Below are 72,089 nucleotides of genomic sequence, written 5' to 3' on the forward strand. Positions count from 1 at the left end.
AGTACATGATACTAAGATAACGATGTAATCAATAAGAGAGCAGAGGAACACGTTGATATAATCACCTCGATTATAGTAATGCATGTGAACTCTGATTATCTCTATATTATATAAAGACTACTTTTACATAAAAAGTTCCCAAAGAAAGAAATAAGAGAAATTTTCAAATCTCATAATTTGTAATATGCTCTAAGGTATCTGCAATACCCCAAATTTTTAACTCGTATCTCGAAGAAATCAAATGGTGATATTTTGAGAAAAATTCTGAAATAGGATCTTAAAGTAAAATACTTGGATATTGCTTTGTTCCTCTTCAAATAAAATCAACTTCGCCATCATATTCAAAAAGGTCGAAATATACATTTTTACCTGTAAGCAAGTTGATGAAAAAGTTATAAAATCCTTGAATTTCACGTTAAGTAGGGCCCAAAATAGTGAAATTTTGTTATAGTGAGAATCAAGAAAATTCGACGCCACCATTAGGTCCGCAACAAAAAATATTCAAAATGGAATACTCATTCGTCATTTTTCGAGTCTGAAGAGTCAAGTTACCGCCAAAACTAGAAACAATGGAAAGAAAATTACAAACACACCCTCAACCCTTCTATTTAAAAGAAAGTTGGTTTCTTTTATTTATTCCTCTTCTTCTTCAAAGAACCAAACGACATCCAACTTCCAACTTAAGGGTTTCGGCTCATTTCCTTCAAGATCCATTGAGAGCAAGTCCGAGTTGATTATCGGCAAAGAAGGTAAAATTGTCGGCTACGACAAGATCTACGTTCTCACCCTATTCAACATTCATTTTCTTTTCTTTCTCTTGGTCCCTCATCAAAAACAGTGAGTGAGTTCAATTCTATTCACTTGGAATCTTATCCAACTAGGGGAAAAGTCGTTCCTCGTCGTGAAAAGACAAATGACACCTCCATCGGGGATTTCGTAACCACCCCGATCGTTTGGCACCCAAGTTCAACTAATTTCAAAGCTTCGGACTGTCGATCCTTGATTTTCAAGCTAGATCATCATGTCCAACAACCACAATAGTAAGGGACTCTCAATTCTTATTAGTAGCCTTAGATTGCGAAAATGTGCATTTAGATTTTTAAACAAAACTTATTGTTTATTTTTAAATCGTAGAAGTTTTATGTTTGATTTTAAATTCATGTTAGAATTAAAGATTTGACGTGTTTTTATCAAGTTTTAACAATAAATATGTGGGTGGGTTGAAGGGTTTGAAGAACGAAAGAGAAACCTGAAAAATGGATCAAAAAATCGAAAGTTCGTGAAAGGGTTCAATGCTGTCAGCAGGAGCCGTCGGTTCTACCGACACTTGTCACAGGCCATTCTGTCGGTTCCACTTACAAAATCAGGTTTTTTCCACCGACATAAAGTTTTGAGCAAAATTGCTTCTGGCTTCTGGCTTTTGGGTTGTCCTCCTCAGGACTTGTAAATGTTAACTGACAGAATCAGGCTTCTACCACCAATAGAGAGTTTTGAGGAAAACTGCTTCTAACTTTTGAGTTGTCCTCCTCAAGACATTTAAGTAAATATCCTATTTAATTTACTTTCCATTTATTTTAAGTTCTTTAATGAAATTATGATTTTATCCCCCATTTCGGAACAATGAGAATGGTTTCAAGATCCAAATCTCAAAGGATCAAATTTTGATTTTTTGTTTCAAGAACAAAACGTAAATTTTGATGTCTTCGACAAATTTTCAAAAGTTAATATCTTTGGCGGGCGCGACGTCAGCAAGTGAGGAATACCTGGTCAATCAGATCGTCGACCAGAGTTTGTTGCATGGTGAACACTAGGACTGCACCCTTTAATGTCGTTAGTTTCGTCTAGGATGTATATAGATTTTGGGGTCAAGTATTAAATTCATGTTAGAGTGAGTATTTTTGTAATCCTGTAAATTGTTAAACTTCTGCACTCTGATCTACCTACGTGTTAGATATATTTAGTCTTCCGCTGTTATCTAGTATTTGCATTTTCTTATGTACATGATTTGTTGTATAATAGATTATTAGGTTTTCGAGTTCCGTGGAATACTAACATAAACAGAGGGGGCCATGTCCAAATTTTGATGTGTGACCTAGTACTTTGAGATTTGGCATTGGAATTTGTGTTGGCATTTGGCGGGGCACCATAGTATCTCATACTACCGAAGAGCATATGACATTTAGTGCTATCCTAGATTGACCCGCCGCTTCCGGATATATAACAACATGCTACTCTTTGTAGGTTTTCTACAATCATTTTATGGTAAACAAAAATAGTTTTATTTTGTATATAATATATCATTCTTTTTATCGAAATACAAAGAAGGTTGGGTAGTATTTTCTAGTAACATCTATCTATCACTTTATCCATCCATCTATCGTATCTTACGTGATCGTGAGAACGTGAAACATACATTCATCTATCAATCTATTGTGTCTTACGTGGCATGGCCACTGCATAAGACTGGAGGCACTGTCCCATCAATCAATCGAGAATATACGTTATCTCTATCAATCCATCAATCATTGATCAATCTCTATCGTCTTAAATATCTATCAAAGTACTTTTGCTTTCAAATTCATTCGAAATTTATAGAGCATCAACTAATTTCATTCGATGATTTTGATTGAGTAGAAAGACTTGGAAAAACACGATAAAATCATAAGACGTAAAAGCTGTGAAAATTTAACTAAGTGTTGAAAAAAGTAATTTTTTTAAGCTGTTTAAATTGAAGACGATTTTTTATAAATGGAAGCCCTCAATAAAATGGAAAATGCCACGTAATTTTTATAACTTCATTCAAAAGAACGACAAAGATATCGAATTTTGAAAATCGAGCAAAAACGTCATAATTTACGTTTTATTCTTAAAACCAAAAATTAAATTTTGATACAATGATATTTGGATTTTAAAATCATTCCCAAAGTTTCCAAATGTAGGGTAAAACCTTACTTTCCAAATTAAAGAATATATTTACTTAAATGTTTTTAATGAAAATAAGGCTGGAACAACAGTTGGAAAATCAGTTGTTCAAATAGTGTTGGCGGTGGCAAAAGGCTATTTTTGATGGTGCAACTGACAGAATGATTGTCGGCAAGAGTTAATGCCACCGTCAAATATGAACAAAAAATCGATTTTCTTCAAAATACATCCGATTTAAACTCCAATTTGATATCAATTTGAACAATATACAATCTAGACTATAGATTTATAAGATATCCTAATAAATTGATATGCTCAAATCATGAATTTGAAAAATACATCATATGAAACAAATAACAATTATGATTCGATTCTTTATAAATGCAAAAAATTAATGAAATAATCAATAATTGAAAACAACAATAATGTCAAAGATCAAATGAATTTTCTATGAAAATTTTATATAACTAAAGAGTATAAGGGAAGGCATCCTATTTCAGATTATTTTCTACGGTTGATCGGAGTTGATAATCGCCTTCGATTGATCACAAATTTTTTTTCCCGATAAAATACGAAATTCCTTACGTCCATAGATAGCCCTCGACGAGATGAATGTCTTTTCTTATTGCGACAAAACTCGGATCAGCCTAAATCGTTCTAGATCTAAGTTGTAAGATTAAGGAAATGGGGGTTGAGTTTTATTTGGAGAAGAAGAAGAAGAAAAATTAGATTTTTCTCTAGGGAATATTTATACTTAAGTGGGGACGTAAGTGTCATTTCAGGAATTATTTTTTTCGAATGCCAATTTGAACATTCTTATACTCTATTTTGGGTGATTTTTCGATATGAAACTAACGGTGTGATCGAATTTCTCAAATTATGTCTCTAAGTTAACTTTTTACCTATTGGGTAAAAGTTAACATGAAACTCGAGGATTCGACAACTTTTTCATTTGACTCCTGATTAAAACGTGTTTATAGGCTAAAGTTTGTTTTTCAATCATTTTGAATCTATTGGTGAAGTTAGTTTACCTCAAATGTTTGAAATTAAGAATCTATACTTTTAAAATCAACGTCAAAAACTATAAATCTTTTCTCGAGATACGTATTAAAAATTTCAGGTCATTACACAGCATCTAGTCTTCTAATACCTTTCCGCAACATCGAGTCTTTGTTACAAGCCAGGAGCCAACTTGGGATGTTTTTACCTCTGGAGTTCTTTCTAAATCTTTGGACAATAAGTCTAAAAAAGCCCTTCACCAATTTCAAGTCCAACACCAATCATGTCTACGTAGCCAATACATCTGCTACACTTGTCTAATCTGCTACCCAACCTACTAACTAAGCTAGTCCCAGTTGGCCTCGACCACGTCGACAATTTACCAATCTTGGGATGCCCTTGAGCATCGTTTTTTAGAAATTATTAAAGAAATGACTCATTACACCCATCCGACCTCAACTTTTACCAAACCCGTTCTTCGTTTCTCACAATCCCAATTTATTTTGTGAGTTTCACCAAAATCATGGTCACCTTACTGATCATTGCGTCACTCTTTATAATATCATTTAAGACCTCATTGATACCAAAAAAGTTACCATCTCTACCCCTGTGCGGCCAAATGTTACCACTGACCCTCTACCTACTTACCAACCTCCTCCGACCTTGACTATGGTATCCAACACCTAGCTCTCATTCAACCCAGTCTTCCTCATCCGCCCAATCAATCCTCAATTACTTGACCCCCTTCTTATTAGAATCATAATCCCCAATGAAACTGTCACCACCAACTGTGAACCATTCAATTTAACTTCAGATGAAATTTACTATTTATCCCCACCTTGTAATGATAGACCTGGTTTCATTATTTACCTTTTAGCTCAAATGAACCTGGATGAATCCTTCTTCTCATAAGATGAAAATCCTTATTTATTGGTCAACGAACATGAACCTTTCTCCCTCTCTTGCAATAAATTCGAATATGTGACTTGGGAAGAAAGAACCTTTAAAATGCTTGAATTTGATATTAATAATTACATGGCTTTGGCTAAAGAAGGAGAACAATCAGGACTGATCAGGAAAATCCTGAAAGAAGGCAAATAATTTGAAGAAGAAGTTCAAGACTAGCTAGCCACCATAGAATCTCTCAACATTGCCCAGATGTTCCTTGAAGATCACAATGCCTTAGTCTACCGGTTGGAAACAATGTCCCGAGTTCTTAATATTTAATCAAGCCTATTATGGGGACTTGTCTTTAGTTTTTCACGAGTCTTTTGAGTTAGTTCTAGTCTAGTTTTTTATTATTATCGAATTTGCAATGTCATGTTTTCTTTAGATCGAGTCTAGTCTTTTTGTTTTTGTTGAGTTAAGTCAATTTGTCTAGTCGGCAATGGCATCTGTCGCCCAATCTTAATTTAATTGAATAAAAGAAAATTTTGAATTCCCCAAGCGCAGTAATGAATTAACTAATAATCTAGCTTCAAGAAGAGAATCTTCAAACATGGAACTCCCTCCCGAATTAATTAAATTACTTGTACAAAAAGATAAATGTTGGGCTCAACCTCTAATAAAGGAAATATTAGTCGTTGACCTCAGAATGAAGGATAATCCCCAAGAAATTTAGATTGGGATCGGCCTATCCCCAGAGGAACACGAAGAGATTATGAATTTACTCAGAAATTTCAAAAGATTTGTTTGCATGGTCCTATGAGGATATGTTAGGTGTAAGCTTAGGTGTTGTTTGACATTGAATAGATGTTCAACTAATGAAATGAAAACATCGATGTATGAGGTCAGAATTTGCAAGACTGAAGAAGATGTTATAAAATGTATTAATGCTGGACTTCTCAAAATGGTAGAGCACCCAGAGTAGATTATTATTCTCAGACCAATTAAGCATTTGAGGTTGTTAACGAGAATCTATAAACCATCATACACCCCATCTCCTTCATTGTGGTCATCCCAACAACATAATCTTTGCCTTGAACTAATCGAACTGTTCAATCTTTACCACCTATCAAATATTTAGAGACTGAGCTTTGAATGGCTCTACTTTCTTCTCGAACCAATCTTAAAATCTAAATATCACAAAAAAAATGCATTCACCACATGGGGGCGACAAAAAGCTTGCACATATTAGTGTTCTACGTTATCCAATCCTATCATTTATCCTAAACCATTCAATTCAAATTACCTTGCATGACATGCTTAGTTTTTTTTTTTTTTCTAATCAAGTTGGTCCTCAGATATCCAATAAGTGGCTTTCACAATAGGTTGTGAGTTCGATACCCAATATGAGCAGTATTTCCTCGGGGTCACCTATGAGGGCACACCTTTACTTACCTAGTGCGTGTGATGTGAGGGCATTGCACGTTCCCGAGCTCTTCCGATCCCCCTACTCGAACGTAAGTTCACCCCTCCCCCCATAAAAAAAAAAGTTGGTCCTCAAACTATCTAGGGTAAGGGCATGAGTGCCTTGAGCATCCATTGCCCATATCACACACCACATTTGATAATCATTCAAAATTTGGGATAATGAATATAGGTGAGTTAGCATACATATTCAAGATAAATAATGCCATCTATTGAGCTACATTACATCTTTGACTAGTATATAGTAGATTCACCTTACTATTATGCTTAGAAACAAAAAAAAAAAGATTTACCTTATTATATTGTCACTTATTTAGATTGAATTATGTGTGATCACATTGTTTGAAAATTGGGTTCCCCCACTTCAACCAAATTGGCTTACTCTAGTCATCTCGTCTCGAATGAGATAACTTGTGTAATTCAGTTAAAATTTTAATATAGATAAAAAAATATTTAAATCTATTTTTATATTTTTAAAAAAACATAAAACTAGTTGACTAAGATGACTTTTATTAACTTGGACAAGATTTTCAAAATATTGGAAAGTCAAGGACTATTCCCATTGAAAACCTCGCTCGTCTACTTATGATACCATGACGACTTGGGCAAGTTCTCTTGGTCTTGGATGATTTTTAAAACCATATGTCATGAGACTTGTTAATTCTTATTTTTTTTTATAAGCAGAGCAATTATATTAAAATAAATTGACCGGTTGAGATTACCAGCCACAATACAAGAGATAAATATAAAGTAATAAAAACAACTACAATTCTTGTTCATGGATAAAGATTTCCATCTAAACACAAAATCTTCAAAACCACCCCTTTGAAGTTGGATCCCAATTGCTACAAAAACAGAACATGAAGCTTTACAGTTCCAAAATTGCATCTTAAAATTTCAAAGCAATCTCATTGAATACTCTTCGACTTTTTTCTCACCATATTACCCAGCATACAGCAAAAGGGGTACTGAATTAAAGGTACCTTTTCTTAGCCGAGAAGACATTATGGTTCCACTCTTGGAAAAGTGACAAGGCCGAAAATGGAAAGACTCAAGAGCAATTAAAGAGACCCAAGAAATAAACCCAGAGTTTACAAATAAATGGGCAGTGAATCAAAATGTGAGACACTAATTCCCCACCCCTTTTACACTAGAAATAAAGTTTGGACCAACAAAACCAGAGGCACACAACCAAATAGAGAAAAACACCTTTGAGGGAACTCTGTAACCCCAAATTGAACCCATTGAAAAAGAAGGCGCAATTGATTGTAACTTTTCTTGAAAAGATTGTAACTTTCCTTTCTAAAGTGAGTTCAAGAGAGATGAAGTTGCGTGCAATTGATTGGAATTTAAGAATATATATATAATATATATATATATATATATATATATATAGGTTAAGATCGGTAGCCAACACAGAGCTAACAATTTGTCCTATATGGTTTAAAAGTTTTGGATTGAGCTGATTTTTTGTGAGCATGATATCTATAATGAGGAGATCATCCTCACCAAAATCAGCGCAATCTGGACCTTCTAACCCCATCAAAAGTGATTAGAAGTGTGGACCATCGATTTTTAATCGATAATTTGTAAATCACTTTTGATCAATTTAGAAGTTTCAGATTGGGCTGATTTTTTTTTTTTGTGAGGATGATCTCCTCACCCTCACAAAAAATCATCTCAATCCAAAAATTTTAAACCATATAGGACAAAATTGACTCTACAAGTAGTCGATAACAAAATAAAATAGAAATGCATGCATTCAGGAAAATGTGGTTGTAATTCCACTAGACGATAACCTATTGTTAAGTGAGTAAATATTATTTGGGCATCTTCGACAAAGGCTGGTTACAACCACAGAAGCATTATTCAAAGTGAAGGTCTTATAAGTGAGAAAAGAACGTTGATGGAGACAATGAAAGTCGACATGAACTCACTCTTTTAAGTTTCAATAACAGTAACTCGGCTTTATCCAAATCTGTGGGACAAGGTTTTATGTTGTCGAAAAATAAAAATTGTCTTAAACCAACATTTATCGTCAAAACAGCCATGATTTTATTAAAATAGCTGCATTGCTAAATTTAAAATAATCAGATTATCATTAAATTTAAATTCAAGTTAGATTTTAAAACACATTTTTTTACAGGACACCTAATATCTCTGTGTTTCTTTCACAAAACAATAGCATTATTTAAAACCTTTGGTTAGATATGCTCTTGGAAAAAGCGGGACCAATACCACTCTAGATGTAATGAGAAGTAAGGGTCCCTTTCAGCAACAAACATTTTGGCAAAACATTTTGGCAAAACATTTTTCAAAACATAGGTTAGAGGTTTTGGAATGGGCTGATTTTTGGTGAGGATGATCTCTATGGTGAGGAGATCATCCTCATCAAAAATCAGCCCATTCCAAAACTTCTAGCCCCATGTTTACAAGTTGGGAAATCGTGGACCATCCATTTTTTGTAAGCCATTTTTGATGGGTAAGAGGTTTTGGAATGGGCTGATTTTTGGTGATGATGATCTCCTCACCGTAGAGATCATCCTCACCAAAAATCAGCCCATTCCAAAACCTCTAACCCATATTTTGAAAAATGTTTTGCCAAAATGTTTGTCAAAATGTTTGTTGCTGAACATTTCCCGAGAAGTAAAGCACATGAAATTAACTAACGTTGGTTGTAAAATGAGGAAGAGAGGTGATAACATGCGAGTACCATCACTTTTTGGAGCTCAATTGGCTATGTTCTGGTTTTGAGAAAAACTGAAATGGTCCGAATCGAAATATTTCAGGACATTTAGGCCATGCTTCGTATTGTGCAAAACATTTGCAAATAAAAAAAATCTGAAATCAATTTATGGATGGTTGGTTACACAATACAAATGATTTGCATTGATTTTTTCTTTTCTAAAGTCTGAAGCTATTTCAGTAAATATTTTGCGGCACAAAAAATAAAGTAAGTCATCTGCAAAATTATACGACTATCAGATAACCAGCCCTTGTTTCCGAATCACAATACTTATCTGAAAGCAAGAGAGGACAGAAAATGTGAGCTATCCAGCCAAAACATAACAAGATTCCTAACAAAGTCTCATCTTTAACGAAACTACACTGTAAATAAGGGGGCCGGCAGCCGATTCAAGCCATAGTGCACTAGTAGCAAACGTGAGCACCCCAGATCAAGATACACAAGCAACAAAAGCCTCCAGTGATGGATGATTAAGACCATGACATACAAGAAAGAGCACCAGACCAAAATGACTCTTAACAAACACACTAATACACCCAAAAAAAAAAAATATCTCAGCAATCAATGAATACATGTTTCCTTCACTTCAAGCCCATTCAGCCTCCACAAGCAGATATATATATTATAAGTATAAGCTCAACTACTATACAAGATATCCGAGATAAATATACCTACTGGGAATCCTAATATATTGATCATAGATAACCATGTATCTTTCAATCGACAGTGTCAGTATCTATAAAAGGGTTTGGGAATTCCTAAACCAGTAGAGTTCAAAGCAAACCAGCGATTTTCAGAGCCGCTTCGAAATCCTCTTCGCTCTGCCAATTGGGCACCTGCATGACATTTATTACAAGAATAAAGTATTTAGATCGCATTATGATGAAGTGTGTAAATAAATGGATCAACTCTCTCCAAATGCCAACATTTAAGGTAAAGTAAAATCTCATATATTACCTCGGCTACTTCATTCCCGAAATGCTTCTGGATTTTTGCCATCAACATTTGGTCCTTACTTGAGCATAGCAAATTAAACACAGCTCCTGCAAAACCAAATTCAACCATTTGTTGTTAGCTTTTATAACAGAATTAATAGGTGAATTAAGACCATGGTTTAAAATATCCTTTTGAGAAAAACAGGGCATAAAATGGGACGGGCTTCACCAGAAATCTTAGTAATACAAAAACCGAAATTAGTGAGTTTGGATCCTTGGAGTACATCCGAATAAAAAAACTATGGTTTAATGTCCCTTGACCCATCTTGGATCCGGTCAGATAAAAATCCATCCCTAAAACTACCTGGAGGAAGAAACAGAAATAGCCAGCCTAAAGAACACTGATAGTAAAACTTACCCTTGCGACCAAAACGTCCTGCTCTACCACACCTATGCAAGTACACCTCATAATCGGGCTCTGATGGAGAATTGTGCTTGAAAGGAAGATCGTAATTGACAACCAAATTAACCTTTATTTAAAAAATAAAAAAGTGTTAGATCTGATACTAAACACGTGCAAGACAACTCATATCTAAATAGTAGCAAGTGATAAGTACCTGTGACTGATCAAAACCTCGAGCGAGGAGATCAGTTGATATGAGGACTTTAGTTAATCCATCTTTAAATTCTTTGACTATCTTGTCCCTAACATCTTTCTCAATAGCACCATGAATGGTAGTACATCCGTAACCATCGCTTGTTAGTGTTGTATGCAGATCATTAGCACTATTCCTTGAGTGTACAAATATGATCGTCTGCCCCAACTTTTCTCCTAATAAAAAAATCTTGTCCTTGATGACATGTATCTTGGAAACTTCATTTGGACAGTTCACCTTATACTGCTTGACAACATCCAGCGATAGTTCTTCTTTCTTCACGAACATTTGATTTCCATCTTTAACAACCCTCGATACAAAATCCTTGACTGTATCATTAAAAGTAGCAGAAAAGAGAAGCACCTGACCCAAGGAAAAAAACAAGAAGAAAGGGAAACGAATTCAAACCTTGCTTTAGAAAAACAATAGTTTTATCTTACAAAGAAACAAAAAAGAAGTTATTCCCAAATCAATTATAGAATATTGAGATCAAAACATACAATGATACAAAGTAATTACAAACCACACAGCATACAAATCTGCAACACTGCCAAACAGATTTTCAATTACCAAAACAGAAGATTGTTGTTTCAATGTATAATTTGGAACTATTTCAAGTTTTATGGATGTCATTTGTGTAGATCATTCGATCATATATTGTGCTGTTGTAGGAAAAAAGCTGAATCCGCACCAAATGGAGAGTGCAATGGTTCAAAATGGGACAATGATTTCTTGGTTAAATTGTTGGAAGTCACCAAATATTACACCCAAACCTTTAAAGTTACCCATTAGGAGTTCTATATCAGCTATAAAAAAACTTAGTAACTTTCATTCTCAAGGATTTCTGATTTTGTTTGAAATATATTTTAGCAAGAATGTTCCTTGATCAGGTCCTCAAAGCCATAGCTGGGTTTTACTTGAACAAGGCTTGTCTAGTTGAAGGGCTGGCTATTTTCATTAAATATCGTACAAAAAGTTGAAAGAAACAACCAAGCACTTCGATTGCAGCACTGAAATGGAATCTGGTTCAAATCATAAAGAGTTCATTGAAAATCTAAGTGGAATTTGAATTGCGGATTGCTTCTTTTATCCTACCTTAATAGTCGAAGAAATCAATTCTCGATAAAAATTAGCAAAACTATAAAAGATTTGGGCCTTTTATCTATCATCTTCTACAAGCCCTCAACAGATGAAGGTAAGGTCTCAGATGTTGGAAAAGGGTGAGGTTGGAACTCAGAACGGTCCAATCTATAGGCAAGGAAGGGGTTCATAAAATGGCTTTAAGCACAGAGGTTTGGGCGAAAGGGTTCCATCGTCCTCCAGTTCCCCTTTCCCTGGTAAGAGTGGCTCATGGGGGGATCTTCAAGGGCAAGAAACAAGCCATTTGTTAGTTTTGAAAGCACATGCACCGGTTGAAGGGACCTTATCCTGAGGGAGGGAGGGGACTTGTCCAGAGTGGTTCAAGAGAGAAGCACTGGTTGATGACCCAAATGACAAATATTATGACAACAATGGGTATAATATCATGAGGTAGTCAGATCACCAACTCTCCTCCTTAAGGTGACGATAGGGGGTAGTAAGGAGTTAAGTTTTCTGATAAAGTTGGAAGAGTTACTTGGTCAAAATTTGCAACATTTGTGGGGTTCTCCAATTAGGAGTGAGGAGGGGTTCAGAACTTGCAGGGGAAAACAACTTGTGTTGTCCCAAAAGTAAAGAGAAGAGCTATGCTGGCAAAGGAAGCAGAGAGTCTAGAGAGGAAATTAGTGAGTCCTCACCAAGGGTGGAGGGCTCTAGGAGGAAGAATCCGGGAAAAATTTATGTACTCAATGATCAAAATTCTGACATTGAAAATGTTAGGGGGGTGGAAGAGGGTGTAGATCAAGGAGGTGATCAGGACAAACAACATGCACATTGTGGCAATGCAAGAGTCTAAGCTGAACGAGTGCAATGAATCATTGGTCAGGGAGTTATCGGGGTGAAAACACAGGTTGGAGTTGGTTACCAGCCATTGGGGCGTCTGAAGGCATTATTGTGACGTGGAATAAGGACAAGATACAAGTGGAGGACTCCTGTTAGGAGATTTCTTAGTATCTATTTTGTGCAAAAGTTTGGAGAGCGATTTTGAATGGGTGTTCTCAGGGATATATGGACCAAACAAAGCGGGGGAGAGAATAATTCCAGGAAGAGCTAAGTGATGTGGCAGGATATTGGGGCAAACCGTGTCTTGGGGGAGATTTTAATGTGGTAAGGTTCCCAAGTGAGAAGATAGGAAACTCTCACATTACCAAGAGCATGAGAGATTTCGGGCTTTTTATAAATCACTCACAATGTTCTTTTCTCTCTTTTCCCTACTTTTTTTTAGCACTTGAAAGTAGAAAGAGACCCAGGACCAAGTCCTTAAGGGAGGTTTCCTCGCATCATTGATTCTGCCAGAAAGCAGTCCCGATTGCTTTCTCCCACCTCAAAATGAAGCCATTTGATAAAAGCTGGATACAGATCTTGGGCCACTTACATCATCAAGTAGATTGTTCTAACAGTAATAGTTCAACTTCAAATAACCAATCAAATAAATGAGCAGTAATCTACATATCTTTCTTCTTGATAGACATAAATTTTTAACTAATAGACAAAAGAAGGTGGCCACCCAACAACAGAAGGAGATACAAGAAAAGAAAGCTAAAAACAAGAACTAAAACACTACCAAAATCCACAATTTCACATTAGTAGTGACAAACCTGGCAATGAGCACTGCTTCTTTCAATGTCCTTCATGATCCTCAACGAATCATCTTTAAAGCCATCCTACAAATGGTAGAATTCTAAATTAGCAACCAAGGAATGATCATATGTTGATGTACAAGAACAAACAGTTATCTACTCAAAACCCCAAAAATAAATTCCAAATAACAACGTATGCAATGCAATATTGATAATTTTATGGCAGCCTGTGGTTTCCAATATTTTAAAAGTTGAAATCAAGCATGATAATAAATCAAAATTTAGTTTGTAAATAACAAGAAAACAACTCTATTTGTCTCCCCAAAAACTTATTGAGAATTCATTCTTCATCTGTTACGATATAACCTGCAAAAACCACCTGCTTAATCGCCATTCAAGGATTTTTTTTTTTTTTTTCATTACGTTTAAATTACCAAAATTAGTAACTCAATAACTATTCAAGCAACTCTTATACTGTGATATCTAGCATCCGTCAGGATAGCATCAATTACATTTTCTCTTCATTTTTTTCCTTGTTTTATTATTTTTATATCAATCACCTCCCACTACCAGCTAAGACCGCTGAAGCAGTGCAGAATGCTTCAATAATATAAAAACACTGAGTTTCCTTCTTGTAGTGAGGGCTAACTCACCCCCTATCTCTTTCATTATCAATATATTCTTATACTTATTCAAAAATTAAATAAGTAAAAAAAAAACTGAGTTTTACATACAAGCCAAAGATTCCCTGGTACTTCCTCGATAAGAATGATTGTATTGGTCTAACAAAATATCACTAACCCATGGAAAGGTGATTGAGGGCTCATCAATGATGGAAGTCACTGGGAAAAAAATTAAGGGACTGGATGATGATCGCCACAAAGCATGGAACGTTTTTATGGAAAATTAAAATCAACACGCATCCATCCAACACTTAACGAGGAACTTCCCATTGAAGCAACGAACCAAGGAGGCTAAGTTCTTCCAAAGAACTTAACAGTAAAGATGATGTTATCCTCACATTTTCAGCCCAGCTATACGCCACAATGCGGTAATCCAAGCCTTTGGAATAACAATCCTTATCAAGAAAGCAGTAGAAATCCGTCCTCTAGATGTAAGAGACCCCCAATGGTTATTAGACGGTTTCAGAAGGCTTATTTTTCATATCACTTCAGCCTTTCCCTCTTTCCAGAGACTACTGTGTAGTGTGTTGAATCATCCACATTTATAGATAATGCCAACTTACAAACTTTAAAATTACAAGATACTGCCTACAAGTTCACCAAACTTTGGCATTACAAATCACATAGATTCTGTCTAGCCACAACAAAATTCGTTTTATATGACATGGATTGCTTTTTTCCATTTTTCCTTCACCCAATGATAGTAAACCATGAACCACTTTACCATTTTTGTTGTGAGAGTTTACTCAGTGTATTGTTTGTCTTAGATTGTATCATGTCATGGGGTTGATCACAATTGAAAATACTGCCATCTTTATGATGCTGGACATCTATAGATCTAGTTAGAATCTTAAGTAGTTTCCTAATTCTTGTAGGATTTGTTTCTATTTTCTAGTTTTGATAGAATTTATATTTCTAGTTCTAGTAGGATTATATTTCATAGTTATGTTAGGAGTTATATTTCTAGTTCTAATTTGTATTAAAATTCGTCTTTTATTATTTAGACTGTAATTAGAAGTGCCTAGAAGTATCCAAATTGAATTACAATAGGATTAGAAAGTTGTTATTATGTAGTTAATTGGAAATATGATTAATTGGAAAGTTATTAGACTAAAATGCATGTAAATTGAAATCCTTTGCTCAAAATTGCAGTCCTCTTCTACATGCTTTTGGGCTCTAGGTCCAGGATTAGCTACACGAGGATGATCGATTATTTCTATGTATAATGTTCCATGGGTTTTCTTATACTCTAAATCCAATTTTTGTTCCCCTCATGTAAGGATTACACCCCATATTCCGTGGAGCCATGAGTTTCGTCAACCAAGTGTTTCATCGGATTTCCAATCCAGGTCTGTTTTGTAGGAATAGCATGATATTTGGTCATGCAAAATCATCTGGTGTAGATCGTTCGTTTGCTATGTTCAATCGGATGCCTGAAAGAGACACCATTTTGTGGAACACATGATTGCGCGATCTTGTCATAACATGGATTTGGGGAAGAAACTCTTTCTTTGTTGACCAAGATGTGGAGTCAAGGTTTCATATTGTTTGGATGAATCATAACGATCTGATTAATGCCATCAGTGTATACTACTGATCCCATATTGACTTTGCGACTAACTTTGTGGTAATAGTAATCAATCTGGACCCTTTTTTTTGTGTATACTTCTGAAATCCCCCTTTACCAAAAGCATCGGACACACCCAAGCCAGCAAATTCACCCTTCTCAAGAAGTTCTCGGGCTGTTTCGACTACTGGAGTTTCGGATTATATGGCCCCTGCAATAGCGGCATAGGACATGGGTCTAAGGCGCTTCCTCTTCAGTTTGGGAGCATAAGCCAGCCCTGGTTTCACGAATGGAATGCAGATACCGGCTCTAACTAGTTCTGCTCCACCAAATTAGGATGAGCAGCAACACGACCAGGTATGCCATTATTCCTTTAGAGTTGTGCCAGCATTGCCTGTCCCTTCTGTTCCTAGCAGCAACAATCATGGAAGGATGCAAGTAGTGTTAACGAATCTAACAATGGTGACTCCCATGCTCCATACAAGACCAAAAGATATGTGCATGTTAAAGTTCCTGCTGCACCTGGCACAACGGCAGCTCTAAAGCCTTCTGTAAAATTTGTCGGTTCTCGCAAGACTGTCAAGATAACTCATCTCGAGACTCATGAAGAATTGAGGCTTGATAAAAGGACCGTGTGACTGATCGACATTTAAATGGTTGGGCCATGGGGCTCAAGGTTGCATCATAATGTGACCCCCCACCCCAAATCCCAGCCCATTCCATCTTATACCCCAACTCATCAGATTCCCTATTATTCCCCTACACAAACCGTTGCTACGTTCTTTCAGACTCAAACCATTCATCCTTTGACAAGTACTCAGATGACTATCGGTCCTCAAGTGTCAAGATATAACTATCCGGTTCGTCAGCGTTCACAAGCTGTACCGTTTAATGATTCTTTTGCTCTTTCCAGTTGGTCAGGGTTCATAAGTCTTCAGTGTTTGGTGACAAAGTGGGCTCCTCTTCAGTGACAGTTAGCTCACTGGTTGTTAGCAAGGGAGAATCACCTAAACTATTGAGGCCACCTAAGGAAGCTAGGGCACTTCATCCACAAAAAGGTACTGGGATCGGTCCAGAAATCTCTAGTCAGCATTCAAAATCTATTTCTGAACCATCAGGTTCGATTCCATTGTCTCTCACAACCCAACAATCTGCTATAATGTCTGCCACTATTTCAGGCAGGTATTGTCCCCAATACAACCTCTACTCCTGCCATACCTTCTGAGTAGACTACTTCTGTTGTGACCAACACTGAAGGCTGAAGAAGGGATGTTCCAAGGTTCGACTCTTTTAAGGATCATCATAAGAAACTAAGCAGAAAAGATCTACAACATGCAGTTCAAAGTAATATTCATTGAAGACAACCAGGAATTTTCAGAGGACTTTTTGCAAACTGGGGTCTTTTACTACATATTTTTTATAAGGGGTTCCCGTGGAAGGTTTATCTTCCATAATTACAATGTCTAAACCACCTTAAATGACTTCCCATTATTTAATTGGTCTTCACATTTGTCTTCCCTAATATTTCGACTCATCCATTTTAGCATCCTCATCTATCTTTGCTACGTTCATTCATGAACACAATCTTGATAGTCCAATATTAAGCTCCACGAAGAACAATTGGTCTCCTGGTCATCTTGTAAATTTTCCTTTTAGTTCTTTTCTTGATAAATAAATTTCCTTTCAGTTTGATCATTACACGTAATACTTGAGAAGTGTTCTTCGACTTTATCCATCTAGCACTAAGTTTATGGATTTATGTATGATTGAACCTCAATAATAGAAAAAAATTCTTTGGGGAATTACTTGTTTTTCAATCTTAACTCAATCCCAAAAGAAAATAAGGAAAAATGTAAGCCTAACAACTGTTAGTTGATCTCCAAATAGAAAGGAAATAGTGACTACAACGACCAACATGTATCACTTCATCGAAAACAAGCATCTTCACCTCCTTAAAGGTGCCAACTTAGCTAAGTTGGTAATGCGTGTGGAGTGATCTCAGGAAATGAGTTCAAAACTCATTGATCCCAATCATCACTTATGTTGACACTAACCACTTGCTTGCCTAGCAAAAAAAATAAAGATAACTTCACCTCATACTCAATTTCTTGACCAACATCGATTTCTTCATTGCAATAAAAGTTTTGATCACTATATGATCGTTGGTGGTGCCCATTTCGCAAGTGGAAGATAAACACTCCTATGTCCTATCCATGGGTATAGCGCAAGTGGAACTTATTCTATTGTACCAAATTGTAGATTGCCAATTTTCTAGTAGGGTAAATGCGAAGCATATGGGGGTGCTTTCAAATTTGATTTGATGTGACTAAACATCCCAAGCACAAAACAAGTTATCTTACCAAAACCATTATGAGATTGAGCAATCAAATCCTTATACTGTGGTGATTTAAGGAACATTGACAAGCTCATTGCTTGGATCTTGCTTAACCGAGTAAAATTCAATTCAACATAGATCCCTTTCAACAACTCCTAAGATGGATTCAAGCCCTTTGATTTTGACATAGGTTTACTGGTATTCATTAAAATATTCAAAGTCATACTATGTCAAATGACTTTCCATTATTTTATTTCCCCTTCTAGGGTCAAGACACATCCAACCCCAAGTCAAAATCTTATAAAAAAAATCTCGAGTTCATGAAATGACTCTAAATGGCATCAAAGCCCAGAATCAAAGCAACACATTCGGAATGACCATCTCCAACCACACTCAGAAGCCTCGAGCCGCGACCTTCAAGATCAACAACAACTGACAATGGTGGAAATCGAATTCAAGCACTTAAAAAAATCAACCATCCTAACCGTCAAATAAGACATCATCCAACATATGACAAGACATACTAGGAACTAGACCCCAGCAATGACGTCAACACCACGTGACCAATTAAAAGGAACTATATTCAAGAAACACATGACCCAACAGGCTGACAAAAATCCAACACGTGTCACAACATGCATAAAAGTCATCTAAGACATGACATCACAATCTATGAAAAGCCTCAAAAAGACTACAACTAAGCACACGAACTAACGGAGTTGCCACGCAAGCAAGGCTGAATGCATGAGATTGAAGAGATTTGCCTCCATAACCACCAAGGAAACATAAGCTATACATATCAAGACATGCGAAAGGGCAATCACGAGACATGAAATCATATCATGTGTAGAATCGAAAAACGTGATATGACCATGAAGAACAAGTGATTTAACTAGGGATCTCCAAAATCTATAAATAGAACCTTCATACATGAGATGATATGAAATCTTCGTTCTCTTTAGCCAAAATTCTATCCGATTTGTAATTAACTTGATCGTCAGAGTATTCGTAAGAAGTAGCACACAAAGGATCATCAAGGAGAAATCAAGATTGAATTTGAAGATTCGATTCAACCATAATTTTTATTTTTAGCCGCACGAGCTATTTCTAAATTTCATTGAATATACTTATTTCACTTTCATATTTGTCTTCCCTAGATTAGCCCAAAAAAAATGCCTTTCCAAGTATTTCTACTCATCCATATTAACATCTTTATCTTTGTTACGCATATTCATGTTCTTTCTTGACATCTAAATAGTGATGTATGGTAATATTATATATTTATTTAGATATATAACTTATATTACATTTCATACATACTTTCATCAAATAAATAGGATTGGATTAGGACCAAATCCAAAACTATTGATTTTTTTTTAATCGGATCAGATCAGATCCAAAAGATCCTACCTACAAATTCACTAAACTTAGGCATTACAAATGTTATACCCATAAGTTTCCTAGCCACAACAAAATTAATTTTAATAATGTGGATTGCTTTTTTCCCTTCACCTAATGCCCAATGGTAATAAATCATAAACTTCAGCATTTATGTTGTTTGCTAATATTGGTCCTATCAGGGTTTACTAAGTGTATAGTTTGTCTGAGATTGATCATGCCATAGGATGATGGGGACACAGGCCCATACCCATGGCCCAAAAATATTAAGAATACATATATATTAGGAGTCTAGATTCCTTAGGAGTTTTTAGGGAAAATTTATTAGGAGTCTTAGTATTATTTATTTTTAAATTATTATTAGTAGACCACTATTTTTTATGGGTGTGTGTTAAATTTATTTTTTTATATTTTAAACCTCTTAATTAGATGGTCCACATTTTAAGTAGGTGTGTCTTAATTTAGTTTATTTTCATGTTCACCCTTAGTAGAAAATTCCACATGGATTTCTTTTTGGATTAGTTTCTTTTAGTAACTTAAAATATCTCATTTTCTTATCAAATGTTTATGTTTTGGAAATAAAGAAACCTCTTCTATTTTCAAAGTTATCTACAATATAACTATGTGCATTTACTAAGTATGTATAGATGACTGTTGTGAGGTGTACTCATCACATGGATACCCGGTGATGTAGTTTAGAAGTGATATAGTGGACGATCAATTTTGGATATGGATAATACATTATTTATGGTAATGGATGGGTTATTCAGTGAGTACATCAAGGTGAAACACGACATTGGAATTGACGAGCAATTTCTAAGTATCAATGAAACGAGTTGTAATGTTTTGTTTTTGTGCTTTGGTTTTCTTTTTAACCAACCGAAATTAAAACAATTATTTACCGATGATTTAACATCTCACCGATTTCTTCAAGATTTCTTGCAAATAAAGCACATACTTACATTATTTTAGTACAATTGGTGAGCCGGAAAAGGACCATGAAACTACCTTGCTATAATCCCTTGACTCTTCCAAAAACGAGGAATTACCTAAGATGTCAATGGATTTGACTTGCTCCCTGGTGGTATGGGACGCCTTGGAAACAGTCACTACCAACGAAGTCTAGAAGTACCGATTATATCTTTTTCCAATAAACCTTGATTTTGATTGTAAAGAGGTTGAGGTCAGTAGCTAGAGGGATTTGAGCTTACACGTATGCCTGATAAGCATTAGATGTAAGGTTCACACCTGATTTAGACATGAATCCATCGTAGACTGTAGTCGTCGAATGGTTCACTACCATTAGCTTTAATTGGGTTTTTGACCCTATTGTCAAACGGCAACCTAAGTCAGAAAAGATTGCATATTGCGAACAATCCCACGCTCTCCATGGGAGCCAATGGTTACCACGCTAGACCGGAAAATCAGGACAGGTGAAGACGCCCGGCATGTGTTAAAAGGCCAATGATGTTAAGATCGCTCATCGGTGAATTAATGGGACCTTGGTTCCGTTCTACGCCGGTATAAAGTAAAGAACTCTACACGACTAGCAAGCCGGTTTTGATCGAAAGATCAGTCGCAAGCTTGGACCCACAAGAGATACGCCTCACCTCATGTATTGTAATATGATGTTGTATGCACATTTATTATGTCATTATATAATTATAACAGAACTAAAATTAATTGATTATCATTGTAATGCTTTAGATATGTGACTATCATGAGATTTACTTGCTTTCTTCTATTAGTAGATGACATATAGTAGATGCATTTAAACATGGTTAGATATAATTCTCGATTTATGCATCATGATTTTTATAAATAAAATTAATTTCACACACCGTATTTTAAGGGCACAAAATTTTGAAACTAGATTGTTTTCTCACCCCATTTTTTTCCACCTTTCAAGTTTTTCTATAGAGGACACCTTCTTGGTGGAGGAGTACATTGAGGAGTCATACTAGGAGTTAGAACCACCCTACGAGCCAGACCTTGATTCAGAGGTCGTACCTTGGGGAGCCATCTATTTGCTGCTGCTACGGTCTTTTGTTAGATGTTAGGATTTTTTTGTTTATTAATGTATATTGTCCTTCAGGACTTACTTAGTTTCTTACTTTTGTTATATCCTATGTACTACTCTTTTGTTATCGCTATGATATATTATGTCACTGAACATTTATATATTGATAGTATCACCTATGCTTTAGATAAAATTCTTGTGTTACAAATTATTAGCTTGTAGAATAATTAATTCTTTCTATGGCTACGTAATTTGAAATTTCTTTGGGTAGAAAGGTCCTTGAGTTATCTCAACTCTCAACCCATACCTTGGGAATCACAGGAGTCCCAAGGTGTGGTATTTAGATCAAGTTTTAAGTGTTAACAGATCTCTCCCTCGCATAGTATTGAGGTTTATGCTCAAATTTCGGGTTTGGGGTGGGATCGAGTATCCCCCAGTCATGTTGCCGAGTCGACAATAGTCGGATTTGGGTCATGATATTTCTAATGAATCTGGACTCTTAATAAATCCAAGCCATAAGCATGGGCCTATGTCCCCATCAACTACTCTAGCCTCGTAGTGACTTTGGACTCCAAATAATTTGACCTAAAAATTCCTAATGAATAAGGATTCCTAATAAATATGGGCTCTCAATAAATCTGGAGTTATCAAACCATAATAATACATTTTAATTCCCCTAGATGGTCTGTTATACTTTTGTTTATGTTCTAATAACTTTCACTTTCTAAACATCCATAGCAATGGTTTTAGCTAAGTCATTGCGCTCTTCCATATCCCTGCTAAAAACATGTGTGGATGGCAAGTTTGCATAATAAGGAGAGATACACAACATGCGTCCAACTTTCACATTTCCAATTGGTTAATTCCATATATTCAAAAATTAAGCAATGAATTATCCACATCGTCATCACCATCTACAAATTATCACAATTACTAGGGTCAACCACATGAATCACCTTTTGTGATTTAACCATATCATGATCCACATCTTCAATCAAAGCAATCACTTTCATAGTTTTCTTTTTACCTCCAACATGGCCAATTTCAATTTTCCTTCTTTCGCTTTTAGAATCTTCAATTTGCAAACGTTTGTTCTCATAGCTATTGTTATTGATCTTCATTATTGTGTGCAAAAACACTATGAACCATGTATGAAACTATGAATTCAAGTTCAAACCCAACTTCTTCTTTGATAGCACTCAGTGTGTCCTACAAACACTTCGATGATCAAATCAGTTTCAAGTTAGACAGAGTTTTGACTACAAGAAAAAAAAAAAAAAAAAAAAAGATGTTGGAACTTTTTTGTGTATGGACACCGTATGTATAGAATTTTGGAAGTCCCTGGTTGAATCGCTCATTCTCTTGGTCGTATTGTGCTGCTCGACTGGACATGTGATCTTACGTCACATCTCATAATTATTTTCCGTAAGTTTTGACGTGTCAACTTATGATTGTTTGGCAATTATCAAAATGGATCTCTTTGAGGGCATGTGTGTAATGCTTGCTCAGTAAAAATTATGTTAGCTCGTGTGTTTCGTAGTCGGAGTCGTTTGAAGCATTGTCATAGAGTGTGATGTTATGTCTAGGGATGACATTTATGCATATGAAAACACGTGTTGGATTCATGTTAGTCTATCAGACTATGAGCTTTTTGACCGCAACCATTCTTAGTTGACCACGTGATATGATGTCACTCCTCGGGGATTAACTCCTAACATGTCTTAACACATGTCAAATTTAGTTAGTTTAATAGTTATGGCAATTTGTTTTCCTTAAGGCATGCTTTGGATTTTTTACATTTGTCGCTGTTTTTATCATTGAAATCAAGACATGAAGCCTTTGAATGTGATTGATGAAGATAGTCATTCTAATGTGTCATTCTAATTCGGGTCTGAGTGTTATCCAGAGTCCTTTTCCATAGTCGAACCTCCGACTTGGGTTCAAGGGTGATCTGACCAGTGAAATTTTTTTATCATTCACAATTACAAAACCATCTCAAATGACTTTCCCTCATTTAATTGGTCATCAGATTTATCTTCCTTAATATTTCTACTTATCCATATCAAAAGTTATCTTTATTACATTCACTCATAAACATATTTTTGATAGTCCAATATTCAACTCCACAAAGAAAATTGGCCTAGTCATCTTGTAAAATTTCCTTTTTAGTTTGATTGTTACACATCAACCACATAACACTTAAGAAGTGTTCTTCCACTTTATCCACCTAGCACTAACTTTTATGGGTCATATCCTCGCCAACTTTTCCATTTTCATATGATTTAATCTAGATAACAAAAACAGTTTCTTTGGGAAATTGTTTGTTTGTCAATCTTAGCTAGTGTTTCCTTAATATTTCTACTGCCTACAAGTTCACCAAACTTTGGCATTAGAAATCCCACAGATTCAGCCAAGGGACAACAAAATTCATTTTATATCACAAGGAATGCTTTGTTTTTTTTTTTTTTCCTTCACTCAGTGGTAGTAAACCATGAACCACTTCAGCATTTTTCTTGTCTGCTAACATTGGTACTGTGAGGGTTTACTCAATGTATTGTTTGTCTGAGATTGTATCATGTTACGGGGTTGCTCACAATTGAAAATCGTGCCATCTTTACCTCTCTGCCTTTGAAATAAATTAAATTACAACCTTTAATGCAAAAAAAAAAAAAAAAAAGGATGAACTGACCATAACATATTTTATACATGCTCATCCAATCCAATTGGATTAGGACCAGCCAAAAATATTGAATTTTTCAGATGGGATCCAAAACAACACATACTATATCGGGTCGGGTCTAGGACTAATAAATTAAATTTCTTATCGGACTGGTACCAATTTAGCACCAATCTGATCCAAACCCGATCCATTGACGTACCTAGAAGGAAAAAACCATCTACGTTTAAATAAAAACAATAAACTACCACATGTAAGATTTTCCCACAAAATCATTGCAAGGAGAGAAAACAAAATTGCCGCTTGTTGTAAGTAACAAGAACAATGGACAGATTACTAAAAACTTCAAGAGCTATCAAATCTAAGATCCATTAGAGATAAATCTTTATAATAAAACCTCCAAAAAAAATTATCAGCATTAATAACGCCAGAGCTCAATCCAAAACAGGATAATCAAAAGATCATAAGGCACTCCACCTATATGACTAAGTTTTTGTTGAAAATTCGAAATCACTATTCAAATAGATTGCGAAAATAAAAAGAGGAAACAGCGATTACCTCAGCCAACATGTGATCAGCTTCATCGAAAACAAGTATCCTCACCTCCCTTGTACTCAATTTCTTGAACGACATCCATTTCTTTATCGTTCCAGGAGTTCCAATCACAATTTGATCAGTGATGGGCGCACGCTTCTGAATTGGAATATCAACACTCCTATCCATAGGTATAGCACAAATAGAACTTATTCCAGTAAATTTACCCATCCTCTTCAAAACTTCCAAATTCTGGATCGCCAATTCTCTAGTAGGGCAAATGCAAACCGCTTGCGGCGCTTTCAGATTCGGATCAACACGACTCAACATCCCGAGAACAAAACAAGTGGTTTTTCCAGAACCGTTATGAGCTTGAGCTATCAGATCCTTGTATGGTGGAGTCAGGATCATCGGCAGGCTTATTGATTGGATTTTACTCGGTCGAGTGAAATTCATTTCGACATAGAGCCCTTTCAACAACTCTGGAGACAGATTTAAATCCTCGAATGTTGCTGCGGTTGAATAAAGAGTGTCTCCAGTGGTAACCTAGGGTTACAGAATCGACAAATTAAAAACTTTATCGATCCATGAAGTAAAAGAAAAAACAACAAAAAATAAATAAACAAAGTGAATTAAACTAGAGAAAAACCCTAGAAATAAGAAGAAAGAGAGTGAGAGAGAGATTTACGGCTTTGATGTTTGAATCTTCTGGTTCGTCTAGAAATTTGTTAGTCTTTTTGGTCTCATCGATCGTTAGAGAGTCAATGTTTGGTTCTGAAAGATTGTTGATGGGAGCAGATGAGGTCGCTTCTTCAGGAAACTCATCATCTACTTCATCTCCCCAAGAACGCTTCACTTCTGGAGTTTTTTTAGGTCCAGAGATGGTGACACTATCGTTGTTGGCGGCCATTGATGACGAGCTGCAGAAGAGAGAGAGAGAGAGAGGGTTTTGCTTGAATGGAATGGCTTGCTGGCTTGGGTCTGCCTTACACTTGATCGACTGAGAGAGAGTTGCAGAAGAAGTCTGATTCTTGAACATCAAGAAAGAAAATAAAAATAAAAAGAGAGCTGCTATTAGCACCCTAACGTTTACATTTTACACCCCAAATTTCTTAAATTATTTATCACACCCCAAATTAAAGATTAAAACACGCACTTCAACCGTTACAAAGGCTCGGCTCAAATTATAATCTCAAGTCTCAACCTTACACTATAACCCCCTGTAGTTTGGCATAATTCCATTTTGACCTCCTCATATTTTGATAATTATACTTACCTACTGTACAGTTATCTAAGGGGTTGACTTACCCCTTGCTGTCAAATTGCCGTCAATGTACAGTTATATTTCTTTTATAAAAAATATTTTACCCTTTTAAAATGTTTTTCTTTCCTTATAAACAAAAATATAATTGTGAATAAATGAGTTCAATGGAAGCCTAGAAGAGAGGGAATTTTAATTATTCTTTTGAAATTTGTTTTTTTAATAAAAATTAACATAAAATTAGAGGGTAAAATAATAAAATAACATCTAAATTTTAATACTCGATGTAAGGGATGTAAGGAGAGGTAAGTGCAATTATCTAAATGCTAGGGGTTTAAAATGGAATTATGCCAAATTACAAGGGGCTTGAAGTGTAATTAGGTAAATTATAATCTCAACATCACAAAACCTTATAACATACGTTCAAACATTTTCAATAGTTGTTATAATCATGATTATGCTCGAATAAAATCATAAATCCAAAAAACAAAAATGGATTTTTCCCAAAATGTGCGTAACTTATATCCAAATTTCAATTTTGATAATATTATTCATTTTAATTCTCAATACAGGCATTTCAAGTGAATTCATCACTTTTATAATCAATGAATTTGTTGCCATATATATGAAATCATAGATATTAAAAGTGACAAATTCACAAGTTTGTAGATTATAAAAATGACAAATGCATGTTTTGGGAATAAAAATAAACAGTGTATTGAACTCGAAATTTCATCATATTCAACACACAAAATTGAGATTCACCCAAACATGAATTTAGTCAAAAATAAGAAGAGAGAGAGAGAGAGAGAGAGCGCGCTCATATTGGCACCCCAACTTTTACTTTTTCTCAACCATTCATTTTTTTTAGATATTTCCCAAAACATGCACAACTTTTGTCAAAATTCTGGTTCTAGTATATTTTTCATTTTAATTCCCAAAACATGTGTTTATCAATGAATTCATAACTTTTATAATCAATAAATTCGTTGATAAATTACTTGTAAGATCGCTGATATGGAAAAATCATTGTTCTTTTATCGATGAATTCGTTGATTATAAAAATGACGAAGTCACTAGAAAAACATGTTTTGGGAATTAGAATGAATAGTGTATCAGACTTGGAATTTCATCATATTCAACGCTTGATGGAGATTAACCATTTTTTAAATTTGGTTGTATTAAGTAAAATATGGGGTGCCAATAATAGCTCTAAAAAAATAACAAAGTAGATATTACATATTAGACCCTATGTTAGGGACGACTTTCTAGATGCTCTCTTAGTTTTGTGGTGGTTTTGTAAAATCTTTTGCCCCTCCACACCGATAAAGAGATCCACAATTCAAATCTTTGAGATCAAAACACCATTAAAATCATAGAGATCAAGATCAACAATTTGAGTGGTTGTTCTATATGATTCATGTTCAAATGTGATGTTGTAAATGATTGATTACTACAATTTGAGTCATTGATCTTAATGATTCATGTTAAGTCCAAATGTGGAGGCATTGGTGTCGATAAACACTCTTATTATGATAGTAAGGAAAATCAACAAAATAAATAGATTGACGTACCTAAACTTAGATCATAAAACTCATAAGAGTAATATTAGACTTGCTAAAAAAAGACATTTAAATACACTTAACTCATGTGGAATATGCACAGAACCAATGATTTTTTTCCTTGAGATAATGAGGAAAAATATATGGTTCTGTGCACATTCCACGTCAGTTAAGTGTATTTGAATGTCTTTTTTTGGTCAGTTTAGCATAACTTTGTTTATAATATTTCGATATATGGATATACATACAATAGGAGACCATCATGGAAAGAGTTAATTCATTCCAATATTCTTCTAAAACTAAAGAATATCAAAATTATAAATAAATAAATAAATAATTGACTGAGTAAATTAAAACATTTATTTAGGTCAAACTTAATATTTCAATAAACTAATTTTTGATATAAATGATAATCACCAAAGAGATGATCCTCAAAAAAAAAAAAAAACAAAAACAAAAAAAATCAGCCCATCCAAAACATTTAACCCCATCGAAATTGGATATAAATTAACGGTAAAAAATGACGGTCCACAATTCTTCAACTTATAAATTGGGTCCAAAGTTTCAAAATGGGCTAATTTTTTGTGAGGATGATCTCCTCACCATAGAGACCATCCTCACAAAAAAAATTAGCCCATTACAAATCTTTAGTACATATAGGACAAAAAACTTTGACTACGTTTTTAATTAAAGGTGGATTTGAAGATTGCATAGTAAAAAAAAATGATTCTTTTATAATTTTGAAAATTAATTAATGTGATTTTTAGAACAATCATAAACACTTTTTCTTTTTAATAATATAATTATGGATTCATGTAATCTCAGCATTCAATGTGTATTCCTGAATAATCTAATTTTTCAATTATTCAACCATTACATTTTACCAAGTTACCCAGATTGGTCAACATTTATATGTTTCGTTACAATAACAAGATGTTATTTGTAACAAGTAGTTTTGTTGATTGGTTAATTGGTCAGATTTTTATGTGGGATTGCATTTTTCTTAGTTTTGACTAAAATGTCCCAATTATATTAAGTTAAAATGTTATGGTAGGGGCATTTTTGGAATCCAAATTTTGGTATTGACCACTTCTACTCCACTTTCACTAATTATAATAGTAAAGATATTTGTATACTCTTACAAAAACTTTCAATAATTGTATGACTAATTTGACTTTAGTACCCTTCAGTTGAACGTAGGTCTACAAGGGTAAACAAATAGCAAATGTTACCACACAATACTGAGCATTTTGGTAAAAAATAATTACAAAATCAGGCATATGACCATTTTTGTAAATACTAAAATACATGACTGGTTAAATAGTTTACGTGGTTGTTTTCATTAAATATCCCATTTTGATCTCCTTAGGGTAATTTTATCATTATAGGTCCCTTAAAGGTGTGAAGGTACTTGTCCGGGGTAAAATAAAACCAAGATATGCTAACCCACTACTTGGAAAGAATAGAATTTGATTCTAACTGCATTCAAAAGATGTATTTCTTATAGGGGTGTCAATGGACAGTCAAAAATTCGAATATGATTCGAATTCGAATTCAAAAAATCGGATATTATCCAAAAATTTCGGATATCGGATTCGAATTCCGATAGTTTTATATATTCGAATCCTTATCTGATACAGATTCGGATATTAACATTTCGAATCCGATAATATTCAATTTGAAATAATATATAATATATATTATTTTATTTGATTAATTTATTATATAAATAATATATATATATATATATATATATATATATATATATATATATATATTATTTTATTTACTTATTATATAATAAGTGTTTTTTTTTAAGAAAAATCAATTGGATAAGGAAAAATTATGTTTTTTTTTTTTTGCATATACAAATTATTCGAATTCTAATTGGATATTATCCGATATCCAATAAGATAATCAGATTCGAATTCAAATAGAGTTTTAGAACATCCATCAGATTTGAATTTGAATTTAGATCCAGATATTGTTGTATTTGAACCGATAAGCATCAGTTGACAGGCCTAATTTCTTGTAACTAGAAAGTGCCAAATTTATCGAGCACCCTAAATCTTTGCATCCATACACACTCTTCATCTTGTTATATGTCGATTGTAAGCAAAAGTAGGCTTTGTCTTGCAATTTATACTTCAAATCACACAAATAGAAATGAGAATTAAAGCATGTAGAAACATAAATGTCATTCAATCTGGGGATTTTGAATGCTTGGATAACTTGTATACAAGAATGGATAAATTAGAGTTAACAAACAAGTAAAAAAATAGAAACAAAAATGACAAACTCTGTAAGAAACCAAAATTGGAATTAGAACTTTGATGGATTACTACCCTTTTCTACTTTCTAAAATAAATATCGATAAAATCGAATTATATACAAAGGGGACGTAATTCCTACAATAGAAAATTTAATTTTCGTTCTCTTTCAGTAGCCATAGATACAATGAGGATGTGATTCTTCTCATTGACCACGAAAAAAAATATTGGATTAATGTGATATCCTCTGATGTAAGTGAATCTAATAAATTTGAGTGCTAGTTCTATGAAAAAGGATTGTTTGTGTTGTAAGTAAAAGTTTGTGTGGCAATACAATTTCTCAAAAAAATGGTGGTCAACGGCGAGATGTGCACACCAAATTATACCAATAATTTCCAAAGCAAATCATGAATTGGATGAGGATCCGAGATCTTTTGTTTAGTTTATGGTGCACATGCAATCGGGGCAGGGGTATGTATGTGGAGTCCTTCAGTCTATTGAGTTCAATTTACTTGGCATCACTACGATGATCTTGCATCTTCACCATATGGTCCTTGAAGGTCTTCTACTTAAAAAATAATAATAATGAATAAATCTAGATGAAAGATCAGAAACTAAGTCAATTTATCATAGACAAGTCGCGTTCAGAACAAATAAGTATTTGACCAAATGGTGTAAGACCAACCAACATACTTCTTATCTATAAAATTAGTCTAAAAATGATGGTTTATGGATCCTTATTCTGTCCAAATAAAATTCTGATATGAAAGAGCTTAAACATAAAAGAGAACCAAAATTACTAGATGCACAAATCTCATAAGTGAAGTTGTACGAGTGATACATTACTTAAGATGCCATACAACTTTCTTTTCAACAAGTAAATAAAATTTTATTAAAGAAGAGAAAAAAGGTCGGGACACCAACCAAACAAAATCACAATTAAGCAATACCAATTGTGGACGAATAAAAATTCATTTCCATCTGGATCATTCATTCACACCATCAACACACATCTCGAGGCAAACACGTAGTAAGATTTGAGTAGAATTCTATCAAATTAGGGAAGCAACCCAATTTGAGATGATTCTTCCCATTTAGATAATTATTTTATTTGGATAAGGGTAAAGATGGAAAGACTAATTTAATTAAGATTAGGGTTTCTTTTGAGGGATTAGGGATTTTCTATTTAAGGGGCCAAAGGTCATTGTAAAAAAAGGAGATGAAAGTGTAGACACCTCATTTTTGCATCCGCCTGATTAATCAAGTCGTCAACCCGATCGTAAAAGTTCCCAATGATGGATGTTTATTCCAGTGCTTTATTTTGTCACCAGATGTGTTTCAAAAATCCGAATGAGGTATCTCAAACTGACAAAACCTTAGAAACCACGCTACACTAGGAAAATACGATCCCAGAAACGTAGAATCATCATATTACAGACCAAAAAGAAGCTTCACGATAAAAATCATTAAAAATGACCAAATTACCAAAATACCCCTAACACCAAAATAACCCTAGAACCTATGTTACGCTTAGGAAGATCCATTCAAACACATAAAACAACAAATCAAAATCAAGTAAACCACTTCGCCAATTTTCACAAAATTTGACAAAATTACGAAAATACCCCTCATAAAGTTCACGACCATTTCATATAAAAAACTTCATAAATGACAAAAACCAACATTTCCATTGAATTCCTTACGAAAAACTGATTCCAAAACATCCTGGAACATTGAAAAACAACTTAAAACGTAAAAAATCCTCTCCGAGGGCAAAATGGTAATTTTACAATTTTAATAATTAAATTTTTTGAAATTAATAAATAAATCATTAAATAATGTAAAGTGAAACATTAATAAAATTAATTTTAAAATTTGAACAAAAAAATCGATCAATCAGGCTTTCAGGCAAAATTGTTGATGGTTCGCAAGATATTTCTTTAAGGACCCCTCTATTTGGGGGTCCAAAGAATTAAAGATATAATAGAGGGGGGTTCTCCAAAAATTTAAAGTCAATCAAGCAAGACTAAAGTCAAGATATTAAAGTCAATCAAATAAGACTAAAGTCAATTAAGTAAGACTAAAGTCAAGTATTAAAGTCAATCTCATAAGACTAAAGTCAAAACCCTAAATCAAAACCTTAATCTAAACTAATCAAGTCAATCTCATAAGACTAAAGTCAAAACCCTAAATCAAAATCCTAATCTAAACTAATCGAGTCAATCTCATAAGACTAAAGTAAAACCCTAAGTCAAAACCCTAAAGATTAAGTCCATCTCATGAGACCAAAGTCTAAACCTTAATTGAAACCCTAAAAAGAAACTCTAATCAAACCTTAATTCTCGTAAAAAAAATTTATAAATAGGTTCCTCCACACCCTATTTTCGTATCAAAGAAAAAATCCTAGAAAAAGTAGGTGAAAAAGCCTCTACAACCTCCCCAAAACCCTAATTTTGGAGTCCCAACTCCTTCCCTAACACCCCTACTTCAATTTTAGCCTAAAAAACACCTAGAAACCTTTCAAAAACACTCCAAAAATCCACAACAAATTCAAAGCATCCAGATCCAAGAAGGAGATACCTTGCTTCAGAGATCAGAAATCAGATCCGGAGACAGAACGAAGCAAGGAGTATGGTACAAGGAGCTATTTTCACCTGATTTGAGGGAATAGTACTTTTGCAGATCGAAGGTAAGATTTTTCATTATTTTTTAATCTAGGTTTTGTCATTAGCGATGTAGTTGTATTTGGAATAAGTAGAAACCGGCATTGGCCGGGCGGGGTTGATGCCTAACACCTTCCAACCCCGTAACATGATCCCTGGATTCAGATTTCTATAGTAGATTAGTTTTTTTTATCCATTGTAGGGTCAGTTTGGTTCCTAGACCATAATAACTAGGTGGCGACCCCCAAACCTCAAGGGTCAAAAGCGGATCCGCGCACCACGTGGATCTAGGGCGCTTTCAGTGGCGACTCCACTGGGGACATTGAGGATCAGACTTGAAAAACCCCAAGTATGGGAGCATTGCTAAAGTGATCTAGTTTTTTTTTATTGTTAGTTTATCTGTTTATTTGTTTGTCTACTTGTTTTTAATTTTTTTTATTTCTTCATCCTTTTGTTCAATATTGGATTACGAGTTTAGATCATGAATATTCTGCCCTTACATGCTCGCATTATTTTATTACTTATATTCTGCCCTTACATGTTCGCATTATTTTATTACTTATAGTCCAATCGAGGGTTATTTAGAACGATCTTAAATGATTAAAAAGATCAAGAAATTTAATTGAAGACGGAGAGATGAGTAATGAATCATGTAGATTTTTTATTTTATTTTGATTTTTTTTTATTCTAAGGTTTTATTCTCAAGTAACGTTTTTTTTAAAAAAATGAAGTTTTGGTGGGCGATGTATCCTTCGACAATTTGTTTTATTTGTATTTTATTTTTTAGGTTCCATTAATAATGTTAATGGGCTGGGGAGTTTAAAAAAAAATTTCTTTAAGGTGTTGTCTGCAACAATGTGGGGGGCTAATGTCTAAAAAAAATCGATTTTTTTTAAAAAAAAATTTCGTTTTTGGGTTCTGTTCACAGCAACGACTAAGGGGTGTGTAATAAACAAAATCCCATTTGTCTATTACCACATCATCTTCATAAAAGAACCAAGTGGGTTCATTCTTTCCAACGCAGACTGATCTGAGCTCCAACCGATCGGCTGGAACCTCAGATTGAATTCATTGCTTTAAAGAGTTAGTCACTCTCAAAAATCGATTTGATCTTGGCATTTTAATCTGTCTATTACCACATCGTCCTCTTAAAAGATCCAAGTGGTTTCATCCTTTCCAACAGAGATCGACCTAAGCTCCAATCGATCGGCTGAAGTTTCAGCCCGATCAAAGTTGTCGTTTTCCCTTTGTGAAAATCAAACCTTGAAGATTCAGTCTCTCTCAAGAATCGATGTGATCTTGGACGTTTTAATCAACCTTTTTATTGGCTGTCAAGGAGAGTTTGAAGGTTGCTGGTCATCGTTGATCTCGCCCAAAGAAGCAAAGTTTTGAAAAAAAAAAAGAGAAAGAAACTAAATCGGGGCTGTTTTTTAAAAAAAAAAAAAAAACTGTTCGATCGAAGTTTGTAGTAGATTCATCTATGTACCATCGACACATTGCTTCCGATTTTAGTCGATCTTGTGGGCTGTTTATTTTCTTTAACTCTCATTTATCAGATCGGTATTACGAACGTGAACCCGACTGTAGAAGCATTGATTTTCTGATTTTTTATTATTTCTATTTAGATGCTTTTAAAACAGAGGATCGAAGAGGTGTAGGAAACCTATTGGATTTGAACTTTTGATTTTTTATTGCAGAGAACATCGGTCTATGATTGAGATTGAATGACGATAGTTGTTGTTCCTGAATCAACAACATCAATCCGTTTGGTTTTGGGCATTTTTCAATTTTTTATGTTTATTTCTTAAAATTTTTGGAGGTCAGAACCATTGGATAAAGCGGAAATTGCAACTAAATAAGCACGTGTTTATGAAATAATCGTTTAATTTAACGGATGAAAATCGTGGCTGTTTAGTTCATGTCAACACACGAATATTTACTTGTGACACACCAATCCATATGTGACAATTATTATTTTTTTCTAAAGAATTGGTGGGTTATGAATTAATAATGGGTTGCTAATATATCTCAATGTCGTTCTAATTGTGGGCAACCCCCTTTGTGGCTGAATGATTTGTTTGTTTGACACACCGATTGTTCAAATGTCACCTTAATGATTTACGTTGAAATTGGGGTGACACTAGTAAAAGATGGTTTGTCAACAACGATCCACTTGTTGGCTAACGTTTCATTAGGATTTTGTTTTTGTTGTTTTTTTTTTTTCTAAAGAAAAAAAAAGGGGTATTTGATTTTAAAATCTCCATCCTAACGAATATCCAGTCATCCTCAATTCAATATGATTTGAAATTTTGAATTATTTTGGGCCATCCGAAATAACCTTTGATTGGAATGCATAAGGAAATAATGTTGGATTAAATGCGTGTTTCTAATATCAGTATATGCTCAATGTGCTTATCTTTACTTATGTGATGGGAAGGGTATTGATCTTGATTAAATATTCATATGATTCGAATAATGTGATCTTGATTGAATATTCATATGATTTGAATGGTTTTGGCTAAATTTTCATGTAATCCGATATATGATTGGTTTGATTGGGCCCATAGGCCCATTTGTTTGAAAAAGGCCCCGGGAACACCCCACCCTGTTTTGTACACACCACATGCACGTTTACTGTTTTACTCACTTACACATCCCACTTAGCCAACGTGGCACTAGTGCGTGGCCCGGTCTCTTCGGAGATGCGACGTCATTCATGAAAACCACAACTCCAATCACGTACCTTAGGGTATATCAAACTGGGGCATCAATACCGTCTGATCAGGTGATTATGAGAAGTATATTGATACACCCAGGCTGGAGCGACCTGAGCCTTTGACCTATTGTAAGCCACACAGTCACATGTCCCGATTGCCAACGTAGTACTAGTACGTGGTCGGTCCCCTCGTGGGATGCCAAACCATTTATGAAAGTTACAACTTTTGACTCGTACTCATAGGTATAAAAGATAATCTAAGTATATCAATTGCACTTCTTGGTCAAAATCAGTGCCTAAGCAAGATCTTACCCTGCTGTACCCTACTGTACGAGGGGGATAGACTACGTGTATTCTAGACGAGAGGTATTTAAGTGGGCCCTTGTTCAGTATTGCGCGCCACCTCTCAACTGAAGATCAAACTGGCTGTTTTTGGCTTCAGAGAAGTGAATTGAGGTTTTAGGTTATCACCTATACGGTATATCAAACCAAGTCACCATGTATCGAAAGGTATATAAGTGTGCTTGGGTAAAGGTGGCCAGATAAAAATGCATTGCATGTAATAAGCTTAGAGTCTAGAAACCTTCCTAGTAGGTCATGACTCGAACTTATTGTGGGTGTTCCCGAGTTGTTTATTGAATGGAGCTTGTTGATTGATGAATGTATGTGAGTGATGTGAATGGTGTAGATCAGATTGTATGATTGTCCTCAAGGATCAAATGTTGTTTTTGAAAATTAAAATGGGTGCACCAACCCAATAAAGAATCCATTCTTTTACAATAATGACCCAATCCATCCCGATCCAACAATCATGGTGGGCTGAGCCATTTAAATGGAAATCAAATTTACAAAAGAAGACAAATAGTTTACAGAAAGAATATTTTCTAGAAAAGATTATTTTCCAAAAGAAGTGTTCTCTAGAAGAAAAGTTTTCCAGAAAATATTTTTCATAAGAACAAGATTTTTCAAAAGAAAATAAAAAATTGATCTTTTACATGGACCATTGAAAAAGTACTAAAATGCCCTTTTGTGTCAAACCAGGATGCTAGTCGCAGGCGACAACCCAATCGATCAGTTAGTCAAAACAACCGTCATAGGAATGCACCCTGTAGAGAAGATCAATTTTGGGAGATTCATGTTGAGGAGTGCTCTTTACTTCCATGAGTTTGAGATAGACTGGAACCTCTTACATGTTATGGCTAAGCGATGGAACCCCTATCTTCACATATTCCATATGGGGTATATGCATTTGTGCCCCATTCACGAGGATTATTGCGACATCATGAGGATATCCACTTCAAGACCTCTAGTCAGGCCCTCATTGAAGATCGGATATTCTGGTGAACTCGCCATAGGACTAAACATTTCCAAGGAAGAAGCCAAGGTCTTAGTCCATGACGGGAAATTGAACTTAGTACCTTTATTGGGCCCGTATCGCTCCCGCAGTCACCCTATCAATGTAAAACCCGAAGCCTGGCGAGCTACTAGAGATTATCGATTGTGCCTAGGAATCCTAGCCCAATACATACTGACCTCCAATAGTGATGACCAAACTATCCCTGAGTCCTTCATAGATATAGCCTCTCAACTCTCAAGGAAAGTCAACCCTGTACCTCTCATCCTAGCTGAAACTTTTTCAGGTTTAGATGCCATAAAAAATGGTGAGCGGGAAAGCTTCAAAGGAAGCCCCTACTTACTCTATATGTGGCTTTGTGATCGTCTCAAAATCATAGAGGTTCCATCAAACCTCGAATATGGGCTAGAACACTTTTCCTAGAGAAACCTGTTAGTGCTTCACAACTCAGTCAAAGCTTAGAGCAAATGGCTAGACTCTCGCCTTGCCTATCATATCGATTTTAAGTGCCCTTGGTGGATGATTGATCCCCCTGTTCTAGGAACCAAAGGATCATACTATGTCCGTCTGATTGGTTTAGAAGAAACATCTTTTTACCATCCTAATCTGATCCCAGAACAATATGACGTACCTACAGGGTTATCTTTACCTCAGCACAAAGCCTTCTTTCCCCTCGAGCCTTTGACTGAAAAGTTAGTACACCTCATTGAGAAAGCTTGGAACAAGCGCACCTTAGGGTATCCAGATGGACCAGCAGAATTCAAAGAGGCAGTTGTTAAAGCCAAGAGGGTCAAGCCTAACAGTAATCCTGATGACCATTAAGACAAAGTCAAGCGTCCATGTAAAAATAATTCAAATCAAATTTGTTGAAAGATGTTTTTAATAAGAACATTTATTTGTCAATCATTTTCAATAAAGCTATTTTTCTTTCAAATAAATATTGATTTCTTCTTTGAATGTTCATTATGTGAATGGATTAATTAATGATTGGTGCACAAACCTCAATGAAATGATTCCTTAAAATGTTATCAAGAGGGTAATACTGAAATTGACTAAATTTACCTTTGATGGGGTCATATAGGATTATCATTGCGCCCAAACTCAAGCGTCCACCTCCTAGTTGGAGTCGTACGTCCAGTCGGTTAGAACGAGCTACAGTACCAAGTCAGCAAACAGAGATGGCTTCAGAATCTGAACTTACAGAGATTTGTAAGATCTTGGCAGCCTTTGCCAACGATATCAACAGTATAAAAGGCAAAGTGGAAGTGTTAGAACAGACCTCGGAATCAACGGGCAATCCCCAAAATGATCCAAAAGGAAAGAAGGTAGAAGAGAGACGTCCACGTGAAGTCTTTGAACTCGACGGAGATGAAGAATATGTTGATGAGAACCCAATGTTAGCTAATAGAATGTCTCAGTTAGAATCAACTATGAAGAGTATAAAGGTTATCGATGAAATTGCAGCAGGCATTGAAGCTTTGAACCGCATCCCTAGAATCCATTTGCTAGAGAAGTTTGTAATGCCAGAAATGGATAAGTTTAGTGGTATAGGGTGTGCAAAAAACACATCTTAAGGTGTATGTTACTAACATGTGCACTATGAGACTCAATGACGAACATATGACGTTGTTATTTCAGAGAACTTTATCAGGATCAGCACTATGCTGGCTAATGTCTCAAGATCCAATTACTGTAGGTACATGGGAAAACATGTCAAAGGCTTTTTGGCATCAGTATAAGTACAGTACCGAGATTGAGACCTCAAGAAGGGATTTGGAAGCAACTAAGCAGAGAAATGGGGAGACATTTACTGATTTCATTGGTCGTTAGAGGGCCAAGGCTGCACAAATGTGGGATAGACCTTCGAAAAAGAAACAAGTAACGATCATCTTAAAGAACCTTTCACAAGGATATGCTCAGCACTTAGTGGCCCAATATCTCCTTATTTTCGAGTCTTTGTTACAAGCCGGAAGTCAACTTGAGGACGCTTTTGCCTCTAGGATCCTCTCTAACTCTTCGGATAACAAGCTTAAGAAACCCTATGTTTCTAAACCTAGCACCAACCATGTCTACATAGGCAACACGTCAGCTATCCCAGCTCAACCCCCAGTCCGAACTAATAACCAGGCTCACCCAAGTCAACCTCGAACTCCGCGTCAATTTACAAATCTAGGGATGAGTCTCACTGTAGCTTTTCACAAATTGGTGAAAAAAGGGCTTCTTACCCCTATCCAACCCCGACCTTTACCTAATCCCTTGCCAGCTGGACACAATTTTAACTTGTTCTACGAGTTCCATCAAAACCCTGGCCATCACACGGATCGATGTATTACCTTACGCCATGCCATTCAAAACCTGATCGACAACAAAAAGGTCACAATCCGTAGCCCACCGAATGTCACCACTAATCCACTGCCTACCTATCAACCTCCACCAACTTTGAACATGGTGTCTCATACACCATTACCATTCGACTCTGTCTCTCTTATCCATCCCATCCAAGACAAACCGCCAAGTTACCCCCTTGTCGGGATAGCCTTCACTGATGAGGTTTCCATTACAAATTGTGAACCATTTGATTTAACCTCAGATGATACGTATTATTTATCCCCACCTCGATACAGTAGTATCGTATTCACCAGTTACTTGTTGGTTCAGATGAACTTGAAAAGTTCTTTATCTTTGACAGATGAAGATCCATACTTGCTGACTGAAGAAGATGAGCCATACTCTTTCTCCTGTGATGAAATTAGACATATGACTCGAGGGGGAAGAGTTTTTAAGCCACAAGAACTTTGTGTTGATAATCCGGCAGCCCTGGCAAGAAATGAAAGAGAAGATCTTATCACAGAAAATATTGAAGAAGATAATTTGTGATCAAGCAATTGAAGAAATCAGGAGCCAACATCTCAGTCTGGGGTTTACTTATGGCTTCCACTGCCCATAGAGAGGCTGTTCTCAAAGCATTAAATACAGCCCAAGTCTCCCTTGATACTTCTCCAGATCAGCTGGCCAACATAGTAGGGGCGACCTATGTGGAGAATATCTTATCCTTCTCAGACTCCGATCTCCCAAAGGAAGGAGCAAATCATACTAAGCCATTGCACATCACAGTTGACTGTAACGGGATGAGGGTACCTCTGGTATTGATCGATAATGGGAGTGCATTGAATGTTTGCCCTTTGAAGATCGCCACTTGCCTTGGGTTTAAAACTGAAGATCTCAAGCTCACTAATCAAGGGGTTAGGGCCTATGATAACACTAAAAGGGACGTACTGGGAATTCTGCACCTTCGATTGTCTACAGGCATAGCTGAATTTCCTGTGGATTTCCAGATTATCGATATCCAGTCCTCTTTCAATTTACTGTTAGGGAGGCCATGGTTACACCAGATCAAAGCTATCCCTTCCACGCTACACCAGAAGATCAAGTTTATCAATGATGGACTAGTGATTACTCTTCATGGAGATGTTGAAATTGTAGGGATTATAAACAGTACTGAAGCTAAGGATGAGCCGTTGCTTGAGATTCAGCCAGAACAACAGGAAGTAGAGCTCAATGGGTTCGAGTTTGAGAAAATATGCTCAGTCCAATGGGATCAAGCCATGAAAGAATATTTTCCAATGGAAAATACTTCTAACTGTTACATGGTCAATATATTCAAGAAAATGAGATTTTTCCCTAGTATGGGCTTAGGTTGCAAGCAGCAAGGTATTAAAGAGGCACCAGTGATTAAAGAGGTCATCGGTACATTTGGGCTAGGATATAAGCCTACTAATGAAGATTGAGCCAAATATTGGAAGACAAAGCGAGACAAGGCAATTACAAAAAGGCAAAGACGCACTACGGATCTCATCAAAATGAAGCCTTATCGTAAGACCCTTAATGGCTATTTCGTGAAGGAAGGAGAAGATTTCTGTTACTGTGGGTTCCCCAAGCCATTCATTGACCACATCACAGGTACTCGTCTGCTGGGGTTTGAGATCTTCTTTGGTATGGATTGGCCTGAAAAGGAAGCAAGCACAGAAGTTGAAGAGAAGAAAATTGAAGACTAGCAGTTCAATCTAGACTCCCTCAACATCGACCAGTTATTCATTGAAGATCACAGTGTCTTAGTGTTGTCAACTGAGAAGGGGATCCCAAATCCTCAATCTGCAATCAAACCCGTCGTAGGGTATCTCTCTAGCTATCATGTAATTAGTCTTGTGTTGCATGTCAAGACTGGGTCTGTCAGTCCCCTTAGTTTTGTTCGGTTTGACATGCCAGATGAGTCATTTGTTTCTGTTGAGTCAAGTAAGTCCATTATTTCTGCTAAGTTTAGTGAGTCTGTCAAGTCGGCAATGAGTCATGTTACCCCATCTCTTTTTAATGAAATAAAAGAAAATCTTGATTACCCCGAGCGCAATAATAATTTAACTAATAATCTGACTTCAGAGGGAGAATCTTCTAACGAAGAACCTCCCCCCGAGATAATCAAATTACTTGAACAAGAAAATAAACGTCGGGCTCAACCTCTAATAGAGGAAGTAGAGGTTATCAATCTCGGAACAAAAGAAAGTCCTCAAGAGATTCGGATTGGGATCACATTATCCCCCGATAAACGCAAAGGGATAGTAGACTTGCTCAGAAAGTTCAAAGACGTGTTCGCGTGGTCTTATGAGGATATGTCGGGAATAAGCATAGACATTGTTCAACATCGGATTCCGTTATATCCAGATGCTCGACCCATTAAACAGAAACTTCGACGTATGAAGCCGGAATAGACTCTGAAAATAAAAGAAGAAGTTACGAAGCAGATTAACGCTGGATTCTTAGAAGTAGTAGAATACCCTGAGTGGATTGCCAATGTCGTCCCGGTACCGAAGAAGGATGGAAAAGTCAGGATGTGTGTGGACTTTAGAGATCTAAACAAAGCAAGCCCAAAGGATAGTTTTCCTTTATCGCACATAGACGTTCTAGTAGATAGTACAGCAGGGCATGCTTTATTATCCTTTATGGATGGCTTTTCAGGGTACAATCAGATAAAAATGGATCCTTGGGATATGCAAAAGATGTCGTTTATCACACAGTGGGGAACCTTTTGCTACAAGATTATGCCTTTTGGTTTGAAGAATGCTGGAGCCACCTATCAAAGAACAACCACGACATTACTACATGACATTATACATAAAGAAGTCGAAGTCTATGTAGATGATATGATAGTCAAATCCAAAGAACGACTGGGGCATGTTGCTGCGTTGGAAAAATTTCTCATAAGGATTCAAAAGTACAAACTCCGCCTCAACTGTAAAAATGTGTGTTTGGAGTAACTTCTGGAAAATTGTTGGGATTTGTGATCAGTCAAAGAGGAATCGAAGTAAACCCTGTGAAGATTAAAGCTATCCAAGAGATGCCACCGTCAGAAACCGAAAAACAAATTCGAAGTTTTTTAGGCAGAATCCAGTATGTCAGTAGATTCATCGCTCAACTCACCAACGTCTGCGAACCTATTTTCAAGCTTCTCAAGAAGAATGAACCAACAGTTTGGAATGAGCAATGTCAAAAGGCCTTCGACCAAGTCAAGGAGTATCTCTTGAACATGCCTATTTTGGTTCCACCCACACTGGGTGAACCACTTCTTCTTTATCTGTCAGTCACAGAAGAAGCTATGGGATGCATGCTGGCACAGTATGACAAAGATACTCACAAATAAAGTACTATCTACTACATCAGTAAGAAGATATTAGAGTATGAACAAAAGTATTCAGCCCTGGAAAAAACTTACTTGGCACTAGTATGGGCTACTCAGAGACTTCGACACTACATGTTATCTCACTCAATTATCTTGTTATCTCGGATGGATCCTCTCAAGTATCTTTTTGAGAAACCGGCACTGACAGGGAGAACCGTACGATGGTTATTATTGTTATCAGAGTTTGACATCACGCACGTTACACAGAAATCTGTCAAGGGGAGAGCTGTGGCAGAATACTTAGCAGATCACCCGGTAGCAGAAGGAATAAGGCCTGTTGATCAGTTCCCAAATGAGAACATTTTACATGTTGAAAAAGAGCTTAGAACCAAGCATGGCAGTTGTATTTAGATGGAGCCGCCAATCAGAATGGGTATGGAATAGGGGCAGTCCTGTTTTCTCCGGAAGGATGCCACATTCCGATCGCTATTAAGTTAGCTTTCTCTAACACCAATAACACAGCCGAATATGAGGCATGCATCGCTGGACTTGAAGCTGCTTTAAATTTAGGCATTACAGAAATCAAAATTTTTGGGGATTCAGCCTTGGTCATACACCAATCATTGGAAGAATGGAAGACTAGGGACGAAAAGCTGAAGTCTTATCATGAGTATTTGTTAAACTTAATGAGTCAATTTGAAGCTATTCTGTTCCAACATGTGTCAAGGGAAGATAATAGATTTGCTGACTCGTTAGCCACTCTATCTTTAATGATCCATTTACCCCCTGGCATGGAATTAAGGCCGATCACTGTCGAGGTCAAAGACAAACCTGCATATTGCTATCAGATCAATATTGCTACTCGACTACTTGATGGAAAGCCGTAGTACACACACATTAAAAAGGTGTTGGAAAAATAAGAATTTCCAGAAGAAGCATCGAGGAAGGAACGACAAGCCTTACTAAAATTATCATCTCAATTCATCCTGTGCGCATGAAGTTTATACAAAAGGTCTTATGATGGGATTCATTTGTCGTGCGTCGATGAAGATCAAGCTGAACAGATAATGGTTGAACTGCATTTAGGAGAATGCGGCCATCACATGAGTGGAAAAATGTTAGCTAAGAAAATTATGAGACAAGAGTACTACTGGCCTATGATGGAAACAGATTGTCATCACATGGTCAAGACCTACCACAAATGCCAAATACATATAAATCTCATGCATGTGCCACCTTTTCGATTAGTTGGTCTGACTTCACCATGGCCATTATCAGTCTGGGGTATTGACATTATTGGTAAAATATCGCCTAAAGCATCAAACGGGCATGAATACATTTTAGTTGCTATCTATTATTTTACTAAGTAGGTCGAAGTTGCCTCTTATGCTGTTCTCACTGCGTCTCGAGTTGCAAAGTTTATCCAAACGAACATCATCAGCCGGTATAGGGTACCTTCGGAACTGATTTCTGATAACAGGTCACATTTAAAAGCGGAAGTTATTACTTTGTGTTTAAAGTTCAAAATCTCACACCACAAATCATCTCCTTACCGTTCTCAGACTAATGGAGCAGTCGAAGCAGCTAATAAGAATCTTAAAACTCTCATAAGGAAAATGTGTCAATCACATCGAGATTGGTCTGAAAAACTGCCATTTGCACTATGGTCATATCGAACTTCAATTCGATCCTCTACTGGAGCTACTCCCTACTCCTTAGTGTATGGCATGGAAGCAGTCTTCCCAGTTGAAATGGAAATTCCATTGGTGTGCTGTCGCATGCAACCAAAAATAAAATCTATACTCCTAAAAAAATAAATGTATTAGTGCGAGTAAGGATCGTTCCCACGGAGAGTATCTAGCCTAGTTTTTATGTTATGTGAATAAAAAGGGGGGTTTGAAGTATAACGAAACTAATTTTAAGAAGAATAACTAAGGAACAATTTAAATAAAAGAATTAAAATCAATCAAAAGAACAAACATTGGTCTAAGTCAACTTCCACCATAGGAATTTTACAACTGATCATCGATGCAAGTATATATCAATTCACAGTTTGAATATTCACCGTTGGAACTATTTTCCTATCTCTCCTTAGTCATAGTTAAATAGAAAAAACAAGTGATCTAATTAACCCTAACTACTAAACAACCCAAAACAAGCGTTAAAGGTTTAATCTAGTAGTAGCCTTAAGAATTAGAGAGATCGATGAAGCTAAACAATACAAGCACAAGCAGTTGTATTTAATTTAGTCGAGTATTCTTCCTAAGATCTAATAATTTCTGACGCAGCAAATCGTTAAATCTTAGTTGATTCACAAATTAGAGGGATCAAACAATTACGGATTTGATATCTAATTTAACAGTAGATTGCAACGAATAATAAACTAGTAGGCCTCCTATTAATTAAACGAGACAATAATGAAAATAGGCATAGAAGAACATCCAATACTCAAAGCATAAATTGAACAATAAAAATCAATTAGATCTCACGGTTTTTATTGATTCCCAGGCTTCCGTTTCCTTCGACCAATTAGAAAAGTTTAGCCACACAAAGTCATAATCAAAACTCCCAAAAGAAAAATTCAATCAGAGAAGAAGAGAGGAGAGAGCTATCTTCTTCAAGTCTCTTTTTTCTACTCGTTATTTTTCCTCCTTAGAAGCCTACAAAATCTCCTAAAAATATTCTGAAATAACAATATCCCCATCTAACTAATTAAGGAAAAATATTAAAAATAAAATAAAGTCCTAATATAACTAGGAAAGTAGTGTTTTCAATTGAAATTTTCGTGCACCAGATTTGAAAACTTTCTAAAATAAACCGTATCAATTCCGCGTCAAATTCGCGTCAAATTCGCGTCAATAGTGCAGGTACAGCAACTTCAAGTCCGATTTTGACCTTGATACAGTCAATATCTCTCAAAACTCAAAACATGAAAGTTGTAGATATTTTTCTTAGCGTTCCATATCATTTTGAATCATCTCAATTGGAGTTCAGATGAGAGAGTTATGCCCAGATTACGAAGTGATATCGAAACTGTCCAAAATTGCCCAATTAATTTCGTTTTGCACTTAACACCTCCATTTGCATCCTAAATCAAAATAAAAGAATAATGAGTACATTTAGGCACCAAATATGTATAAATTACTAAACATTAAAGGGGAAAAATATGATATTTTGCATTCTCATCATCCATCTCTGAGGGTCTTGTTAGAAAGTCAGTTGTCAGAAACAGATTGGGTTCACCAGCGGTATGAAGAATTAAATTTGATTGAAGAAAAATAACTGAGAGCTTTGTATCACGTGCAAGCTTATCAAAGAAGAGTTGCCCGTGCATTTGATAAAAAGATCAAGGTTCGTTACTTACAAGTCGGGGATTTAGTACTCAAAGATAATCGGGCACCTATCTTTGACCATAGAGGGAAGTTCAAACCAAATTGGGGAGGTCCGTACATCATCAAAGAGATATTATCAGGAAAAGTTGTCAGGCTTCAAGATCATGATGGAATCGAGTTACCAGAACCAACCAACCTTGAGCAAATCAAATGGTACTACATTTAAGGAGGCCATTTTTGGCCGAATCAATTTTCCTATTACCTAATTCTTTATCTCCTTTCTCAACCCCTTTGCAGCCTGTTCAAAAATAGAAAAATTATACCTTTTATTTCTTAGCCTGAGCACCTAACCTAGGGGAGGGAAGATCTAAACTACGTTTTGGTCTGATCCCAAAAATTTGGGGTATGTAGGCAACCTGAGAAGTTACTTCAGGCCCGACCACACCAAAATAAAAAAAATAGATTCTCCGACGAAGAAAAAATCTAAAAAGAAAAAATTCAAAAGAATGGGGAAGAAAATTCAAGAAAAAATTTTAAATGAAATGCCACACAAGGGGCATTTGGATTTTTGAGCCTCAAAATCCCTTTCATTTTATGCCTAGTCCCAAGCCTACGTATAAAAGTCCTCCTAAGTACCGTGTGAAAAGGTCAAGGAGGGTAGTAGAACATGATCAGACAGTAATTCTAGAAGGTCAGAGGAGAAGAAAAAGATAAAAAAAATAATAATAAAGCCTACTAAGTTGAAAACCCTAAAAGGACGACTTAGGCAAAAATTAAGGCAAGTTCGCAAGGTTGAAAATCTGAAAGGACAACTTTGGCAACAATCACAGCCAAGAATAAATAAAAAACTCGCTAGATCGAAAACCTGAAAATGTGATCTAGGCAAAAGTTAGAGCAAGCTCGCTAGATTGAAAACCTGAAAAGGCAATCTAGGCAAAAGTTAGAGCAACAAAGAAAAACAAAAGAAAATCTCAAGTCGAGAGCGGTCTGAGCTGAAACATCAGAAGTCCGAATAATCAAGTTCAATACTTAGCTTGAACCGGGCATAGATTCAGAAGCCACAAGTATCTTGTCTACGATCGATCTGAAAATTCTTACTTCCCCAAGTAAACCAATGGAGAGAAGGGTGAATTCTATGATGAGTCTCAAAAGGAAATATTTTTTGTTCTCTTGAGCCTGACTCAAAATCTTCAATAAAATCAATCAAAATTAAAAGTTGGATCTTTATTGCGCTTGTGGTAATCAAATATTTCAAACCTTCATACAAGGGGCATTTTTTTTTTCCTCTAAATATGTAGCTTTTCCCCTTTATACTAGGGGCATTTTTTTAATTTTTGCATGATGTGTCCAATGCCATGTTTATTGACAAACTAGGGGCAATTTATTCTTGAGCAATGCTAATCCTAAAAGATAATTGGAACCCCAAACTTAAGGCTACCCTTTTGATAACAGTTTTTCGAAAAAACCCTTGAGGTTCAAAAGAAATAAAAACTCAGGTTTTAAATTCACAAAACTTTTTTAATAAAACCTTGAGGTTCAAACAAATGCATTCTGAATCTCATATAGGAGATAGGGCATCCATTCTGTCCCAAATCTATTCATTCCCAGATTCAACCACTCTTTTCCAGATTCATTTTCAATCGTTTCTCTCCCAGATTTATTTTTTTTCTCAGTTTTACTCAGCTAGATGCCGCCGAGGGTTTTCTCGGAATTATGCTCAGATACCGCCAAGGGTTTTCTTAGAATTATGCTTAGATGTCGTCGAGGGTTTTCTCGGAACTATGCTCAGATGCCGCCAATGGTTTTCTTGGAATTATGCTCAGATGCCGCCGAGGGTTTTCTTGGAACTATGCTCAGATGCCGCCAAGGATTTTCTTTGAATTATGCTCAGATGCCGCCGAGGGTTTTCTCGGAACTATGCTCAGATGCCGTCGAGGATTTCTCTGAACTATGCTCAGATGCCGTCGAGGATTTTCTTGGAATTATGCTTAGATGCCGCCAAGGGTTTTCTTGGAATTATGCTTAGATGCCGCCGAGGGTTTTCTCGGAACTATGCTCAGATGCCGCCAAGGGTTTTCTCGGAACTATGCTTAGATGCCGCCGAGGGTTTTCTTGGAATTATGCTCAGATGCTGCCGAAGGTTTTCTCAGAACTATGCTCAAATGCCGCCAAGGGTTTTCTTGGAATTATGCTCAGATGCCGCAAAGGGTTTTCTTGGAACTATACTTAGTTACCGCCGAGGGTTTTCTCGGAATTATGCTCAGATGTCGCCTAGGGTTTTCTTGGAATTATGCTCAGTTTATGCTCAGTGCTCAGATTTGACTCATTTCCAACTCAAACTCTTTGAAATCTATATCAGATTTTGAGCCCACACACTTGCACAGTTGTTACATCAGTCAAGGAGAATTTTCTAAAATTCAAGGATCTGATACTGCTAGTGAGAGCTCGTACTCAAGGACGTGACATTTTTCTAGTACGGAGAGAGTTTTACGCTTAAGGATCCGAATACCCCGACGAATTGCTAAATCAGGCTGCAAAATGAACTGTCACTAGCTTTGGCATTCGGATATCACACTATCTACCAAAATAGATTTGCTATCTAGTTTGCTTCAACCCTCTGCCAAAGAGGGGCATCTGTAGACATCCCATTTTTGCATCCGCCTGATTAATCAAGTCGTCAACCCGATCGCAAAAGTTTCCAATGATGAATGTTTATTCCAGTGCTTTATTTTGTCATCAGATGTGTTTCAGAAATCCGGATGAGGTATCTCAAACTGACAAAATCTTAGAAACCACGCTACGCTAGGAAAATACGATCCCAGAAACGTAGAAATCATCATATTGCAGATCAAAAAGAAGCTGCACGATAAAAATCACTAAAAATGACCAAATTACCAAAATACCCCTAACACCAAAACAACCCTAGAACCTATGTTACGCTTAGGAAGACCCATTCAAACACATAAAATAACAAATCAAAACCAAGTAAACCACTTCACCAATTTTCACAAAATTTGATAAAATTATGAAAATACCCCTCATAAAGTTCACGACCATTTCATATAAAAAACTTCATAAATGACAAAAACCAACATTCCAATTGAATTCCTTATAAAAAACTGATTCCAAAACATCTCGGAACATTGAAAAACGACTTAAAACGTAAAAAATCCTCTTCGAGCGCAAAATGGTAATTTCACAATTTTAATAATTAAAAATTTTGAAATTAATAAATAAATCATTAAATAATTTAAAGTGAAACATTAATAAAATTAATTTTAAAATTTGAACAAAAAAATCGATCGATCAATCAGGCTTTCAGGCAAAATTGTTGATGGTTCGCAAGATATTTCTTTAAGGACCCCTCTATTTGGGGTCCAAAGAATTAAAGATATAATAGAGGGGGGTTCTCCAAAAATTTAAAGTTAATCAAGCACGACTAAAGTCAAGATATTAAAGTCAATCAAATAAGACTAAAGTCAAAATTAAAGTCAATTAAGTAAGACTAAAGTCAAGTATTAAAGTCAATCTCATAAGACTAAAGTCAAAACCTTAATCTAAACTAATCAAGTCAATCTCATAAGACTAAAGTCAAAACCCTTAATCAAAATCCTAATCTAAACTAATCGAGTCAATCTCATAAGACTAAGTCAAAAACCCTAAAGACTAAGTCCATCTCATGAGACTAAAGTCTAAACCCTAATTGAAACCCTAAAAAGAAACCCTAATCAAACCCTAATTCTCGTAAAAAAATTTATAAATAGGAGCCTTCACACCCTATTTTCGTATCAAAGAAAAAACCCTAGAAAAAGTAGGTGAATAAGACTCCACAACCTCCCTAAAACCCTAATTTTGGAGTCCCAACTCCTTCCCTAACACCCCTACTTCGATTTTTACCTAAAAAACACCTAGAAACCTTTCAAAAATACTCCAAAAATCCATAACAAATTCAAAGTATTCAGATTCAAGAAGGAGATACCTTGCCTCGGAGATCAGAAATCAGATCTGGAGACAGAACGAAGCAAGGAGAATGGTACAAGGAGCTATTTTCACCAGATCTGAGGGAATAGTACTTTTGCAGATCGAATGTAAGATTTTTCATTATTTTTTAATCTAGGTTTTGTCATTAGCGATGTAGTTGTATTTGGAATAAGTAGAGATCGGCATTTGTCGGGCGGGGTTGGTGCCTAACACCTTCCAACCCCGTAACATGATCCCCGGATTCAGATTTCGATAGTAGATTAGTTCTTTTTTATCCATTGTAGGGTCAGTTTGGTTCCTAGACCATAATAACTAGGTGGCGACTCCCAAACCTCAAGGGTCAAAAGCGGATCTGCTCACCACGCGGATCTAGGGCGCTTTCAGAAAGAAAAGGGATAAATCATGTAACAAGGAGATGTATTCAATGGAGTGAACTTGATCAAAATCATGATCTCGAGGTGTATCATAAAAAACACTCTATAATTTGTAGAGATCTTATTTGTGATAAACCTCGAAATCTGTAATTCTATCACGATCACACTCAAATAAATGATACGATTAATAGAAAAACATAAAAAATAGAAAATACATGATTTTTTACGTGGTTTGGCACGTTGTGCTTGGTGCCTAAATCCACGGGCTCGGGGAGCCATTCCACTATATTCTAAATTTGTTACATCATCTCTTCTCAACCTTTTTTCTTCTCATTTTACAATGGCCTTAACCCCTTTAAATAGAAAAACTTTAACTCTAATTTTAATTAAATTGGAAATATTATTTTTACCCCTATCAAATAAAATAATTATCTAAAAGGGAAGAATCCTCCCAAATTAGGATTGAGGATTCTTCCCTAATTACATATAATTCCACCCTAATCTTGTCACATGTCTGTCTCAATATGTGTATTGATGGTGTGAATGAATGGTCTAGATGGAAGTGAATTTTTATTTATCCACAATAGCCCCTTTCAAAGGTGGAAATTGATGTACTGATATCCACCTTTGAGAAATCCTAAAGACCCAAGTGAGCATCATCTTTGATTTATAAACTAGTATAGTTCTTGAGTTTCCAAGCTTATCTTTTTCCCTAATTAGCGTAGTTATGATCTTTCACTTGTTTGACTTCTTATAATAAGTCGATGCCTTAATAATAGAATCAATTACCTTGAAAGTCAAACTTGACTCCCTGAATGAGCCAAGACTTCGATAAATAATAGAAAAACTGATCGAAAGCTTAAAATAACCGATCGAAGTCCTAGATCGGGCTTGGATCCTATAACAATTCAAGACTTAGCTAAATAATAAAAGAACCGATCGAAATCCCAGAATGATCCAAGACTTTGATAAATAATAAGAGAACCGACTGAAATCCCTGATCAGGTTTAGATCCTAGAACGATCTAAACCATAAATAAATAATAGAAGAACTAAGCTTAAACCTTGAACATTTTTGCCCTGCTTCCCCTAGAGAACAAAGGTTGGTTCGTTGAACCAAATTTAACCTTTGCCTTTTCAATTCATTGAATCGAAGAATATAATTCGATTTATTGAACTGGCCTTCATTTTCTTTTCATTTTGATTCATTGAATCGATGAGTGAAGCTCAGTTCGTTGAACTGACCTTACCCTTTCCTTTTCGATTCATTGAATTGATTAGTGAAGCTTGGTTTGTTGAACCAGCCCTTACCCTTTCCTTTCGCCCTGTTTCTCCTCGAGAATAAAGATCGATTCATTGAACCAACTTGGAAATCTTTAACAAGCACAGGTCAATATGATTTATTGAAAAATCCCTCGAATAACACATGTTCATAAAATAATCATTTTTATAAAAAAAAAAAATTAAAAAGAAACCAAGCACACTTTTTCTATCTTATTGAAAATTTCAAAGAAAACATTTCTAATTAAAATCTTACTGAAAATAAGTTTTTAAGTAACCATGAGCCCAAATCCCCGATTTTACTTAGATCGAGCTCTTAAGTAGAACTGAGTAACTTCACCTTATAGAGCAAACTTAAACTAACCCCCCCCCAAAGTATATCTTAATAACTTTACCTTGTAAATCGAATATAAACTAAGCCCTTTGAATATTCCACGATGGGTTAGAAATCAAGTAATGAATTGAACCTCTTAACTCAATGGAGTCCTTAGACTCAATCGAGTTGGGTACGAGATTAGCCCTCGACCTCATTTATCAAGTCGACCCAACAAACAAATTGGATCAGCGTAATTAAGCCCTTAGGCAATTTAATTGGTTCAACAAGGTATACTACTTGATCGAAATCTTGAGTAGTAAACTTGTTTCAACGAAATCTTGTGAGTCGACTGAGTTTTTTATTTAAATAAAAATACACTTTATTGTGTAGTAAAAGTTGATTTGGCATTTCCCTATTTAGCTCGGCAAGTTGGGCTTGGTTAAGTCCCCCAATTATACCGTTTTACCGGTCAAGCTTCTAATAAATAAATTTGACTTGTTTGAGTCAGGCTTGCACTTAACCCCCACGTTACTTTTTTGTCAGCTGACAAATTAACAAATTTGAGTCACATGGAACCACTAATTACGGGCATGGATTCAGCCCCCAAGCCATTAATTAGCTCGATATGATGGATAATTAATTCGATGGTCGAGTCTCTGGGTTATAAATTTAATTTAGTCAAATGCCTTGGCTTGTTTGAGTCTCTAATAAACAAAATTCGACCAAAGGCCCTCCTTTTTTATTGTACCTCAAGATAAATATTTTGACTAAATTTTGAAATGTTTAATGTGTTGTATGCATGTGACGTTGTAAGCGTGCCTCTATAGTCCAACATGTGGTAGACTTGTCGTTTGTCAGGACGGATTAATTCTTGATATTAAAGCTCTCCACAAGCAAAAACCTTTGTGTGGCATTTTAGCATACCCCTTATGAGCTCATAAGTTGTTGTCTTCATGCCTGCTTTTGTGGTACCAAGAAAATCCAACTACAACCCATTGAGGTTCACCTAGGAAACTGGCATTACCTGCAATGCACCTGAGATGGTGTTCTGCTATTGGTGCTTGGAACAACCGAACAACATAGCCAAGTCGAATATCTGAGACAAACTGATTTGAACTCCTTTTAAACACTACCAAGAACAAGCCTTGGGTCCCATCTCTCTCAATTACAGATAAGCCTAAACCATTGTAACACTACTCCTTACATAGTTAAAAGGTAAGGTACAGAGAACATAAAATCCAATGGCCCACCAATTAGCATCCAATGGAATTAAGCAAGTTCTATTTTGATTTACATAACCTTTTGTATACCACTAGACCATATTTCAACTTGTCATTTTATCAAACAGTTGGAGGGAACCTTCCAAGACTCACATGTCATTTTAACAATAATGTTTTAATATTTATAGAAATTTGATGTTCCTCTGGTACACCCCAAAAATCCTTTAGCTTTTGAACTTGTCTTTTATGTTTTTTATGCTTTTATGAATACCTGGTTGTATCGTTGCCCCATGTGATGAAATCAAATCCCCAGGCTAGTTGTAACCCATGGCTCTAGCTGGTTGTAAGTGAACACCACCACTTGGAACTTGGTTGCACCACCATCAACACAACTACATCTTGGCTTTATCACCACCATTGAGTTACACCTCCCGTACAGATCCATGGTCTCGGGAAAGTTTCATTGCACCCACCCTTTGGGGAGAGAGCTCCACTAGTGCATTCATTGCTGCCGAGTTAACCCTTGGCATACCTAATCCATGGATACTTCAAGGTTTGGTCACCGCACCCATGGATCTCTCCCTTGTACCAAATCTTGATCATGCTAAAGGGCTACAAAACCGATTGGGGTCGACTTTCGTCACCAAAACCTTGGCAATACATGATCCTTCATAGATCTGGACCTTGATCAGGACAAACTTATCGAGTTAAATAGGGAAATGCAATTTAATAAAAAAAAAAATTTAATACACAACAATGTGTATTTTTATTTAAATAAAAAACTTAATCGAGTCACAAGACTCCACTGAAACAAGTATTTTACTCAACATTTCAATCAAGTAACATACTTTGTCGAGCAAATTAAATTGGTCAAGGGCTTAATCAAGCTGATCCAATTTGTTAGTGGGGTTGGCTTGACCAATGAGGTTGTGGGCTAATCTCATACGCAACTCGATCGAGTCTAGGTACTCCATTGAGTTAGAAGGTTCAATTCATTACTCAATTTCTAACCCATTGTGGTACATCCGGGAAGCTCAATTTAAGTCCGATTTGTAAGATAAAGTTATTAAATTATATTTGGGAGGACTTAGTTTAAGTCCAATTTGTAAGGATAAGTTACTAAATACTACTTGGGGGTTCGATCCAAGTATAATCGAGGACTTGAGCTCGAGATTACATAAGAAAACATTTTCAGTAGGATGTTGTTATAAACTGATTTCTTTGAAGTTTTCAATAAGGTAGAAAAAGTGTGCTTCATCTCTTTTCAATTTTATATAAAAAAATGATTATTTTATGATCCTGTGTTATTAAAGGGATGTTTTAATAAATCATATTGACTTCTATTTGTTCAAGTTCTTCAAGTCAGTTGAACGAACTGAGCCTTGCTTTCGAAGGGGAGCAGGAAAAAAGTTAAAGTTAAGGCCAGTTCAACGAACCAAGCCAAAATCTTCGGTTCAATGAATCGAAAAGGCAAAGGAAAGGGTAAGGCCAATTCAACTAATCGAGCACCACTCATCGATTCAATGAATTGAAAAGGAAAAGGAAAGGAAAGCCAGTTCAATAAATCAAGCTATATTCTTAAGTTCAACAAATCGAAAAGGCAAAGGTTAAGGTCAGTTCAATGAATCGATCCTTACTCTCGAGGGGGAGCATGGCAAAACAATTAAGGTTTCCGCTCAGTTCTTTTATTGTTTATCAAAGTCTTTGACTATTTTGGGATCTAAGTCCAATCTAGGACTTCGATCGGTTCTCCTATTATTTATCAAAGTCTTCGATCATTTTAGGATCCAAGCCTGATCTGAAACTTTAACCGGTTCTTATATTATTTATTTAAGTTTTGGATCGTTCTGGGATCCAAGTCCGATCTGTGATTTCGATTGGTTCTTCTATAATCTATCTAAGTCTTAGATCATTTTGGAATTTAAGTCCAATCTAGGATTTCGATCGATTCTTTTATCATTTGTCAAAATTTGGCTCATTCAAAGAGTCAAGCCAGGCTTACAAGATAGTCAGTTCTATTATTGAAGCATCAGCTTATTTTTATGAGAACTTGAACAAGTAGAAGATTATAATTGCGCTAAACAAGGAAGAAGATAAGCTTGAGAGCTCAAGAACCATACTAGTTTGAAAATCATGGATGGTGTTCATTCAGGAAGGATTGTCAATAATTGTAAAGTTCTCAAAGGCAGATCTCAATACATCAATCTCCACATTCGAGAGGGGTTATTATGAAGGGATAAAAATTCACCCCCATTTAAATCATTCATTTGCACCATCAACACATATTTCAAAGCAAACTCGTGGTAAGATTTGAGTAGAACTCTATCTAATTAGGGAAGATTCCTCCCTTTTAGATAATTATTTTATTTGAATAAGAGTAAATATGGAAATGATAATCTAATTAGGATTAAGATTTCTTTAGAGGGGTTAGGGATTTTCTATTTAACAGGCTAAAGGTCATTGTAAAAAGAGGAGGAGAAGAGATAAAAGAAGGGAGAGAAATCATACAACAAGGAGATTTATAGTGGATTGACTCCTCGGACCTGTGGATCTAGGCACAACATGCCGAACCACGTAAAAACCTTTTATGTTCTTTATTTTCTTTGCTTTTTATCTATTATTTTGTGGATTCAATGGAATGATTTTTATCAAAATCATTGTCTCAAGGTGTACCACAAAAAACACCTCCACACCAACCCCATTACAACCAAATCCCACTACACATAAAATCCTCAAAAATACCTCTTTACAATATTTATATGCTTTGCACCAAAAGTAAAAGCCCAAAATACTCATGAAAACCTCATGTAAAGAGACGATTACATCTAAATGGGTAGTAAATGATTACACTCTAACAAGCTTTAGATGTAGTTAACTAAATATACTAAATAAGAAGCAATAGAAAGAGATTGGTATCTAGTAAAAGAAACTTCTCACAAGCATAAGAGAGAGAGAGAGAAGAAGAAGAAGAAGAAGAAGAAGAATAATACTTCCCTCAATAAGATTTTAACTCTTACTAAGCGTCATTAAGCTCAAATGGATTACCACTATGGCAATCCAACATAGCAGCCCTTTAGATTTCATGGAAAAACCAATATCCAAAAAAATAAAAATAAATAAATTAATTGTTGTGTGTACTTGATCCAAGTTTTTGAAAATGGATGACTACCAAATTTCCATGTAACTCCCAAACTTAAAATTAAAATTCAGTTGTGAAAAAACAAATTTTGAATTTTTTTTTCGAAGTTTGTAGAATTTTTTTTCCTCTACAACCATATGGCATCTGATCATATTTTTTGATACCACAAGGTGAGCTCAATGACCATCAGTAAGATTTGGAATTTTACTAAGTTAGTGAGGCTAGTCGGACTCATAGAGAAATATTCAAGCATGGAATACATACCCAATATCTGGATCATTTTCTCTTATCTGGGTTGACTGTTTTGGAGTGTCCACCATTCAAAGACCTCCTATGGCCCATTAAGAAATGGGGAAAGTTTCTACCTTGAGTTGTTACGGAACACTTCATTGTGAAGACAAACGGTGTATTCTACCGCAACCATCCTTCAAGAAAAATTCTAGTAGCAGAAACTCAAGTTAAAGCAATGACCATAAAAGAACACTAATAAAAAAAAAATCCATACCTTAAATGGAGTGAGTTTGTCCTCTGATGCAAGTATCTCTTTAGTTTGTAGAAGGGGAAATATTTCTGTTGACACATGATTTATTCATTTTTGAATATATCATCCACTTTGAGAGATTTTGAAATCGCCACCATTCATATTTAAAATAGGTGTGAATGGTCACCTAGATTGCACTTTTTGAAAAATCATATTTTTTTGGCATTTGATAACTCTCGTACGGATAAAGTACATTTGGTCAAACCTTTGATTCTAGGTAAGGGGGTTTATTTTATGGAGTAGGGAAGGTGTTAGGCACCCTACTCCATCCACCATTGGTGGTAACCTCGGATTCAGTCAACTTTTGAAAATAAAAATATAATGAAAGGAATCAAAAAATTCGATATGTGCCATCAAGTATGAGGGACTTTAATATTGATTCAAACCATTGAGGACACCCTTATTGAAAAAGGAGCTCTTTGATGGTTCAAGCCATTAGTGGTGTGTGTGTAGGCGTAGAGAGGGGGAGAAATAGAAGAGGGAAGTGGGGAGGAGAAATGGGGGTGATCCTTGTCCAAACCTACCTTGAACTTGATTTGATCTTATTTATCCTCCCAAAATATGTGTCTTCTTTTCTTGATCTTGATATGATAAGGAGTTAGACTTTTGATGGTTGAGGGTTAAGTTGATAAGTTGGGAGAATTGATGGTTGAGTATGATAGTGAAAAATAATGATTTTTCTTATGAGACTTGTGGTCCTTCTTTTAGGAGATGAGGGGGGTATTTATACGGGTTTAGATGATACTTTAGGGATATAATGGGGTGAAATATTGGGATAGTAGAGAATGTCATGAGTTTTAAAGGTAGGGGTATGAAATTTAGAGTTAGGATGATGGTATTTGTGTAATGAAGGTAAATGGGTGATTTTTGACCTAAATGGTTTGGATCATATCCAACCTATTTGGGTAGAGTGTTTGGTAAGGTGAGAAGATGGGTGTTTAAGAGGGTGATTGTGATTGAGTAGTGTTTGGTTTAAGAGAATGGAGGGTGTAAGAGGGTGTGAGAGATGGTGACATGTGGCAAGATGTGTGGATATTAAGGTTTAATTAATTGATGGGAGAGAATGAGTGTTTGATTTGAGAGGAGGGGTGTAGGTTTAAGTTGTAGAGATGGGTTTGTAGGTAATGATAATGGTAGATTAGGGGAAGGAAATGATTGGTTAGTAGGGAGTGATGATAGTAGGTAAGGGGGAGGTGTGGGTTGATGTGATTTTTTAAAGAAAAAATAATAGGGTGGTTAATTTTTTTAGAGAAAGGTGTGGTTTGATGAGGGATGTGAGATGGGGTGATGATATATGTCATTTTTGATGAAAAAGTGATGATTGATTTGATGTGGGTTAGGGTTATGGGTTGGATATGCATTGGATATGGGTTTAGGCTTAGTAGTGTTGGGCTTGGGTTTTAGGAGGGTTTTTGGGTTTTAGGAATTGGTTGGGGTCATTTTAAATTGGATTTTTGATGGTGGGTAGGTTTTAGGGTTTAAGTAAAATGGGGTTGAACTTAGGTTAGGGGAGGGGATGTGAGAGATTGATTTAGGAGAGTTGAAGGTTTATGGGCCTCAGGTGAGCTTAGGGTATTTTTTATTCGGAAGCGGAGCGGTGAAGGTTATGGGAGGTGGTGGGTATCCCAAGTCTCATTTTTTTAAAGGTTTTCTGAAATTATTTGATTGATCAAAATGCCACATGTTGGCAAATCGGGCTTTTTAAGCCCGTTGGTGAATTTTATTAAAAATCGGGTGTTTTTGGTTTTGAGAGAGAAGTGGTGAAGGTGGGGGTCGGTCAAGTCCTTTTTTATGGGTCCACTAGTCCCTTAGGGGGTCTTAGGGGCCTTTGGTTCAATTAAATCGTCGCATTTAAATGAATTGGGCATTTTAGGCCCGTCGACTAATTTTTATTGAAAATCTAGTATTTTTAGGCCCTTTCGAGTGGGGCCCGTTCAAATTGGGGTGTCTACAATTTTAATAAGTGGAGCTATATATTCCTAAGAGTTATAAATTTTTCCAACTGCGAAATAGATATATGTACTGTTGTCGAAACCCATTCCCCCCTAAGCATCAAGCCAGCCTGATAACATGAAATTTAATATTGAATAAGCCACTAATAAATGAATGTTTACGTTTCTTATAAAATCTACACAACACTTCATTTATTTACTTGTTTAAGAAAATCATGATAAGATCAATCTCATCAACTCAGAGTTCTTACGCAAACATGGCATGTCAATTGGTATGACCCCCAATCATTAGATCTAAACACATGTTGAAGTATTGGATATCAAATTAGGGGCACTTTCATGTCTTTCCTTGCATATATACTTTACGTTGTTGGGTCTGAGGATGCGTTTAGATTTTAGGAAGAGTTTGGTGGGGGTAATAGATCACTTTGTGTAGTTTCCTTGTTGTTAGTCTTTGTTCAAGATTGAACCTAGTTGTTGCATCTACTTAGGGATTAAACCTAGTTGCATTTACTTACACAACCAATTGCATGTAGGACTTTCCTAGGGAATAGTGCGTATGACCGTGGGATTAGTCTCAACCGAAGGGTGGGGATACCCACAATAAGCTAAAAACAAAAAACAAAACACAAATCACCTACTTATGTTGCCAATGAGAGAATGTGATCCCTTGAACCAAACTATATCATCACCTCGAAATCCTTTTTCGAAATTTCTACAATCTTCCCCTTCAAAGAATATCTGGAACATATGAACTTCCCCAAGTTTTTTTTCTTCATTTTTTAATAAGTATAAAATTTCATTAAATCAAAAGGGAAAAGGAGGCTGAGATAGCCCCCAATATAGAGAAAAAGCAAAAGCTACACAAGAACACCAGAAGGTGACTCGGTTTTGGTATGTTGTGGTGGTGTTGTTTGCTTTTCGTTTTTTTTTTTTGCTTGTTGCGCTTCTTTGTTCTCTTTGAGGACTTCTTGTCCTCCTTTAATAAAATTTCGGTTACTAAAAGAAGAACCCCAGAAAAGCTACAAGGCACACAAAGAGTCCCACTTGAACACAAAATCTTCAAAAGAAACCCCAACAAAAACTCTACTTAAAAGATGATACATATAGATGTATTGTGAAAAAAGAAAAATTGAAAGACTCATATTTGCATGATGTGCATGCAAGCGAATCAATCAACAATCTCTTAATCCATTACAAGGTGACTAAGAAAGTTTACAACCATTTTCTTAAGATACTAGGAGGACGAATCAATCAAGCATCTTTTAATCAACAAGGTGACAAAGAAAGTTTACTACCATTTATATAATAAAACACAATGGTAGGTCCCACTCCTAGATACAGTTTTGTGGGGTATAAAAATTGAGACAAAGGGGTCCACAAAATCCCACTTTATTGTCATTCCTCTTCTCCCCCCTTTCTAAGAAAACCCTTTAACTTTATCCCCTCTTTCAATAATATGCCTCTAACCTTACTATCTTTACCCCTTTTACCTCTTTCAAGAATATCCTTCTTTCAACCATCTACGTACTCTCACGTACTCTTTTATGCAGTAAGATGGAAGTGTTTGTCATATTTGGTTGGTCAACTTGACCTCCATTTTCTTCAATAAATGAAAATTACTTAACCTAAATAAATAAAATAACTAGGTTGCGAATGTGAAGCTTGCAATTCAGTTGTGTTGATTTTGTCTATTGGACATGAGGTTATATTAGTGTTGATTTTAACCTAAGCCCTCCAAGAAGTAGAACTATTCCACCATCCTCCCTCCCTCCCTCCCTCCCTCTTTTATCGTATGCTCCAAACTTACATCAAATTTGGTATAAAAGCTTCGACATTACTGTCCTAAATCAATTATGGTGTTAGAGCGGCCGTCATGTCACCATTATTTTGGATAGAGGCAAACATGCAGCTCCTAAATGAGTGTTATGTTCAAGTTTTTAATATTGAAAATATAGATTTCCTATTGCAATTTCACTAGAATAACTAGGGCATAAAATGGGTTCAATTTTATCTAAAATCTGAGTGATCCGAATTTAACGGGTTTGGACCCTTGGTAGATAATGGGTCAAATATGGGTTGGTGTCCCTTAATCTGGGTTAGATCTGAGTCGTGAAATAGCACAACTAGACAAAATTGGATAAGCTTAGCTAGACCACAATCAATGGTCACAATTTTTTCTTAAAGGATTGACCATCCAGATAAGAAACAACACTAAGAACTCTCGGACTTCAATTTTTGTTGATTGTTCATACTTCATAGCTCCTGAAGTCTTGTTTACACAAGGTCTTCACCCGACACCTTTATAAGAATGTTTCCATACGATCAAGAGTGTGAGTATTTACTAAATAACATATAATAAAGTTAATCAATGAACAACCCAAAGTATTAATAAATATGGCAATAGCAAGAAAATAATACACCATGGCAAGAAGTATAAAACCAAGTATGCAATAAACAAATTTTATAACTTACACACACACACACACACACACACACACACATTCAAAAAGAACAAATTTGCAACCAATGCTTTTCTTTCCTTCTTTTTTCCACAAAGGTAACAACTACATAATATATATATATATATTTTGAAAGCTAAAGGGTTAGTGGTTGGCAAATGAAGTTGGTCCAAGGGGGTTTGAACCTATGACATGGGAACAACACTCTACACGTCTTACTACTTAGCTAACTTGGCACTTCAACAACTATGTAATATGTTGTATAATAAAATATAGAATATTAGGGAATAATATTCTTTATGCAGGAAAAAAACACAGTGTACGCCATTTTTCGTCTTGCCTATAACACCATTTTTCCCTCAATGTAAACTAAGACATTAGTAGTACACATTTTGAATGATTCCCTAATATGGTCAATAACATAAACAAATTTAACATTGAAAAAAACTTAAGCAAATCTCTAAGGACATGGTACTTCAACCCTAAATTGAAAATGATATTGGAGGAATTACCTTTCGATTCAAGAGGACCCTCAAAAAGATATCTGAAGATTTTAGGAAGAAACTTTTTGTAGGTGTAGATGGTGCAAGTTGCATAGGTCTATGTGTAGCCCCATAGAATTTTTGTGTTTGATGAAATCCCTCATTTTTGTTGTTGTTTCAATCTAGGGATTGTAAGGGGACCTTAAGCAAATGGAGGATCCTGTGGCGCCTGGTTCCTTCAATTGTGGGTTGAAGCATCTAGAAGAAAATGACTTGCAAGATCTTCAAAGGAAAAGAACACTCATTGTAGGAGGTCGTCATCAATATTTTGAGCATTTTTGTTTTTCAGTAGGATTTAAGGAGTTTAGAAGAGTATTTTTCAAAATTTTCTTGATTAGGTGGGAGTTGTGGTTTAAGGATTCAAATTATTATTATTTTCTATGGAGGTCAGCTTGACCTCTTTCGTTTTCCTTATTTCTTGATTAAATTGCTTTATCTAGCCAAAAAAAATGTTGTTAGTGAGATAACAAGTACGATTAACACAAGGAGATAAAGAGATTGTAGTGTTGGTGGCCAAAGAGAATTAGAGAGGTCATAATGGCATTATGCCAAAGAATTGCTTACATAAGACTAGAATATGACAATAGTGGATTCTTTTAGCTAGTGATGTCATTACAACCTAGTAGTGACACGAGGAGAGAGAGGGATAGGGATGTTAGCACTTTACCTAAACTGGGTACACTTTGGAAGGCTAGGATTTGTGACAAAACCCTAAAATTCCATGTACATAAGGTTGACTAAAAGTACCCTTTTGGAATTAGGGTGAATTACTCTTTTGTGAGTTGAAAATGAGTTATTTACGATTCTGGCCACTTTTCATTTTAATTACCAAAACGCGAACAATCATGTTTTCGTAAAAAAAATTAAAATGAAGTGACTATTTCGTAGGTTCAAAGTGAAATTGTCACTTTAAACCTGTGAAATAGTCACTTTAAAACCTTCAAATTTGTTATAGTTCACGTTTTGGTAATTAATATGAACTGTGAGTAGGAATCGTAAATTCATCAAAAGTTGACTACTTTTTTTGTAACTATCTCTTGGAATTAAACTATTGTGTGAATGAGCTAGTGAAAGCTCATTGCAAGAGGTTGTCCCCCCTCCCCACCTTTGTCTTAATCTTTATCCCTCCACCCCACCCCATAACGAAGGATTGAGATTTAATCTCACCAAAAATCTTGATGACAACTTTCAACTATTACCTTTTCTCTTATTCCTCTTTCCAAGAATACTTTTCCAACTTCATTGCCTTTCTTCTTCTACCCAAAATTTCAAAAATACCTGCCACGCCCCGAAATCCCAATACGAATCCCGAGGAATCTTCAATCAGAATCTCGAGGTGTGAGATAAACAAACACACAACCTGATAGAACAACAACAAGCAATAATGCTTATGAAAAAAGAAATACACGCATCGGAACAATAATTGATTAACATCTATATAAGATTCTAGAGTAAGCAGAAGTAATTGCCAAACACTGATACAAGTCAAAATCCTCAATTTTATAATACACCAGATTACAAAAATTCTTAAATTAACATGTTTCTTATCTATAAGCAAAAACTGCTAGGATCCTCTACTAATCCTCAAAGAGACAACGACTGCAAGACATCAACCTGATCTTCCTTAGAGACCCCTTCTTCAAAGAACGACTTCTCAGAAGCTGAAAAATTTGAAATGAAAAGGATAGGGTGAGTAACAATGGAGTGTTACTCAATAGGATTAGCATTGTTTTAATAGTGAGTCATACATGCATGAGTAATCATCTGATCAGTTAAATAATGCAAGTTTTTCATAATGTAATATACGATAAATGTTTATGCATACTTAGTAAACAGTTATTGTAATTTTAATCTATCATTTCTATCATTTAAAGTAACTTATGCATCTTTCAAATAAAAATATCTATCAAATATTATAAAATAAGGAAAAGATACATACTAAGAACACGACGGGGTAGTTGATAAGAGAGTAGAAAAACACGTCGATATAACCACCTTGACTAAGGCAATTCGTTATTCCAGAATTTCAATCCGACGTGGAATCCCATTGTTGTAATCTAATTTTGTGATCGATCTAGCATACCACAGTTGGATGACCATTTATCCGGCTCATACTGACCGTTGGTCAAGAACCCAATATTGAGTTCAATTAACGGTGAGGTCAACCGTTTGACGACTACAGACTAATAGTGATCATTAACTAGCCTAAGAGATCCCTCGCGTCGAAGCCTATCAAGAGGTAATGCATGTGAACCCTGCCTATCTCTATATCATACAGAGACCACATTTACATACAACATTTCCCTGAAAATAAGTAGGAGAAATTCCTAGATCTCATAAGCTGTAATATACTCTAAGGTATCTCATATTACCGAAAAGCATATGATATCTAGCACTATCCTAGATTGACTCGCCACTTCCGGATACACAGCAATACGTCACTCTTTATAGGTTTTCTACGAACATTTTCTGGTAAACAAAATAGTTTATTTTATATATAGTATATAATTTTTTTTAATCGAAAATACAAACAAAGCCTGGTAGTACCTTTTAGTGTCAATCATCTATCATTTTCATCCATTAACCATCCCATCTCTCTATCTATCTATCACGTTTTATGTGGCATAGTCACTGCGTAAAACTGGAGATACTATTCCATCAATCAGTCGAGAACATACGTTATCTCTATCCATCCATTAATCTATCATCTAATTTTCTACATATCTATCAAAGTAATTTCACTTTTAAAGTAATTCGAAACTCATAATGCATCAACCAATTAAATTTGATGACTTTGATTGAGTCAAATGATTAAAAAACACGATAAAATCATAAGACGTAAAAATTGAAAATCTGTGAAAATTAGTTAAGTGTTAAAAAAAATGATTTTTCAAAGTTGTCAAAATTGAAAACGAGTTTTTGTACATGAACGTTCTTGACAACATGAGAAACACCATATAATTTTTATTACTTAATTCAAAGGAATGCTTAAGATATTGCATTTTGAAAATCGGGCAAAAACGTCAAATTTTACATATTGTTCTTGACATCAAAAATCACATTTTGATACGATGAGATTTGAATCTTAAAACCATTCCCAACGTTTTTAAAATGAGGGATAAAACATTAATTTCATTAAAGAATTTAAAGTAATTAAAAATTACTTAAATATTTTTAATGAAATAAAGGTAGGAAATGAGTATACATACTATGTAATTGCTCTTACTAAGTGATGTTCTCATATTAAATCACCATATCCCACAATAAATCACCAAACTTCATATTGATATCTTTATACATCCACAAAAGGTAACCATGGGTCTACAACACATTCAAGATTTATATTATTCAAATCTAAACAGATTACAATCATGCGTCTAAGTTAAGATTCATCTACCAGCCAAAATCATCAAATTCAAAGACATCCTCATAATCTAAAACTTTGCCAATGAAATGGAGATCATCAATGGCTCTTTGTATAAACAGTGTTGTAGAAAGGGTTGTAGGATGTTAAAGAAGATTGAAAACTGATTTATTTCTTTCTTTTAGATGTTGATTACATAACCCTAATAGGGTTTAAATAGAGGAATAAATAGAGGAAAGATATTGAAGGATAAGATCCAATTAATCCTATTTTGGCATGTAAGCTTTTCTAATATTGTCTCATCTAATTCTAATCTTCATGAGATGATATGGAGTATCACAATACACCTTATTACAATGCACCACATCATAATACTCTTAATACCCTCCCTTAAATTCATGACGATTGTAAATCAATGTGAGTTTCACAAAATATGAATCTTGAATCCCCTTCTTCACCTTGTAAGATAAAAATTGACTTTGTCGAATTTGCGTCGTCAATGAAAGCCTAAGACATGGTTGAAGAATTTATGTTGCCAAATGTGTTTCGATGAAATAATAGGTAACCCACATGTTCATATGTGTAGAAAAAGAGAAAAATAACTCAACTCAAGTAGACCTTCATTGAACCATGATCATTTTAGGCTTAAACCAAAATCTGTTGGAATTTAATCCGATAATGAGATTGGACCTTTATGAGTCAAGAGGAGCTTGATTGTAATAGATCTAGAGGCTAAAAAAATACTCAAAACATGATTTTCAGTCATAAGAAGCTTGATCACTAAGATTCAGAGGCTTTTTGGCCAATAATGCCAAAAGGAACTTGATCAATGAAAATTCAAAGGTTCTTTGATTATTGTTTAAGCATCCACAACAGATAGTAAAATCAAGTGATGATGATGAGTTGATGACTATCAATGGTGCAAACTTGAGCCCTTGATGATGATACATCTTATTGTTGATCACGATTATATATCGTTGGCAACAATGATCTTGATGGCAAAGACAAAGGCATTGAAGTGGAAAGATTGCAATGGCTATTAGGTAGAATGTGTGGAATACTTGATAATAGGGTCAACAAAAAGGACTCCACCGGCATAGTTACCACCACTGATTAGAATACAAGATACAAAAAGTAAGGATCAATAGACTACAAGCTGATGGAGGTGTTAGAGAAGAAGTAAATATGGTGATGCATATAAGTTTGATGAAATACCTAATAAACATAAGTTACTAGTTAGTGGTTATCCGCTAGCATTGTGAAGGTGGACTACAAAGATCGGTCTCTTAAGAGAGACTTAACTCTAAAACCATAAAGAAGATTAAAAACTGATTTATTTATTTCTTTTAGATACCAATTACATAACCCTAACAGGGTTTAAATAGAGGAATAAATAGAGGAAATATATTGAAGGATAAGATCCAATCGATCCTATTTTAGCATGTAATCATTTATAATATTGTCTTGTCTAATTCTAATCTTCATGAAATGATATGGTGTATTAAAGTACACCTTATTACAATGCCTCACATCATAATACTCTAACATCGTTAGAGAATAAAAAACATTGTATTAAGGTGAATGAAATACATTGTATCATTGCCAGTGTATCTCATCACAAATGGAAGGTTGTAATGAAGATTGATATATTTAAAATATATCAATTAGTATTTTCTATATTAGGAATGAGTGGTAAGAATTATATTTAAATTTAAATATTAGTAATAATTTATGTTAATTAGGATTTTTAGATTAGGCTTACCATCTTGGTTAGTGTAATCTCTATAAATACCCTTTAGGGTTCATGTAATATTCATCCAAGAAGAATTCATCAATAAATCAATTTTCTACATGGTATCAAAATGGGCTTTTCTTTCCTCCACGTCACCCAATTCTATCTCCATGTGCTTCGGCCCACACGTGCGAGGGAGTGTTGAGTTTAGTCCTACATTGGATACTCATTGCTTTGTCTCTTTCCTTATAAGCTTCTAGGTCTTTCCACTCATTGCCAATTGGTTTTGAGTTGGGCCCCAGTTTATCATGGTATTAGAGTTCAAGCTCTACTGAGCACGTCGATTTTGGTGCGCCGAACCTAAATCTTTTTTTTTTTCTATTTTATTACTACTTTAGTTTTTTTTAATAAAAATCAAATCTTCCTTTATGTCTTTATAAACCTCCCTAGTCCATTCACTTATATCTCATGATCTCTATTTTCTTTTTACCTTAAACCTCTCCAATGTGAGTTCTTTTACAAGCTGCATGATCCTACTTCATATGCTTCTTGGAAGAATCATGAAAATTTTGATCTAGTGGGTCACCAGCTCCGACAAACTAAAAAAATGAGCAGGATGCAACAATGATGGACTTTACAGATAGAGGGTGATCACCAATAAGAGCAATCCGACTTTTGGTTATGAATGAACATGTTACTTTCTGAGATCAAGAACAACAATAACCAATTGCATATTCCTTCTTCAAAGGACCATGCAATTGAGGGATGGAATTAAAGAATAAGAAGCATTGTATTAAGGTGAATGAGATACACTATATCATTGCAGTGTATCTCATCACAAATGGAAAGATGTTATGAAGATTGATATATTTAAAATATATCAATTAACATTTTCTATATTAAGAATGAGTGGTAAGCAATATATTTATCTTTAAATTTAAATATTAGTAATAATTTATGTTAATTAGGATTTTTAGATTAGGCTTACTATCTTCGTTGATATAATCTCTATACATATCCTATAGGGTTCATGTAATATTCATCCAAGAATTCATCAATAAATTAGTTTTCTACAGATGTCACTTTAGCACGGCTTTTTATTTAATTGTGTTATCTCTATACTTGTTTTGTTGAATTTGCAATTTTCGTCCTAAAAGAAAATAATTACTTAATTATGCTATTATGATCAATTTATTTAATTTAATTTTCTGTTGTACTTTTATTTTTTTTATTTAATTGTGAAGTTCACGATTTAATTATGCAATTCGTGATTTAATTGTGAAGTTCACAAAAATCATGACTTATTGAAAAAGTCGTGACTAAATCGTTTGATTAATTCATTGAAGGAAAAAAAATCACACTTTAATCACAATTTTTTCAACAAGTCAAAGAATTTCGTGACTATGAATATAGGTGAGTTAGCAAACATATTCAAGACAAAAAATGTCACAACGCCCCCAATCGGTACAATGGGATGTGTCTATTTATCTATCTCTTGACTCGAAATGGGAGCAGCTTTGAAAAAGGTATCACGTTCCAAAAATTTATAGATCCAATGTCACATTCAGTAAAGATTTATGATACATGTATAGGGTGTACTCAATGTGTACGAGCCTGTCCCACAGATGTATTAGAAATGATACCTTGGGACGGATGTAAAGCTAAGCAAATTGCTTATGATACATTACATACTTGACAAATATATAGTAAATTAACTTTTTTATGTTGTCACTCAGTTGATAGAATTATGTGTGATCACATATTTTAAAATTGGGTTGGGTTCCCCCACCAAAATCGATTTGACTTGCTCAAGTCATCTCATCTCGGATGAGATACTCATTTTATTCCATTCAAAATTTTTAACTATTATTAATATACTTATACTCTAATAATTATAATTTTTTATAAAATAAGGTGGAATAGCAGATGTTCAGTTACAAGATAATATATTTATTTAGATAAAAAATATTTTTTAATCAAAAAATTGGTTCACCCAATTTTAAAACCATGTGTCATTGTTTGTGACTTGTTAATTCTTAAAAAGATTCTAACTTTCCTTTCTAAATAAATTGTACCAAGCAAGTCCACTAATCATTTCCCTTAATTTTGAGCTCAATTGTGCAAAAACAGAACAAATCAAAATACTAAAAAACAAAAAAACAAAATCAATTTCGATATTGAAAAACTAGAGAAACAAGCTAACATTACAGATTCCTTACAATTGTTACATTGACATTAATTGAATGATAAAAAACAAATAAAAGTAAAATAATAAAAAAAATTATGATTCCAATTTGTGCAATAAAACAGAACAAATCAAAACCCCAAATAAAACCCAATTTCAATATTCGAAAACAGAGAAAAATAAGGTAAAAAAACTGACCCCATCAGAATAAATATCCATATTCATCTCTAGAAGATGCTTATGGTAGGATATGTTTGGTAATACTTCTGAAGTCTGAAGTCTATTTTCTGAAATCTAAAATCTTATTATGGAAAAGTTGTTTGTTTATCATTTTTAAAAGCTTCTGATTACAAATAGAATTTTAAACTATAATGGTCATTTTGACAATATTACCCTTTTGTAATTTTAATAAATTGTTAACCGAAAAACATAGCATGTTATGCTTAATGAAACCATCCACACATTTAATTTCGATTTCTAACAAATCAAACACCCCAAAAGTATTATTTTCAAATTGAATTCACACTTGAGAAATTATATTCCAACAAGATAATACTCAAACAATAAACAACCATTCATTTTTTCAGTTGAAAAATATAGGATTTTAGGGTTCGTATAAAAATATAGGGTTTTCAAACACGAAACGAGAGAAAAGGGAGAGACCTTGACAACAAAGTTGTAGAGGAAGGAGAGGTACAAAAGAAAGGAGAGGTAGAAAAGTTAAAAATAAGGGTTTTAGAATTCGTATAAAGAAATGATAAGTGATAGAAATCAGGGTTTTGAAGAGGGTATTTTAGAAATTAAAAAAAATCAAATTTCAGAAGTTTCATCCAGCATATCTCTATCGCTGGTTCAAAATTTCTAAATTTTGGTTCTGAAGTCTAAAATCTGAACCAAAATAAATGGAAATAAAACTTCTAAAGTCTAAATTTTAAAGGTGGACCACTTACATTCAGACTTCAGAAGTGTTACCAAACACACACGTAGACTTCATGGGATCGGTAGATCGAATCCGGTGATTGAGATTTAATTTGGGTTTAGGGTTCGGGTAGAAAGAGATTGATAGAGACAAAACCCATGTAAAGAAGCATACCATAGATGTAGATGAGAGGAGTAAAAGGGAAGAAACCTTGGTGACATAGGAGAAAGGAAATGAGGTTGAACAAGAGAAGCTGAGAGAGTGCATGTGGCTGATACCCAAAGGAGAGCGGACGCTTTTCGCTTGACCGAAGCGGTACCTTGGAGACTACCTGGAGAGGAGATATATGTGGTGAAGATCTAATAGTCTGTTGTAGCTGGTAGTCAACCATCTACTGTACCATTGAGCGGGAAGACTGAAAAAGAATTGAACTTGATAAGGATCCTTTCGGCATGTACATTTGGGTCGAACCAAATCGAATTTTTGAGTTCGGTCCGAGTTTTGCTAAAATCAAAATCGGGTCAAAGTTTTCGGGTTTGAGTTTTGTTTCAATGGGAAGAACCAAACTGAATCGAATTTGATTTTTGGGTCCAAATTCGGTTTCATTCTGGTCTGATAACCGAAAAATTTGAAATTTCAAAATAATAATAATAATAATAAAATATTATATACATGATTTACAGTAACTTAACGTATATAGTTTATTTTATAAATTATTACCATAAATAGTTATTTTATTCTATTGCTTATTGTATATATAAAGTATAAAATATAAAGATAAAACTTTTTTTTTTTCTATTTGAAACAATGTATTACAGTAAAATAGTTACTTTTGTTTTTAATTGTATGAATCATATATATATATATATATATATATATATATAAAGAAAAATGATTATTATGTTGTTGTGTATGGTATAAGTATAAAACATAAAGACAGAAACAATTTTTTTTATTGGTAATTATTTATTACTATAAAAGAATTATTTTGTTGCTTATTGTATGAAATATTAAATCTGAAGATAGAACCTTTTTTTTTTTTTTTTTGTATTTGGTAACTATTTAATCAATTCAAGCTCGGTTCTGAGTTCGATTTCGATTTTCAATTCCTAGTTTGGTTTAGTTCGGGTTTGGTCCTTTTTTGAAGGGTGGAAATCGAACTCATACCAAAATATTTTGGTCTTAGTTTGGTTCGGTCCAATCAGGTTTTGGTCTAGGTTCAGTTCCATTTTTTCGACTTGATTTCAGTTCGGGTTTCAGGTAATGGATAATTTGTACATGCCCAGGATCCTTGATCTTATAGATAATTTTGATCCACTTAACGAGGGATCTTCCTCCAAATTTTTTATTTTTATTTTTATTGATTGATTAAATATGAATTACATTTACAAATATATAGAGTTTATGACTTCAACAATTTGCAAACTAGATTCCTAAATTAACATAACTTCCTAAATTAATAAAATAAAAAAAATCCTAAAACAATTAATACCTAATTATCAACTAGACTTTATAACCTACATATCCTATACTAACTTACTAAAATAAAATTAATATTATGTATCCTAACATATGCCCTCCATTTAAATGACTTCTCCTCAAGTTGGATAATATTCAAAAGCAACTTTGTCCTTAAGCATGTCTGCATCGGCATCCAAAAGGAGTAGTGAAGGTTTCTTGTAACGATGTCCCAATTTGAATAGTTCATCACAATTGCAACAAAGACCTTTCGATCGTCGCTCTGCTTGCTCTACCAGAGAATGTCGATGAATAGGAGGAAGTCCGAGAGGTTCTTTTAGACTCAAGAGGTGTTGATTTACACAAAGAAAATTATTGGGCTATATTAATCGTTTATTCCTGGCAGATAACTAAGTTGAATGCTTCAGTTAGTGAGGTAGGACTAAGTAACTGTACTCCAACACATATGTCGTCACATAATCCCGAGACAAAGCAACTAATTAAAAATATTTTTACTAAATCAATAATCCAATTGGTAAGTTTTTCAAATAGGTATTGAAATTACGAACCGTATCAGTTTGTTTGAGCTTAGATAACATTGCACCCAGATCTGTGAACCACAGAGAGCCAAAGTGAAAGCATAAGACTTGAGTGGATTGGGTCCAAGACATTATCCCAAAAAAATCGAGTCATCCAACGATACCATGCTATGGCGTATTTGGTTAGGTGAAGTGAAGCCATTCAACTAATGATATTGTTTAGCTCAAAAAATCCAACCTTTTGGATCATCTCTGTCGAATCTTGGAAAATCGATACAAAGCGTACAACCTTGTATTGCTATGCCGTCTTGTTGATTTTTTACTCTTTGTTGCAAAATAGTAGGAACACGTGGCACTTCTCGAATTGGCGATTGATCAACAACCAAACATTCCAGAGTTGTTCAAATCGCCCGTATCCCTTCTTTCAACTCGTGAACATCGGTGCTTTTAAATCTGTGGCTCTCATGAGTTGAGTCTCTCGCTTAGCTCCTTAACAATCACCATCTTGAGCAACAAGATCTTTTCTTTGATACCAGATGATAGGATCCTTGATCCTATAGAAAATTTTGATCTACTAAGGAGGATCTTCCTCCAAAACTAGTTTATTTACTTTTATTGATTGATTAAATATGAATTACATTCTTTATGACTCCAACAATTTGGAAAGTAGATTCCTAAATTAGCATAACTTCATAAA

The 72,089-nt window shown here is 35.1% G+C and overlaps 1 protein-coding gene across 1 annotated transcript; it reads right to left on the reverse strand.

The window, feature by feature from the left end:
• Positions 1 to 9,483: 9,483 nt before the first annotated feature.
• On the reverse strand, positions 9,484 to 25,586 carry LOS4 (P-loop containing nucleoside triphosphate hydrolases superfamily protein). Its single transcript, XM_086447282.1, has 7 exons — positions 25,248 to 25,586; positions 24,584 to 25,105; positions 13,364 to 13,429; positions 10,590 to 10,991; positions 10,391 to 10,502; positions 9,995 to 10,080; positions 9,484 to 9,873 (listed from the first exon to the last, which is right to left on the reverse strand). The coding sequence occupies exons 1-7, from the start codon at positions 25,467 to 25,469 to the stop codon at positions 9,811 to 9,813; spliced, it is 1,473 nt and encodes a 490-aa protein (XP_086303408.1). The 5' UTR covers positions 25,470 to 25,586; the 3' UTR covers positions 9,484 to 9,810.
• Between the last annotated feature and the right edge of the window lie 46,503 nt (positions 25,587 to 72,089).

This window comes from Akebia trifoliata, chromosome 7 (genome assembly GCF_017979445.1).
Source record: "Akebia trifoliata isolate Shusen 1 chromosome 7, ASM1797944v1, whole genome shotgun sequence".
In the NCBI taxonomy this organism is placed as follows: domain Eukaryota; kingdom Viridiplantae; phylum Streptophyta; class Magnoliopsida; order Ranunculales; family Lardizabalaceae; genus Akebia; species Akebia trifoliata.

Bases quoted from the DNA above. Each gene is read 5' to 3' on its own strand.
- LOS4 (XM_086447282.1), bottom strand. From the start codon at position 25,469: ATGGCCGCCAACAACGATAGTGTCACCATCTCTGGACCTAAAAAAACT. The intron at 25,106-25,247 runs GTAAATCTCTCT...CTGTAACCCTAG, and splicing joins AAGATTCAAACATCAAAGCC to GTTACCACTGGAGACACTCT. The intron at 10,992-13,363 runs GTTTGTCACTAC...TCCTTGGGTCAG, and splicing joins GAAGCAGTGCTCATTGCCAG to GTGCTTCTCTTTTCTGCTAC.